This window comes from Pseudonaja textilis, chromosome 2, assembly GCF_049901715.1.
Source record: "Pseudonaja textilis isolate UNSWEBS1 chromosome 2, rPseTex1.2, whole genome shotgun sequence".
Classification (NCBI taxonomy): Eukaryota; Metazoa; Chordata; class Lepidosauria; order Squamata; family Elapidae; genus Pseudonaja; species Pseudonaja textilis.
Window position 1 is genome coordinate 205697936 of NC_141991.1, and position 72089 is coordinate 205770024.

Consider the following 72089-nt stretch of genomic DNA (forward strand, 5'->3'; position numbering starts at 1 on the left):
CAATCATGTTATCAAACATATTGAAGATATCTTCTGTGTGACTTGAGTAGCAACAGCCAGATGAAAAGCTAGTCTATATTGCCTTAAAAATAAAACAAAAACAAAAACCGGAGCTATTACATAAGTTTGCCTTTTTTTAATCATGAGAACTGTACCATGCTTTAGATTTGATTTCAAAAGCCTTCTTCAGAATTTACAGGCACATGAATTTAACATCTCTCTGTAACTGTTTAAAGTTGCCTTGTCTTAAAACAGCTCTATGGATCTCAGCACAAGAAGCATTGTATAGAAAAAAATCAACAGGCAAAGACAAATTACATACCAGTAAATATTGGAATATCAACCAGGGGCATATAAAGTTAAATCAAAAGAGCAATTAATGGCAAAAGGATATAGCTGTCAATGGTTTTCACATTTATAATTATCAGAAAGATTTCACATGGATAAAAAGACTTATGGTAAGGAGCATGGTATGACAGAATGTGAAGTGCAATTGTGTATGAATGATGTACATATATCAACTTTTGTTGAAATTTGAAATGGAAGAATAGGTTAAAGAATGTATGATAATATCAGCTAAGAATTTTTACAAATGGATATAATACACAAATACAATATACAAATGGATCAGTGGAAGAACAGGTAGCTGCAAGAATTGAAATTTACATTGTGCTATGATTTTATGGTAGATGGTAGATTTTATGGTCGATTTCATGGTAGATGAAGCCAAAGAAATTATATAGAATGTATAAAGGCATTTCAAACATGTTGGAAATGTGAGCAACATGAAGGGATATTTTTGTTTGGTGGACCAATAAAAAAGCTAAAAAAATGGACTCATATCTGTACATAGATATAGAGGATTTAAAATATTAAAATCCAAGTCAATATTCAGTTGAAGTCAGAACTATTCCTTTTAAGACTGATGGATAAACAGTCAGAAAACAAGCCTGGAAGATTTTTTTGATATATGATTACTGTGACGAGATTACTATATACATCAAGATGGAAAGATTCTGTCTGCATTACCCGCAATAGAGGAATGGTTGATAAAATTGACAGAATTTGCTAAGATGGATAAACTGACTTCCTGATTAGAGAGAGATCATTACTGATATTTATCAATAACTAGAAACCCCTTAGGGACTTTTGTGTAGAAAGAAAATGATTTTGTGACTTACGGTTTTGATGATTAGAAATTATAGGTTATGGAAAGAAGGAATTGATGAAATCTTGCAGAAATATGATTAGAATTGTATATATAAAATTAAGTAATTAAGTAATAGTAATTAAGAAATTTGCAGAGTTGATTTACTTACATATGTACCAAATTCCATTTATTAACTATTAGAGTTGCTTTTCATAATAAGGATACAGAGATGAGGTCAATATATATACATATATATTTGTGTGTGAGTGTGTATGTGTATGTCCATGTGTATGTGAATATGTGCGTACATGTGTATTTTCTGTTTTTTCTTTTCCTGTTTTCTCTGTTTTCTTTCTTTTTCACATTTACTTCTTTTTTTCTTTTTTGAAGATATTTCTTACTATTTGTATAAAATCTAAAATGTATATATTTAAAAAATAATAATTGCCAGGTCTTTTCCCAGAAACTCATGGCATGTGCAGAGACAGCCATGTGATGCTGGGGGAAGAGGCAGGTAGAGACAGGTGTTTTTCTCATGCCCATATGGGTTCCAAGACAACTTTTTGGAATTGAATCCGGAGCAATGCACAACCTATTATTTATTTCATATTTTGATGCGAGGATTATAATTTCTTCTCGGCATTAGTAATCTAGTGATAAGGAGAGAAGACCTGGAACTACACATTATAAGACAGAGGTTAGACAAGTCAATGGGGTAAAGTAAAAAGTGCAAATAAATTTCACCTATAACAGGCCTTCTCCAGCTTCCAACTTCTACATCTCCATTGTTTAAAGTAGTAATTAAGAAACTTGAGGGGTTGATTTAGTTAGATAAGAACGAAGCTCTATTAATTAATTATTGGACTCTTCTCATGAAAAACATACAGAGGTGAGGTCAATAACTATTCATGTGCAAAAGTAATTACATTAATGTTGTTACCATCAATTGATGAACATAAAAATCTGAACTTCATAAGCAGGTGAAGGTGAAGAAAATATGCAGAACAGCACTTATATAGCAACAGAGAACACAAAGGCATCTAGTAGTCTTTAAATCTATCAAAGACTATACCAACTTCCATGAAACTTATGCTATAGAAAATCTATTAGTGTTTAAAATGCCTTTGTTTCATTATTGTTGTGCTAATCTAGTGTAGCTATCCACCTAGAGAAGAAAGGTAGATGAGAAAAATGGCAAATATCTGTCTGTCTGTCTATCTATCTATCTATCTATCTATCTTTATGATTTTTTACAAATCACTCAAGGCAGCAAACATATCCATCACAGCCGCCTCCTCTTGTTTTTCTCACAACAACAACCCTATGAGGTGAGTTGGGCTGAGAGAGAGTGACTGGCCCATGTGATTTTGGCTGGCTTTCATGGCCAAGGCAGGACTTGAACTCAAGATCTCTTGCTTTCTAGCCCAGTGCCTTAACCACTAGTCCAAATTGGCTCTTGTTAGTTAAAATAATAACAAAACCAAAAACAATTTCTATTTTTTCTGAATCAGGTATTTTTTCCTCTAGGAAATCCCCATGGTATATTAATGGTATATTAATATTGGTTTTAATAGAAAAGATGGAAATTGTAGCACACATAATGCTTTTGCAGACCCATTCAAGCTCGTCCGTATGTACTAAAATGATTAGCAGGGGATAAAAAAACCCTGCATGTAAAGCAAACAAACCTAAGTCAGTGGGGACATTTCTTGAAAATAATTCACTTAAGTTGCTCAGTTTTTATTCATGTGAAACAATATACTATGGGAGGGGAAGGAAATGAGAAGATGCAGTTTGCATCCATAACCTTATCAAGCTGAAATAGTTTGAAAAGCAACTTGGCATCATCTCAGCATTTCTCTTAGCCAATGAAATGTTACAATAGGTTAAGCTTTTGTCGTTTGGAGAGAAATTTCCTTTTCCTCTAATAACATAAGTACAATTACATTATTCTATGGAGCACTATAACCTAGAAACCCAAGTGAGTCATACGTTCCTCCCCGTATCTATTGTTCTTCTGGTCATAACAATTTCTCTGTAATCAGAAACTTTAAAAAGTTATTTAGAAGGGGGAAGTCAAAACAAATAGATTTTCTATTGTTTTTTAAAAAAGTTTTTAGGATATTTCATTAATCTTAACAACTAAAATGGTGCCAAGGTGGAAATAACACACAAAACATAATCTCAAATATGTGTTATCATAGGGCCAGAGGTCTGGTACAGATCTTGATGACACAAAAATTTCAAAGATACTAACAATCTTTCTAATAATTGTCAGAAAAATAAGACTGGAAACACCCAGAACTTGATTCTTCCTGAGTTCAGTATAATGAATGTTCTTAGAAGTTTGAAGACAACTGAACAAAATGTTTGAATAGTTAAAATCAAAAAAGCATTTCAGTTGAATTTATGTTAGTTTAAATGAGGATTTGTTTATTCATTTATCTGCAGCTAAAGATTTGGGTTCTTTCCAGCTATGTAGAGGGAAATTTTCTTATCATATTAACTGTTAGGTGATGAGTACTTTCATCAGGCTATCTGAGATTCAGAACATTTCTGCTGTGAAAGCACTTTGCACATATGGTGGAAGTAAAGAAAAAAGTTCTCTCATCCTTTGTGCAACAGCCCTTCAAAATCATTATACTTGACATTCATGCTTACTCCTTATTCTTGAATTATTTATGTTTTTATTTATCCTTTCTAACTCCTGTAGTAGATCTGGGGAGTTTCAATCATTCAAAAGACATTTTAAGTACTATCAAACTAGTTGCAATGCTCAATAGCTCTGCTATAGTTCTATCATAGAAGCAATGGAATGCATGCCAGTGCCAAAGATCATATCTTGTAAAGCAGAGTGGGAAACGTATATGACCTGTTATTTCGAGCTAAACTACTTTTCTTAATGTTCTTCCACACGCCATTGCTGAAGCATGTAGACAGTTGCGCAGCAAACACTGGAACTTCAATATCTAGACAGTTCTGTCTATAACAATTTTAGCACCTGGATAGAGGTGTTAAAGAAGCAATTGTGTAGCATTAAAAAAACCTCACTTTGGAATTGAAAAATCCAATGGAACAGTAATGTTATTGTGTATTGTGTACAAGAAAAAACATGCTTAACAAAGGGAAGGAAGGAAAAGTAACATTGCCCAAATCTAATTGAAAGCATATTTCTGTCATATAGTTGTCTCCTCAGGTGTCCACAGGAAACACAAGAAATTTGGACTTCCTTTATGGCAAGCAATTCTGCACATTTGTGGGCTTCTCCCCTCCTTTTACAAAGGTATTTGTCTAAATGAACTGTGTCTGATGTTGTACTGGTTTGCATCAAGCTATGATATGTCACATCTGCTACGCACAGTAGTTTATGTACTGAAAAAAAAGATGAGGTGAAATAGAGGTCAGAAGGATACTGTAAATGTTATTCCTGCTGTGTATGGGGGTTTCTTGCTGATATGCATGCATTTAGGGGGGACTTTATTTTATGTTTGTGGATTCACATGATGGACTTGATCGTGAGAAGTGCTGAGCCATCCCAGCTGTCACAATCAGCTTCTAGGATGAAGGCCCCAAATATCAGAGGATGCAGAAGAGCCAAAAACTAACTATTCTTTGCTTGGACAATCTTCTCAACTCTTATTTTAATGAGCTACAAACTCTCAAAGCCCAAATGCTGACTTGGACAATGTGGAAGTATATGCTGTTTCCAAGTTTTGTAGCTTGGATCCATCTACTGGTGTAATTATTGATTGTGTCTCCTGTTCTGACTGGAAGATGTTACATTGAGGAGGGGAAATTCACACATGCAACATCAGAATAAAAATAAGATGTAATGCAGCAGCTTTGTGGGAGGGGGAAGGACACTTGGATATTTTTTTAATTGATCAATGTTTTCTCCCTAGCCATGTTCCACTTATAGATACCCTGGTACAAATCCTGAGAAACTGAACAGTATAAATGGCAGAAAAATTGCCTCCATAAACTCCTTATGTCAATCATTCTGTTTTATTCATTTTAGGCAAATAAACATCTCTCCCATCTGTCTAACAGTAAGTAGACTAATGGTATAAAAATCCACAAGATCAGGAACATTGAGTATAATAACCCAAAAGATATATAAAAATAAATAGCAATAAAAATAATTTGATAGCAGAAACTGAAAGTTCAGTGAGTTTTGCATGTTCAGCTACAGTACAAAATCACGATATTCTCAGTTACTTTTGCCCACTCTTTATTAGGACTACTCTAATACTTAAAGGAGTACTGTAGGAAAGAGGACATTGATTTATTCTCCATAGCACCTGAAGGTAAGACAAGAAGCAATGGGTGGAAGCCCATCAGAAGGAGATCCAACCTTAAAATAAGGAGAAATTTCCTGGCATTGAAAATGATTAATCAGTGGAACAGCTTTCCTCCTGCAGTTGTGGTATTGCTTGAAGTTTTGAAGAAAAGGTTGTCAATCCATTTGTCCAAAGTGATATGAGGACTTCTGTGTTGGTAGAGTAGAAAAACTTCAAGATCCCGTCTAAGGGAAGGAAGGAAGGAAGGAAGGAAGGAAGAAAGAAAGAAAGAAAGAAAGAAAGAAAGAAAGAAAGAAAGAAAGAAAGAAAGAAAGAAAGAAAGAAAGAAAGACAGACTTGTGGGATTTTCTTAGTAGTTTCCTGCTGTAATTGATTTTAGCTCAGCTCTTGAAGCCAGCATGAATTTTTCAAGAAACACTCCTGCCATTTGAATCTTATCTTTATCTACTTGAATTAATAGAATGTGGCTGATTGGGACTAAAAGTCTTAATAAATAATTGGTTGAAAAGATCTTCAGGCAATTAAAGGTGCTTTAGAAGTGCAAGTACTTTTATTACTTTCTGTCAGATTTTAAAATAGTATATTGAAAGTTCTATAGCTTCATACTTCTCCTGCTTCTTAGTTTCATGCAAAGGGACTCTCTGGTTACTTAATGTCCAGTAGCTTCAAAAAGACGTTTATATCTAACATGGTAATTTTTATTCTTTTATTTTTTGAGCTGTTAGCAATTCTATATCACATTAGGTAGCAACTAAAATTGCCTACCATGTACCTTTCTGTTGTATGTGATATATGGAATGCCTTAATATAGACAATATGTTTTATTCATTTATATTGGTATTTCCTTTCTTTAAAATCCTCAAAATTAGCTATAGATTAAGCAAGAGATATGGTTTGTGTCAGAAAAATATTGTTCTGCTTCATTGAACAATTTGAATAAACAATTGTTTCTAGACAAAGATGTTTATAATCTGTCTGCCTCATTTGTACATTTTTGTTGAGGTGGGATAATGGTAATATCCAAACATTTTTTGTATATAAACTTCCAATCATTTTCTCCAGTTATTGCTCTATACAATATGATCTTTAGTAGAATGGCATTTGGAGCAAAGGGCACTTTAGGAGGAAAGGGCTTTAAATACACAGAATTTCTTATAAAATAATACAGTTGGAAGTAACCTTTGGAGGTCTTCTAGTTCAAACCCCTGCTTAAACTATACCTATACCATTACATACAAAGACTGTCCAATCCCTTCTTAATAATCTCCAGTGATGGAAACATACAACTTTTGGTTAATTGTTCTCATTATCAGGAAATTTCTTCTTAGTTGGATCTCTCCTTGGTTAGTTTTCATCAATTGCTTCTTGTCCTGCCTTCAGGTGCTTTGTAGAATAAGTTAATCCCCTCTTCTCTGTGACAGACTCTCAAATATTAGAAGACTGCTATCATGCCACATCTAGTCCTTCTCTTAGAATAGACATACCCAGTTTTTCAAACAACCATCTAATCATCTTTGTTGCTCTTCTTTACACCTTTTTCTTAAAGTCTCAACATTTTTTGTATTGTGGTGACCAAACTGGATGCAGTATAAAGCAATAGTAATGTGGTCTTGACATTTTCCCTATGTTGATGCACTCTAGGACTGCATTGGCTTTATGGCAGCTGCAGACATTCTGGCTCATATTTAAATGGTTGTTCACTAGGACTCATTGATCCTTTTCACAGTTACTGCTGCTGAGCCAGGTACCACCTATTCCATACTGTGTATTAGATTTTTCTTGTCTAAGTGTCTAGTGGCCTAAGGGGCCAGTGTTCAAGTTTGTCAAGTTCCATCTGGATCTTGAGCCTAAATTGTTGACTATTCCCCCCAGCTTAGTGTCATTTGCAGATTTGATGAGTTCCCCTTCCATCCCCTCATTTAAATTGTTTATGAAGATGTTGAAGAGTATTGGTCCTAAGACAGAACCTTGGAATACCCCACTGCATGCTTCCCTATGTGTAGATCTAATTTCACTGAGAACTACACATTGAGCACAGTTAGTCAGCTTGTTTCTAGTCCATCTAGTGGTGATGCTGTCTATCCCACACTTTTATATTTTACCAAGAAATAAGTTGTGGTCTACTTTTTTAAATGCCGTACTGAAGTCCAAACATACTAGGTTAACAGCATTTTGTTGATCAGCTAATTTAAGACACTTTGTCAAAGAATGCAATAAGCTTTCTCTGGCACAATCTGTTTTGACAAAGCTATATGGGCTTCTAGCTTTGCTTGTTTCTAGGTACCACGTTTCTCCAACAATACGCACCCCCCCATAGGAAGACCCAGCATGTTTTCTAGGCATAAAATGAAATTAAGCCCCTCCCCCCAAATTTAGGCCTAGTTTAAAACATTGGGGGGGGGAAGGTGGGGAGAACTTGCCATTAGGAGTGCCCCGCGGGCAGCTATGCCTCACCATCAGCTACTCCTAACACCATGGTGGAGCACGGAGGGCTCCCTTACCCCTCCCTTACCCAGGTCAGCAGGAGGGTGGCATCGGCGTGGACGTCTGGCAGCGTTTCCGCCGCTTCTCAGGCCTCCATAGATTCCACGGTTCCCACCGGTGCTGGTGCCTCTCTCACCAGCGCCGTCTCCAACAACAGCATCAGAGTTGCTCCCACTTTCCCCCCGTCCCCATAACAACAGGGAAAAAAAAGATTTTGAGGTACCTGGGAGTGCCGCGTGCTGCGTTTTGGTTTAATCCCGAGTGGCTGGGTGGGTGTGAGAAGAGCTGAGTGAGCATTGCTGTTGCTGTTACCCTTGGTGCTCTAGCCTCGGGCTCTGCAAGTTTGCAAAAGGCCAGGTGCTCAGCCCGTTCCTGCATTCCAAGCACCCAGGCCAAGCTGCAGCTGTCCCTCTCTCGCCAGCGCCGTCTCCAATAACAGCGGCAGCAGAGGTGGGAACCATGGAAATTATGGAGGTGGCTCCCCCACCCGAGAAGCAGCTAAAATGCTTCCACAGTTCCCGCCAATGCTGCCGCTGTTATTGGAAATGGCGCTGGCGAGAGAGGGACAGCTGCAGCTCGGCCTGGGTGCTTGGAATGCAGAAATGGGCTGCGCACCTGGACTTTTGCAAACTTGCAGAGCCCGAGGCTGGAGCACCAAGGGTAACAGCAGCAGAGGCCCTCGCTCAGCTCTTCTCATACCCACCCAGCCACTCGGGATTAAACCAAAACGCAGCGCGCGGCGCTCCCAGGTACCTCAAAATCTTTTTTTTCCTGTTGTTACGGGGACGGGGGGAAAGCGGGAGCAACTCAGACACTATTGTTGGAGATAGCGCTGGTGCGTGGGGGAGGGGAATTAATTCATCCCCAAAAAGATGTCCTAGCCATTTTTTCGGGGCTCAAAAAAAAAATAAAAAATAAGGCCCGGCCTTATTTTGTGAGAGACATGGTATTTACAAATCTGTTACTTGATTATCTTTTCCAAGATTTCCCCAGGTATTAATGTCAGGTTGATTGGTCTGTAGATTCCTGGATCCATTTTTTTGAAGATGGGAACTGCATCAGCTAGTAGTTCCCCAGTGTCCAGGATCTTTGGCAGATATAGTTCAGTAGTTCTGCGGTCACATCTGCCAGCTCCTTCAGAACTCTGGGATGTTTCCATTTATCTCTGGAATTTAAACTTGTCTAGAGTCAGTAGGTGCTGCCTTAACATTTTCATGCATATTTTGACTTGTATTCATAATCTGTCTTTTAAGGCACTGATTGTGATAGGTTGGACTGTTTTTTTCCTTTTGTGTAAAAACAAGTACAGAAAGTGAATTAAGCCGTTCTGTGTTCTCCCTTCTGCCTGTCACTTCCTTGCCATCTTCTCCTATTAGCGGACTGATCATTTCCATTTCTTTTTTCTACATGTTGAAAGAAAGTTGACATCAGTTCATTCTGAGTGTTAGCTTTCCTAACTCCATCTTTGCACATTCAGACTATATGCTGGTATTCTGCCTTAGTTATTTGTCCCCCTTTTCATTTTTTATATTTGTCTTTGTTGTTGTTGTTGTTGTCTTTCAGTTTATCAGAGAGCTTTTTATGCAACCATGCTGGTTTATACATAACACATTTATAAGAGAGTTGCCCCTGGCTCATTCCATCATTTGAATAGGACTTACTTTCTAATAAAGAGAGATAGCCCTGAGAGAAAATCAGGTATTATAAACTAGCCACAAATTGTAACTAAATAAGAACAACATGTTTACAGGAAACTCTTCCACTCTTCAATCCTATCTCTATCATCTGTGACTTCTTTTATCCTCCAAATTTTCTTCTTACAACTCTATTACTATCCAAATGAACTCTACATCCTTGTTTTGACTGTCCATTCATCTGGTACCTGCTAACAATTACTTCTGGGCCAAGAAGGAACAGATTTAACAGGTAAGGATCACTAGGAATTTTTGCCCATTTCCTAATGATCCTAGAGAACTGCGTAATGGCTTGATGTGAGAATAATTCTCTTTTCTATCAAATGCATTAGATATAAAATAAGCAATAAGGCCAGAGAGTGGAATCCTACAGAAAAGGAAAACTAGAAGTACGTGGGATAAATGTCCAATTTTTTGGAAATATATATGGTTATTTTCATTCCAAGATGTTATGTTACTATACCTTCCTTCTAGGACAGGGGTAACAAACTCATGGCTTGTGAGCTGGATGTGTCACATGCTAGCCACTCTCACCCCCAATTTAGTGAAGGGAAAAAAAGCTGCGATACATCATGTGATGACAACATGATGCTGTGAGTTTGACACCTATGTTCTAGGACCACTGGTAGCAGAAAATTGAGGAGATATGATGGTCAAGGAAAAGAGAGGAAAAAAAGAACACAAAGGAAATAACTACTTATGTATAATTCCTGTTTTTTATTGTGGTGATCTTGGATAATAGTTCTAGTAGTATAATGAAAAAGACCTAAGACAAGATAACTGATATATATTAACCCCATTATTTTTAACATATGTTATTAAATTATTTGAATAAATGCAGAGGAAAAGAATAAATTCCAAAAGTGTTGGGCAGAAGAATTCTACTCCTGCAGACTGCTGACCAAAGTAATTTTTAAAAAATCATCTTTTTAGAGTATTAAGAGTTTTGAATTTCATTTTCTTGATATATGCTGCTAGTAGTTCACATTTTTTATAATATGCTGGATAAAAATAGTAACACAATTGTTCATTAATGAATACATCCTTGCTTTTTTCAGTTTCATCTTCATTATTTAATTTTTTCAATTTATTTGACAACATATAGCAAATAATAAAAAGAGTTCTAAGAAATCACACCCAGTCTTCTTATTTTATTGAACAAAAGCCTGGGCAAAATTTTTTATAGTAAGCTATAAAGCACTAGAAGGAATCACACACACCTAAGTCAATACAAAAGAGGTTCAAAATTTTGGAAAGCAGAAGTATATCTATTGCCACCTGCTGGGGTCTGTTGATTCATGAGCAAGACAATTTGATTTCTTTCCAAATACAAAGTTGGAAGTGCTGTTGCTGTCTGGAATGTCACTTGTATAAACAAGCAGGCAAATGATCTATTTCTCAGATTGGGCTGCGACTATATCAGAATTAGGAACATCAGCTTTGGTGTTAATTTACAGTGGTAATCTCTTGCAAATATTTAAAACATATGTTGGCTCACACAGCTGAGAATTTCTTGTCTCAACTAACTTTTCAAGTGGAATGTTAACTAATCAATCATTATTTCCCTTTAGGTTTAAGTGAATTTATTTGGGTCACACATATGTCCAGTATTATTAGCAGAGTGCCCCCTGAAAAGGTCATAAAGAATGTTGGATAGTCCTGAATGAAAAGGGTTCTATTTTCCAACCTTCTGTTTTGTAATGTTTTCTACTGTCTTAGTAGCATGCTTAGGATTGCCACCTCAGATATAACTCTAAATAGGATTGATGGAGGTATGAGAAGATATAGATTGAGGGCTTTAGGAAATTGTGTCAGATGATTTAACTCATTCACTTTAATTAGTAATAAGTGGAAACTTCAGGATGGGGAGAGGACAATTTTAGATCACTTACACATTGATTTGTTGATTTTCCTCTGTTGGAATCCTTCATGCCAAAGCATAAACATCTATAAATCCAAGATACAAAAAAAGATATTCAAATGGATAGCTACAGAGAGCAGTTGACTAAATGGGAGAGAGTTCACAATGCTTTTCAACATTAGCAATCATTAGCAGCACTATAAATATAAACATTTGCTTGTGATAATCAATATGAAGACAAATTAACCAATTGAAATATGATAAAGATACAAAACATGCAAGTAATAATTAGCATGAGCAAAATATAACTATAATATAATTAAAGTATCAGGGTCATTTGAATAGTAGAAAAAAGGGGGAGGAGTGAGGATCAAGACTCCAATCTCTTTGTTTGATCTTACTATGATATTAAATCAACATAGGACTTCAAACTTGAAAATAAGAGGGCAATCCATTTATTGGAAGATCTGAAAGGTTGTCTGTATATCTTCTATCAATTAATAGGAATAAATTATATTTCTTTTATTTTAGAATTTTTAGAATTTTCAGCTTGTATCATTTCCTCAAAGTGGCAATAACTTCAAGCTTGTTTGATATCACATTGGCCAGTAACACTAAGTTATCTTGACTGATAAAAAAGGAAGTCTGTGTGAATTCTTACCTTCTTTTACCATACATGTTAGCAATTTGGAACTATAGAAGAGGGTAGTGGGGATGGATATGGTTTGCTCTGATTGCAACGATAAAAAATATTTTATTTATACAATTTCTTCAAACTCTTGTTGCATCTATTTTTCCGATCCAAATTGACAAAAGCTGATTAACCAATAGTTGATCAGTGGTCTGAGTACAGCATAGCCATTGGAACATGGAATCTTGTTAAGATAATATCAGGTCTGTTTTATCTCTTCCTTAAAAGTGGCGCTTAAAACTCACCCTTTTTGCTTCTAAAAATGAAACGTGAATGTTGGCAATTGCATTTGCTTTACACCTCCCACCTCTCTTTCCTGCAACTGAACTGCACTTAGACTATAAACTTCTCAGGAAAAGAACATATGCCATTAGCTTAGGCTGCTGTGCAGAATGCTATATAAGTATCCAGTGTGCAATTTAACCTTGGAGATATTGAGTTCTTGGCATTGCCAGCAAAGCAATAACATAAGGTTAATTGGTGTTAACAAAAGGCTTTTCTTTCTACAATTGCTTCCCAGAAATATTTCCTCAAATATTGTCAACTCTAGATTCTGTATTGAATTTTGGATACTTCTGAAATATAATAATAATTTAAGCCCTATAGCAAGATGTTTGGAAAATGTATTAGTAAATGTCTGCAGATTTTGGGCTCAAGTATTCTGAATGCAAAGATAGACATTTCAGAAACTTTAAATGTAGCAATTAGCAAACGAGCATAAAATCTTCCAGATGACTAAATGCTTGCAAAAAATGAATGCAAAGGACACTCTATGACAGGCACTATTTATATATGTACATTAATGTCCATTTCTATTGCAATGTGTAAATGCAATGAATCTTCACTCTTTCTACTGGCTAAACTTTTGTCACATGCTGTCTACTTTGTGTGTGTGTATGTGTGCGCGTGCATGTATGTATGCAGAAATGAAAGAAATAATAGATAGAGATTATTTATATTTAATTAATTCTAAACTACTGCCCCCTTTAAAAAAAATTGTCCCAGGGTAAAATATCCAAGAAGTGTATAGTTTTAAAAGTTTTCTCTGTCCAGTCATGACCAACTCAAGGGGGTGATTTTCATTGCAAATTCTCAGCTGAGGGAGCCTGCAATGTCTGAAAGACATTTTCATCATCTTGTGACCAGCATGAAAATACAGGATGCAGTAACCTTCCTGTTGAAGCAGAATCTATGTGTCTACTTACATTTGTATGCATTCAAATTGCTGGAAGGGCAGGAACTGAGGCAAATAATGGGAGCTCAACCTGTGATGCGGCACTTGGGTCTCAAATGCAGCCTGCCAGCTTTCCAGCTGTTTACAAGCTCAGCATCTTAATTGTAGGCCATCATGTCACTCCATGTATACATTAAGTCTTTAGGGTTTTTTTCCTTTTAATGACCCTGTAAATTCCTTGCATCAAGGTGGAGTCCGAGTGACTGAATGGAGCTGAATATTTACTGGCTGGATGCCCTTCCCGGTGCCTATGTGGAATTCGCAGCAGGCAATTACTCACTGCACCCAGAGAGAGAGAAATATCTGCCACTACCTAGGATTGAATTCAGGGCCTCCTGATTTTTAGGCTAGAGGTCCACCTCTAGGCTGCACTGCCCTCATTAAGTCCTTAGTTATTGCATTTAAAATCTTTCTTAAAATTATATTTTGAAATTTTGTGCCAGAACATTAATTCTGTGTGCAATTTTTCTACATGAAGTTGATAGTGATAGTGGTTAGTACCTTATGTAGGGTAAGGATGGAGGCTTTTGATGTATTGCCTAGTTATCTTAATTACCAGGTGCAAACACCACTGACACTAATAGAATCCACAGCTGAGATAAGATCCACCTTGGATGATGGATTACCTTTAGATAGATATCCAAAGTGTAATCGCAAATTTGATGTCGTTACATAGGGATGTGTTAAGAAGACTGGAAGCTTTGTATAATCAATGTGTTGGATTATATAGTTCTTCTTCACCTTCCTATATGAGATTTAGAACTTTGGAGGAAGAACTATTTTTGTCAATATACTGAATTAAGAAGTACTCAGTTGAAGCTTATGTTTTTGTGTGGGGACCTTCCATTTATATGGAGAGGTAGATGTACAGTTGGATACCTTCAAGATCCTAAGGCTCCAATTACAGCCTTGCAATTTTACTAGTTTATGATTGTGTAAAATATAGGTGCTTGGGAAAGAAACAGGATAAGGATATAATATATATAATCCTTTACCTACTGAGGATGTGTTTCCTTGTACTGAAATAGAAGAGATAAATGCAATGGAACAAGTGTTATACCTAGATGGTAGTTATATATATTTTGGCTTATATGCTTATATGCAATAGGGGGAACCTATGCAATATGCTATATGACAACAGGTATGGCAGTAGCGAATTCCAAGAACATAAACAAATAAATGGAGTTATATTATGATATGATTAATATCATATAGTCTTTCTAATGGTGGTGGATTGTTTTAGGATACACAGGAGGGACACATGTATACAAAAATGTACACAAAAATAAGGTAGAATTTCAACCTGGATGGATTATGGATTAACTTCTTGATTATCAATTTTTACTGGTTCAGAGACTTATTCATTTGTATAATTGTTGTTATCATCGGCTTCATTTTTTGTATCTGTATTCAATGTATGCCTATATGTAATTATGTTGAATATTGTTGTAACATAACCAAACCAAACCAATGAATAAGGAGATGGTTGAGTCACCAGGTAGTGGTAATTCACAGGTCGAAACTGGTGAAATAGAACAGGAGGGATTGTGATATGTAAAATCTATACCTGTGAAAATATAAAGCAATGGTAACGCCATCTTTAACTTCTATGTTAACCTAAGATAATTTACTGGAATGTTATGTAAGAATTCTCTATTGTTTTGTATAAAGATTACATATTTGGCAGGTTACACTGACCAGTGTTGTGTTAATGATGGAGATTATTGGAAATGGAAATGGGTAAACAAGATAAGGAAACAGATGCTATGCTACAATAACAGGATTGGTGCATAGGGAGATACCTAGCTTGGATAGATTGTGAACCCAGGAAAGAGGCAGAGACTATATATAAACCCCAGCCTTCCTGGGAACCAAGGGCAAAATTCCCTTTTGCAAAAGTTTCAGAGTAAAGCTCTTATACATTGTTCATGCATCTCTAGATTTCAGTTGTCTGAAATGGTTGATTTTTATCACAATACTGAACCTTAACAGAAAAAACAAAGTCTTATTTTATTTCTTTATTACATTTCTTAAGCCTTAAACAACTTTGAGAGTTGGACATGACTGAATGCAATGAAATTCAGTCTTAAGAATATGTCTAACAGGCAACCATCTCATTTGTGTTCTAATAGTTATACCTTTTAATACCATTTCAGAGATTCTGTTTGAATGGCCAATAAGGTTTGCATGATTTTCTTCCCAAACTCAGTTATCTGAATTGTTCCTGAGAGTCTTCTGAATCCCAGGAACATTTTATTGATTAGAAGTTAATTACAATAATGAAAATGCCAGAATTTAATTACAGCAGAAGAAAAGATATAACTAAATTTAAACAAACATTGAGAAATTAACTTAACAAAATTTGCATTTAATTATTTTGTTATTCATAAATCTTAATAAGATTAATTAGTTTGAATCCCTGTTCAAATCTTATGGTGGCAGTCTGGTGGAGCAAGTTATACAAAGGGATGCTTCTCTTTATAACTGAACATTTTGTGGTATTTGTTTATCTTCATAGCTAGTGGTACAACAGTTTATATTGTTGAGCATCCTTGATGTGGCCCTTGTGGAAACCTTTATTCTACTGTGATTCTTTTGAAATCAACTTATCTTACAGATTGTTTTTGTCCTTGTTCATTTGTCTTTTGTTGAATACAGCTTTGGTTATTGCTGCCAACGTGTGCTATATGGTGTCCATGCCAGCAGACTGTATAGCAATAGCACTTAGACTTATATACCACTTTACAATGCTTTACAACCCTCAACAATTTGGGTCCTCATTTTATCCACCTCAGAAGAATGGAAGGCTGAGTCAACCTTGAGCCTGGTGAGATTTGAACTGCCAAATTGCAGGGAGCTGACAGTCAGCAGAAGTACTGCAGTACTGCACTCTAACCACTGTGCCACTGAGGAATAGAGTAGCACAGGGAGGGAGGGAGGAGGGAGGGAGGCAGGAAAGGAAGGGAGGGAGGGAGGGAGGGAGGGAGGGAGGAAGGAAGGAAGGAAGGAAGGATCCAATAAGGGAAGAGGCAGAGGACGTAAAAATGTGCTACATTTAGGATGCAAATAGCAAAAGGTCAGGGCTGATAACCCTAACCCTGACTTTCCTAATAGCATAGCCCACCCTACCTACATGCTGCTGAGAAGACAAATGGGAATTATTGTCTGCAAAGAAGATTTGTGGGTCCCTGAAAAGCATTATGTGAATGCTGGAGCTGTGATATCCAGGACTTCAGCCTATTAGTTCCAAGCTTTATCTGTATGATTCCACAAAAAGCATCAGATCTCTGTTTTCTCTTCTCAGTGATATTTATATGTGTTCATAGCCCTAAGAAAATTATTTCATGGTTTGAAATAATAAGTCATGAGATTTCATTTGGATTTACGCATGGCAGGATTTTAGAAGAGGAACTGGCCTACTGACTTAATACATTGAACCTGTTTCCCCCTTCATACAGATTTACTGAAATATCACTAATAGACCTAAAAAATATTTTTCTCACATAATATGGAAACTGTGGACATTAAATGTCATATTAAATAAACTTCTTTTCAGGTCCATGATCAAGACTGATTATTTTGATCTATCTATCTATCTATCTATCTATCTATCTATCTATCTATCTATCTATCTCCTATCTATCTATCTCATAACTAGCAATATTGTTCTTGTTTTCATTAGAAGGCAAAGCGTGAAACATGATAGCTTGGCAATAAGAAATAGTTGGCTCTCAGCTAGCTTCCTGTTGCATGGAGACCTCCAGCACACTTCATTTGGAAACAGATGCTGGTGACAATTCTCTCAAAATTGTCCAATTTGTTATAAATACCTACAATCAGCTTTAGGACATGAAGATGAAAACTCAAAAGATATCATTCCTTCTTATATTGCAGACATACATCTTTAGATTCAGATTCAACTTTATTGCCATTGCACATGGACACAGGCAATGAAATGCAGTTAGCATCTAACCAGAAGTGCAAAACAGCAATGAAGTGTGTGTGTGTGTGTGTGTGTGTGTGTGTGTGTGTATGGCATTCAGCTTTGTTCGGGTATTTTCCCATGTCATTGTAGTTGTGCTTTTAAAGTTGTAGCAACGTTTCGGCAGAATCTCATCTGCCATCATCAGGCTTCTGTATTGTGTTCGTTTGTGAGTCAGACTTTTACAGTTATTTCAGTTTTAATCATCTCTTCTATTCATGCTGTCAGACTGTCAGACTGCCACCAGACTGTCAATTATTTGGAAGCCTGCACTCACAAACAAAAACGTCTCCACACCACAAGCCAGGCCAACACCTGGGCACAAACAGATCCCCCTGATACCTCCAGCTCAAACACACCCCAACCAGGCACCCAGATGAAACCTAGCTTCCTAACAAATGATAGCCGTCCATTTACTCAGAGCCAAGCTGCACTAAAAGCCTCCAATACAGGAACACAATGTTGCCAGCCAACCAAGACTAAAAAAGCCACAAAACAGACAGAAGATATTAGAAACACCAATCAAGCAGAACACAGCAAACTCCAAGACCAATAAACACAGACCAAGACTCCCAACCAATCAGGATGAAGAAATGAAGAAAAAACCATTCTGGCACAGCAGTAGTCTAGCCCCAAATTTAAAACTGAAACAACTGTAAAAGTCTGACTCACAGATGAACACAATACAGAAGCCTGATGATGGCAGATGAGATTCTGCCGAAACATTGCTACAACTTTAAAAGCGCAACTATAATGACGTGGGAAAATACCTGAACAAAGCTGAATACCATACATGTAAGTACCCGCGAAAACTTAAGAAAACACACACACACACACACACACACACACACACACACACACATATATATATATACACACTCACACACAAAGTATATAACTACAGTATATATGGATATACAGAATATCTATGAATATACAGAATATGTCTATGGAAGGAATATATATGACTGTACAGAGTGTTTATGAACATATTGAATGTAAGTATAATACACAGAGAGTTTATACAAGATATATATTATCAGGAGAAGTATCAGTGTGTGTGGTGGGGGATAGATGAGTTGAGGAGTTCAGTAAAGAGACCGTTGTATGATAGAAATTGTTCCTTAGCCTGCTGGTCTTGGACTGCAGGCACCTGAACCTCTTCCCAGATGGAAGAAGGGTAAACAGTTTATGGGCTGGATGGGAGGAGTCCTTAACAATGCTGTGGGCTTTTCACAGACATCATTTCCTCTGAATGTCCATAATGGCAGGAAGTGGGATCTCTATAATGCGTTGGGTGGTTTTCACCACCCTCTGTAATGCCTTCTTTTCTTTAATGGTGCAATTTCCATACCAGACTGAGATACAGCTGGTTAGTATGCTCTTGACTGTACAGCGGTAGAATTTGATCAGAATACTTTGGGAAAGGTGATTCTTCCTCAGTAATCTCAGAAAGAAGAGGTGCTGGTGAGCTTTCTTGATCAGGCTGGTGGTGTTGATCTGCCAGGACATAGCATTATTCAGCACCCAGGGCTGGATTTCAGCATGCATTTTCCAGTAAACCTTTCCCCTAAGCCGATATATTCTGAGGTTTTTTTAATTGATTAAATGGTGCTTGACTGAATCACAGTTTTTAATTTGCACTAGCATTCCCTAGTTTTCCGCTGACCTGAAGAGTAATTGCTGTACATATAACAGTCCTCTGATGCTTCCTTGATAATGAAATCATTTATATTGGCTCTTTTGAAGTCATCCTAAGTGATACATCAAAGTCGTAGTGTGTTATCAGAATCAGAATTTCCCATTTAGAGCTCCAAATGAGCAGAGTTCCCAAATCCAGGTGGCTGATAAAGTACCCTTTTCTATTCTTCCAACTTCATATATTCTAGATATTTTTCAGTTTAATTTTAATTGAGCAAATTTGTATTAATAATTTCCTTTAAAAGTACACACTATTATTTCATCCACATTTCCTAAGTTCTCGGTTATCATAGATTCAGGATGAAAAAAAAAAAGGGAGTAGGTTTGAGATTGAAGCTGGATTTGCAAAGGAACAAGACTAACACCCTCAATTCTTAGATTAGTCAACATCATGTGGTACACCATATGTGTTAACACAGTTAGTCTTTTCTTCATAATTATGGTTAGAAATGCATTTTTGGATATGAAATCTAAGACATCTCAACCCACTCGAGGAAACATGATACTAGACATATGGAATGCACTGTTAGAAACAATAATTCCTTAGTATTGTGATGTGAATGGTGCACAGCACAGTGTGAATTTGTGGCCAAAACATTTTCCAGAATATGGAGAAGTGAGAGCATGCATTCTCATTTTGATCTGGCAAGTTGGAAAGGAAAGAATTAGATTTTCATAATCAGATGCAAGGCTGCTGATTTGCTGACTAAGTTTAGCACGCTCATCTGAGACATCTAATTGATTGGTCAAATGACTCCCACGTGAGACTTGTTTTTTGTATCTAAACTTCATTCTCATAGTCTTCATGAAATATGAAGTAGTAAAGTGGTTGAAAATAAAAGAATATGAAACACGTCTCAGTCTTCTCCAACCTGGTACTTTCCTGCTATATTAGAAACTAAAATCCATATTGTGTTGCAATTGTGAGAGTTGCACCCCCAATATATCCGGGGGGCTATCCTCATCCCTCAAAGGGCAGCATTATTTTCTCTTATTTTAATCAGTGGTTGGAAGATGTTAGGTTCATGTTTTTATATTCATATACACAGTAAACCTGGTATAGACAAATCCTTTTAGGCTGTGTTGAAAGAAATATCCTTCTGGGTTCAGTTCCAAGTGGGGGAAAAGACACTGGAAATATGGAGGCTGTTTCGAAGGTTTAATATCAGGACCACATGGCTTGGAGCTCCAGAGTGAAAAGGAAGAGATCTAGAAAAAAGGGACTGAGGTGCTGAAAGTGCCTGGGTTTTATACCCTCTGTTGGGATTTGAACTGGCGCTTGTATTCTAATTGGTTGTCAGACTCCCATGAGGGGCAACTCTGTAGGCTGTCCTGAGTTCCAGGCTTGGTTGAGCCTTGCTGGATGATTTATGTCCTTAAAAGGACTTTTGGCAATTGCTATAGCTTTACCTGAAGATTTTTGTTATGTAAAGTATTCTGGCCCAGGCCTTAATAGCCCACCCATTAACAAAGGTGGGGGTGAGTTTCTGCTTCTGAGTTTCTACTCTTTTTAGAGGAAATATTCTGCCTTTTTAATATTTCCTAGGCTATTTCAATTTTCTAGGAGACGGGTGGGTGCTAACTTCCTACAACTGGTAAAGGCATTTGAAATTTCAAATGTGGTTGCTATCATAATTAATTAGCCAAAAGGAGAGTCTTGTACAATTTTAAAACAAGACAATTTTGCCATTTTTTTTTCATCTGGCTTTCTTTTTAACTTTTTCAGAAAGGCTGCTTTCCCCAATTTTTTCTCAAACTATGAATAGCCTTGGGTCATACAAGTTCTACAAATGCTGGGCAAATCAGAGTGCATGATTAGTTTGGGTCTTTTTATTACTTTTCCCTTCACTATATTTCTTCCAGGTTTTTTGGAAAGAAAACTAAAATAACTCAAATTTGAATATAGGGATGGGTTATTTTAATTTTCATCTTGATGGTAGTTTATTCTTTTTCCTTTACAATAATTATCTGACCACATCATGTTTTGTGTCAGCAGACTGTTATATTGTATAGTGAGGTGATTATTTAAAGTTAGAAGAGAGAAGTTTATGATGAACCAACAGAAATATTCATAGTACAAATTATGGATGCAAGCTTTCAGATTAAAAGTCAGTATATGTGCTCACTAATAGTGTTAAAACTCTTGTTGCTTACTATCACTTACTCGTTCTATAGTGCTTATTGGACTACATAACACTATATGGTCACTTGGTCATTGTTTGGTAAAATAATCATTCCAAATAAAAAAAGAAAACAGATGTCTATGAGAGTGGTAGCAAAACTTGTACTTTGATGCACAAACAGTATACTGAGGATTAATGATATTCCCTTCCCACCTGAATTCTGAAGAAAATTGTATCATCATCCATTCTTTTCTTCTGGAACTTTGAAGCCTGCCTTCTGCATTTCATATTGGGAATCTCAAAGAGCAGCAAACTTTCTGCATAACGTTATAACCTGTGAGCATAAAACAAGGTTTCCATTCATTATGCTGGTATTCCACAGCCCTGAACTGTTAAAAAAAAAAAGCTAGGATGGGCTATGGGGAAGAAACATTCAAAACTGGTTTCGGGGTCGATGCTATTCTGCATTGTGTCATACAAATCTTTTCAATCATCCATCCATATTGACACATCCATACAGATATATAGATAGCCTTCAGAGCTTTTCTCTATTTTGTAAAAGGCAATGGCTAAAGGATCATGGCACAGGAAGGCCAGCAAATGTAGGCTAAGTCTCTTATCTACAGTTACAGTAGTTGTATGAAGGGAAAAAACAGAATAGATTTAGAATCAAACTGATTTAGAAATTTCATGTAGATGTTAAACAGGGGAGGGGGTGAGAGGAATGGAATTATGGGGAACAGTTGACCTTTGTCCCAAAACACTCAGAACCAGGCAAAGTTTTTAAAATTAATGATTCAATATTTGAAAAAGGTTTAAATAATTATACCCACTTTTGATGAAGGCTATCAAAAATTTTATGGTCCTTATGTTGCTGTCGATCAAGCCCTTAAAACCGAAAATTCATTACTAAAAATAAACATTCTTATACATGATTTACTAAATGAGGCGTCTATCAAACAAAACAATTTCTTAACAGACATTGCAATACTTGGAAGAACAGTAATCACTGAACAGCGGGAAGGCCACTGTCCTTTCTGTGAAGGCTCCATCTTGCAGATGTTTCCATAAAGGTTCTTTTTGTCTTTTGTCTTTATGAGCCACTTCATCAATAATTGCTGAAAAACACTGTCACAGGTGCTACATGTCCCATATGTCACTCTCATAATCAATACTATGTTAATTTTATGCAGGGCAGACTCAGAATGATTCTATATTGTTCAATGATTCTTCAATGTCGAAAACTTTCATTCTAGAGGTTAGAGAACAATTTTGTTCCTTAAATCCTTAACATGAGGAGAGTTTTATTTTGGTGTCTTTGGTTTACAGGACCGCTGGTGGACAATCAGTCTGTCTGGCAGGAAGGTACGGCCGCAAATATCACATGGAACTAGCTGGCTCTGGGCGCTTTGCCAAGCAGACTCATTTAAAGCATCAAGATCATAGTAACCTTTGGCTGGAAAAATTTAAAAGAGAGAAAATATCAGTTTTCATTCTAGAGAGTCATACTCAGTTTTTATGGAAAATAGTTTCAGGAAATACCTGTTGACTGAGCCTTTCAGTTTTAACTAAATCATAGCCCTTATGAGGGAAGAAAAACCCAGAAAAACTCTGCCTGTTGTCTCAGGAGTCACATAAAGCTAACTACAACTGAATAATCTTGTACTTCTGGAGAAACCATTTCAGCATGTGCTGTGTTACACATTCTTAACGTATTTGCCTACCCTTCAAATATCAGACTGTTGTGACCACATCTTTTTTTAAAAAAATCCTGCTTAATGAACCAACATTATCCAACCAAAGGAAAAAATGTGCAGTATTCTCTCACTTTTTCACCCTTGCTGTTTGGGATAAAGAATTCCGCTTAGTTCCAATTTCATTTTTTAAAATGTCTTCAGTGTGACTCAGAGTACTATTAACTCAATGACCCAAAGAACAAAATCAGCAGACATCAGGTTAAGTCCATTTTGTATCCTTTCCCACAAACAGCAATTTCATCTGCAATTTTATCTGCAATTATTTCAAGATTAAGGCAGCTGGCATGCATTTTAAATGCTATAATTTGCATCAACATCTTTGCTCCTGCCTTTTAGTTAAAAGGGGGGTTTCATGCAATTTCTTTTTCAAAGAGCCTTTAGCTGAAGTTTATGCCAGTAGCATCCGAACCTCACATTCTTTATGGCAGAAAAGGATGAAAGAAATCTCAAATAATTTGCTTTTCTCAAAAGAACTGGCATTTGAAAACACAGCTTTTAATGCATTAGCTAGATTTGAAGATACTAAGTGCAAAATTCCTGAAAACAAAAGTTATTTCTGTCAGAGACAAAATAATATCTTTTTTCAATAAGAAGCCACACACTTCAACTATAATTCATATAAGGGTAAGCTTTTCATCTTTTAATGTGCATGTTCCTAATATACCTCTTTGCTAGATGAGCCATCAACTGTATTCTTTTGGCTGCAGCAATTATATTCCTTTTCAGGAAATGAATGTGCATGCCATATATTTAACATAAAGCAATGTAAAGGAGCACTATGTTGGCCTCTTCTCCTTTCAAAAGTATCTCTCTGGAGGAAGGTATTTTGCAGTTAAAAAGTGAGTGGAGAAAGTGAATGCTTAATCTTTTCCCTGTTAGTTGTGTTTCCCGTTGAAGTTTTCTCCAAAGCTTTCTGTCTCATGTAAAGTTCACAGTTTCGGATTTATACTTATCTTGACAGTATGAATCCAGAAGCACTGGAATTGTGGAGAAAAGGCTGAATATTAAGGACAACATTAAGTACACTATTTCTCCCCCCGCCCCCCCCCGCCCCCTCCACACACACACTCTAACCCTCCAGCCCCAGCCCTGGCAAAAGAAAAAGAGCTTTGAATTGCATGCAACTCTTGCATCACATATAGTTTGAACTTTTTGGGAAATAAAAAGTAAAACTGGGGTAACATATTGCATGATTGTTCCTACCCATCTTAAAAGTTCTTAGATATTAGAGGTTCCAAGCATCCAGTTCAGAGATTCAATCCAAAAGCTATTTGATGAATCCATTTAAATTTGTAAATTCAATCTCCATGGTAATTTAAAGTATTGAATAGAGTCAGACACTTCTGAATCAGTTTTTTTGGGGGGTGGGGTGGGGAATGGTACCAACATGGAGATGTTTGATAAGTTTGATAACACATGAGCAAATATACTTTTTCTGAACTGATGCAAAAGGCCAAACTGATCTTTTCACACATTAAGCTTGTTCTGAATTTGCACATGCTTGCTAGAAATCTGTGATCGTCTTTCTTATAGCCATCTAAATTTTCATTCCTATGCTTAAGAACAACTAAAACAAGTCAAGTATCAATAGAGGGGCACAGAAAGAACCAGCTCCTCATGTGACTTTCAAATATTTTAAAGAAACAAACAGTCTATATAGGATGACTTAGATTTGCAGGAAGGTCTGTTAAGTAAAGATGAAATCCACAGTTGTTTTTTCAAAAACGGCTGTGGAATCTACAATAAATTCCACTATTCTACTTCTGGAAGTCTCCCAGTATCCAGACAACTTCATAGATCTGGGCAAATGTTCAAGGTGTAAAATTTAGCCAGGATTTCATTCTCTAGTTCCCCCAAATTTATAATCTTTCCATAGTTTTTATTTTGAAGGGGGGTTGCTATGCTCATATCAAACTGTCATAACATTTTTAAAGTAATCTGTTTTTTAGTTTTAAATATATGTTACAGTTATGGGGGTGGGGGGGAACCACTGAATAAAATATTCTGGATTTTTTTCTGGGATCTGTATCTCACAAGTTCGTCTTAATTATGTCATGATTGTTTCCTGATCCATATGAAGGTCCCTGTTCCATATGAAAAGTTTGACTTTTTATAATATTATCTTCAAATGTGGTTCCAAACATAGAGGATGGAAACATTTCATTTAAATGTCCAGGATATTGACTGTGCAATTTGAAGTGTACCTGTTAAAATTTGCTGATGCCTTTGAAACCTACTCTAGAAGCCATATTGTCACAATACTGGCACTGTGAGGCCATGGATCTCATGTATGGCAGAGAATTTGGTGCAGTCTTTCTCAAATTGGTTTCATCCTAAAGAGTTGTTCTTCATCCCTAACTAGCATCTACTTGGCTGGCTTGTTCGTAACTTACCTCCTATGGAACAGACAACTGGCTTTACAGGTTCAGCTCTTCGCAAATGTTTTGGCAGATGATTGTTCTCAATATGCCATTTTTTCAAACACTGTGGTTCATGGATGCCTATGGAATGGGTTCCATACTCACGGCCACAAATATAACAAATAACTGAAGGAGGTCGCCTTATCATGGGAGACTGCAAACAACAAATGCAGTTAAAAGACAATTGAACTCTTAAAACAAATTAAATTGCAGGAAGGGAGTAATGTTGCATCAAAGAGAACTCTACTGACAATGAAATAGAAAAGCAAGCTCCAAAGTGCATGATAAGGTATTTTAATATCTACAAAACATAGATTCAGAAGTTGGTAATTTCTAATTCGTAGATAAATATTTGTATCAGTTACATGAATCTCTTGGGGGCTGGCTGATTTTCCAAGCTTTTAAGTGGGTTATTATTTGTTTTTATGAAATCCACTGTGGACATTTCATCAAGGAGACGATAAGAAAACAGTTGAAAGAAAAGTTTACAATGACTGGAAATGGATTTATTCCAGAGGTGTCTGTAGGAGATGCAAGATAACAGCTGCAACCAAGTAACTGTAGCCCCAGGCCGTTTTGATGGATGCCAAGTATGTGACACATAAAAAGAGGACAGGTTTGGTCATGAGCTGAGCTGTTCTCTTGACTTTTTTGACCCTTCCCTCAAGATAGCACTTATATATCACTTCAGAGTGTTTTACAGATCTCTCAAAATTCTCCTAATCCACAGTTCCCCAACCTTTCCAGCTTTGTGGACTGGCAGGAGGGGAGAGAGGGGATGGTCCCATGTGAATGGACAGCATGCGTGTTTGTGCAAATGGAGTGCACATGCATGCTCTCATACACTGCTTGTGCAAGTGGGGATGTATGTGCATGCTTACCTGCCACTTCCATGGCCCGGTTCCAAATAGCTCATGGCCCAATATTATTATTACCTTTATTGTCAGAGTACATATATGTACAATGAGATTGACTGAGCACCCCCACACACACACAACTCACAATGAGGACAGAAGTCCCTAACCCAGTTCCTATGTGACCTTGTTGCACAATGTGCCAACCCCTCAAGCTCCTATGTGACTGAATAGTGAGCCACAGCACAGGGGTTGGGGACCCATGTCCTAGACCAGGGGTGTCCAACCTTTCACCTTCCCTGGGCCACATTAGAAGATGAAAATTTGGTTTGGGCCGCACATAAAATAAAATAACAGTAACGATACCTGGTCACCCAGAAAAACCATAGAAACCATAGTTAACATATTAAATTTATTTGGAAATGAAGTTAGTGAGATGTTTTTATTATTAATTATTTATTAAAAATTATTTATTTTTTATCACAGTTTTTTTATCACGGTTTTTTAATCATGGTTTATTTTCCGGCCAAATTTTGCAGGGGGGGGGGAGCTCGCCCGCCTCGCGCCTACCTCCCCTCCTGCAAATGGCCCGGCTGGATGAGGCAGGACTGGAAGGCAGAAGCAGCAGCAGCGGCGGGGGCAGTGGCAGCAGGGGCAGAAGCAGCGGCGGGGGCAGTGGCGGCGGGGGCAGAAGCAGCAGCGGTGGCAGGGGCAGAAGTGGCAGCAGGGGCAGAAGCGGCGGCGATGGCGGTGGTGGCAACAGCAGGAGGTGGCGCTCTGACGGCACCTGCTTTTTCTGTTGCTGCTTGGCCTGGCGCTCACCTCGCCCTGCCTCGCGCCTGCTTCTCCTCGTCCTCCTTGCTGGCTCTGGCACGAAGGTTGGGGTGGGCACTGGGCCGCATTACAAGGTGACCTGGGCCGCATGCGGCCCTTGGGCCGCAGGTTGGACAAGCCTGTCCTAGACTGCTTAATAACTTGTAAAAAAATGTTCTCTCATGTATAATAATTGATTTATAATGGATTGATTTATATTTGTCTAACATTCCTGCAACATTTCCAATATGGCAACTGCATCCTCCCCATTAACTTAAAATAATTTAAATAATAATTTTACCTTAATAAAAACATTCAGTTCAAATTTATTTTCATTAAAATTAAATAAAAATGACTGAAATCTCACTTAGTAATCCAGTCTTCTGGGATGTTGGCATTCTCAGATCGCCTAAGATTTGGGGTGAGATGAGATTTCAGAATATGGAATGGAATGCGTGAGGAGGTAGATCCCCAGAAGGGAAGGGTTAAATACCAGAGGAGTAAGAGGCAACTTAGCCCAGATATAATGTATGAGAGAAAGAAGGTGAAGACAGCTCCTCTATGTTAGTTCACAAAGTGTATTGTAGATGCAGATAGTATGGTCTTTGGTCTGCCAAGATTTTGTCTAAAGATGTGAAAATTAAGATTGGGTGAATTGTCATGTATCATTTTGGTTTTTAGGCTTGGGTACAATCACCTAAAATTATGAAAGTTGATACAGTCAGATTTTAGTTATTTAAAATGTGTTGGGGCAGATATGCCAATGCTATTGCATGATGTAAGACAATACATTTGATATTTGAATAAGTTGCTAGTCCCTTCCATTGCATTAACTCAGGGGTATCAAACTCGCATCATCACAGCATCATCATGTGACATATCAGGACTTTCCCCCCCTTCACTAAACCAGGCATGGCTGGGGCCAGCACATGACTCATCCAGCCCGTGGGCTGCGAGTTTGACACCCCTGCATTAACTGGTACAAATAAACTATAACAAACCTTAATAATTACTGGAGCAGATCTACCTATTCTAACTGGAGTCTTTAACTTGGAGAGATGAGAGAAGATTTTATAAATGCAAGAAGTTCTACTAGACTATATGGGCTTTTCCCCCCAAGATGTGAAGTAATTCCCAGATATTAAAAATAGAAAAGATTCAAAACTACCCTTGAGTGGCAAAAGCGAAGACACATTTTAACCAATGTATTGTACTTGCTAATAGGTTGATAATAGGGACTTTTCAAAGTAGAAATAATCATCCTGCTTTTCACATCATGAAGTTCAATATTTGAAAGAATTAAATGGCTCAATATTATTCATTCAAGGCAGCAAATCAATTGGTTAAAATATAATGCTAAGAGTTAATTTGTTTTGGGATTCCAGCTCCCCACTTTCCTGAGTATTGGACTATTGACTTCAGTAGGAAAAAAAAAGTGAGAAAATTGTGGGGATGATGCACAGATGAACTTTCTCCCTCCCGGCTGCTCAAAGCCTTGAGGTCCTGTTTCAGAGTCCAAATTATTCTTACTGTTAAACATATTTATTGATTTCCTGGAGTTTTAGCCCTTACATGACAAATGGGAGGGTGGAGGGAGGAGGGATTAAAAAAATCACATGCATTATAACATCATCACACAAATGACAGGAATTGTGTATTGAATGTCATTTGTGTCATGATGTCATAATGGGACTGCCACAAATTGCAGAACCTTGCAAGATATCTGGTCAATTGTTTAAAATACTGTGGGGAATTCCACTCAGACGTAATATACAATGATATACTTAAGGTAGTCAAATCCTTAGAAATCTGCTTTCTTTCAAAGCTCAGTGTTTTCTGGTCCGGTATTGTTTTTTATCTTAAGGGTTTAATAAAAAATAATGATTTGGATGGAAAACATTGTTGAAATTGGTAAGTAGCCAAGGATTATGATTCCACCTTTATTCAATTTTATTCAGTTTCAAAAACGGTTTGCCTAGCATCGTTAGAGAAAAGGGTTCTTCCCTTTGTTAGCACTCCTTGAATTGACCAGGCAATTGTGTTCCCCACCCTCTTAACTTTACCCCAACATTTGTTCAGAATAGTCCCTTTGCAAACAATAAAGTGAAAAGAATTTGATTTGAAGAATTGCATCCAGTGATGATAGCATCTAGCTATTAGCTAAGGATTAAACAGAAAAATATTTCACTCAGCCTTATAAAGAATGAATGTTTGTGTCATATACATGAACCAAAAATGATTTTATCAATTGTCAGTCTTTCTGTATTTTATTTCTCTCTACTTCTTTTATTATCCATTCCCTAGGTGTGTTTGAGTGTGTACACTCTTTTCTTAGAAGAGAATTCCATACATCTGATGATCATAATGTCCAGAATACCCTATGCCTTAATAAATCTTTTTAGATGTTGCCAAATTCTTTGGCAGTTTTAATGCAACAGAGTAACAGAACTATTCCCTGGAAACTGGAAAAAATGAAGCCTTTGTGGCTTCATTTTTTAAAATGATGCAGTTGTATTGGAATTCAAATATGGCTTTCAGGGTGTAATGGTATGTGAGATTGACCTTGGGAGACAGGAGGGAGAGCTGCACACTACCCAACCAGCATGTAAAAGATATGTCAGCCCACAGAAGGAGGGAGGGCATGAGGAATGTATCAGAAGGGATACTTCCTAGATTTCCAGAGATTAAAAGGAAAGAATGGGAGAAATGCTTTTAGTCTTTCAAGATTCTGTTAATGTAGCTCTTCATTTACAGTGGTACCTTGGTACTCATTGTTGATTAGTTCCAGGAGTGTGATAAGTACCAAAATGATGAATACCAAACAAATTTTCCCCATAAGGAATAATATAACGTCACAAGGTAGCTGATACCAACAAGTTCTAACTCTTGTGTTGACTACCAAACAAACAATGAGTATTGGAACAAAATTTTTGTGTCAAATGTATAGGATAAAAAATTTGATAAGTGATTGAATACTAAGGTACTTGTGTACTTTATGTTCTGTTATTATTTTGTTACAATAAAGGCAGAGCTAGTATTCCTGACTGTGTTTCTTGAATGCACTACCTCATAGGGCGAATGCAGGGCAAGAAGTATCTCTATATGAGCCCCTCAGTTGCAGTGAGAACATAGAAATACTTCAATTTTTGATGAACAGTGACAGGAAATATCAGAAACAATGTGTATTTTTATTTTGTAAGAGGACATACAACAGAGAAAAGCAGCAGATGGCAGTATCTGATAGTGAAGAAGCAGAGCCAAGGGAATTAAGTGTTTGCCGCATATTGACAAGAAGAGCATCAAAACAAGACATTAGAAGCATTTAGTAGCAACCAAGACAGGAAATAGGAAAAAATTTCCATGGAAGATCACAGTTGTTTTTTCTCATTGGAAGAATATATCTCTGGAATGCTTATGCTTACCAAAAAGCTGTCCAAAGCAGGATTCAAGAAGCAGGATATCCAAACGGATCTGTAGAGCTTAGGCAAGCAAGCTTTTGATTTTTATTTTAAACTTCAGCAGTTTTAATTTTAAAGTTGCTTAGGTTGAGAAACACTGCTTTTCTTGAGGTGCAACAAATAAGCCCATATATTCTTAGCAATTGCATAACAAAACAATTATATTGAACCAACAAGCTCATAATAGAGAAACTGGCTTTTTCTACAGATCAGAAAAGATTTAGTTGGGAATAAATCAGGCCTTGGATAAAAATTCAGTAGAGCATTTTTTTATTGTTCTTGTATGGGAACCATCATTATCTTTAAGAATAGAGTTATGATTGATAACAGTTTAATGTAACCTATGGTTTAAAGGCTTGAGAAATTTAAAGAATGTCAGAACAAAAGCAATGAAGAAAAGTATGCCTTACAAGAAATTGCTGAAGCAGAAAGATTTTTATTTCCTTAATCCAAGAATATGAAATTATTTCCCCTACATTTTCTGTTAAAGTGCTTCTCATGAAACTCTCAAAATACCCTCCATATTGTCCCAAAGCTGCTTTTTTAGGAGGCAACTGGACTTTCTTGTTTTTCCTTTTTGAAGACATTTTGTTTCTCATTCAAGAAGTGAAATGTCTTCGAAAGAAAAACCAAGAAAGTCCAGTTGCCTCCATGACCTGGATGACTGAGAATCACTACAATAATTATTAGATAATTAAATAATCATTAAATATTAATTAGGGGGGTACATAAGCGCATCAACGTGCCTACTGTCCTATTGTTTCTTTTTTTTCTTATTCGTATTCATTTCATGTATTCATAACCATGTTTATACTAATATCTGTTATCTAACAATTGCTTGACAAAATAAAATAAGTAAAATAACAAATAACTCCATGTTTCCTTTTTCTGATTAAAGTGCTGGCTCATTCCCACAACTGGGACTGTATATTTTCAGTTGTATCCCGTAATTAATGTTTATCTTTTATTGTTCAGTAAGAGACATTATCAGGCCAGTCTTTAAAACAGTGTATTTCAAACTTAGCAATTTTAAGATGTGTGGACTTCAACTCCCATAATACTTCAGCTGGCTGGCTGGGGAATTCTGGTAGTTGAAGTTCACACATCTTAAAATTGCCAAGTTTGAAAAAAGACTGCTATAGAAGGACCCTGTGGATGGGCCTCCAACTCATTTATTCCTAAAATTTTTCCAAGCAAATCAGTGAAATAAGCCAAACCTTCTTTTTTAAAGTTAGTATAGATGCCATGGGTGCAGTTTCAAACAATTCAGTAAAGGAATGTACATTTAAGAACCTAACTCAGTATGGAGAGTAAGGATCCCCAAGGTAATAAAAGAAAACATTGCACTTCTGATTGAATTTTGTGCAGATTCATTAGTTCTGAGAGAAAAGCTCTCAATTAAGAACCAGTCATTGCTAGATCTACAAGTACATTCTACTTGCTTGGTTTTGGCTTAGTACTTCCCTAGGTCTGTTTGTGTAAATGCTTTACTTAGAAAAGAACTCCATATATCTGATGATCATAATGTTATTAGTAGTAATATTTTAAGCAGATGACATAATCATACTATAGCCCATTCTACCTTACTCCATTGTAAAGAAAAGTTATTATTTCTTTGGAAAAGCAAAAGAAGTATTTTTGAATTTATTTCTGGAAGGAAAAAAAAAGTCCTTTAATAGTAGCTGAAATTTTAAATTTAATTTTTTCCCTATGCACATTCACCCCAAGGGAAACGTAAAGATGGAAATCTTAACAAATTCAATACTTTGCTGATGCTCATAGCTGTTGCTGTATTCCTAAAGGATGTTTAACAAATATATTTTCTCATTTAATTTTTTGTAAATCACAGTTAAATGATAACCTCATGAAGGATTCCTTGCATACCCTGTAAGAAGCAATTTATAATCCTCCCTACTTCCCTGCTACGTATCTAGTAATCTAGCATGTAGGATATATGAAAAGACTTAAATGACTTCCTTCACAAGGAGAAGTTACATTGCAAGTTAATCTGCCTTTTGAAAAATATTCATCTTTATCCTAGCATGGCTATAGCAATTTCAAATTGCAAAATGTTGTATGTAGTTCATGTTAATTTTTATATTCAAATTCTTTAAATTGGTACCATTGCTACAAAAAACAAACTGTTATGCTGAGTATTCTATCAAAATGAAACAGTATGATTGCACCTTTCTTCTTATTTTGTCCTAGACCACACCTGATCATTCTGTAGCTTGCAGGCCACATCTGGCCCTTTGGATGTCCCTGTCTGGCCCATGGCAGCAGTGGGGCCCACAGTGTTGGTGGGGGCTGTGGTGGCAGGGGCTACAGTGGTGGCCCTATTGATTCAACCCTCCATCACAGTCCCAGTTTTGTATTTGGGCCCTTTGGAAAATAAATTGCTTACCCTTTGCCTAGACACAGATCTTGATCTGATCTTCTAAGGTTTTGTTGTTGCTGCCATTTGCTTATAATGTAAAATACTTATTTATATTTTCTGAAATATAACTCTAGCATGACCAAAATCAAGAGCGAAGTTTTTACCATTAACTTCAATTCCAGTAGAATATCATCTTGAAGTCTGCACATGAGAACAATGGGGGCCTCTTTCAGCTAAGTATGATGCCTTCTCATTTACCTTGTCTGATGATGATGCCCCATAACCTGTAGATGTAAGCAATTTGGAGTTTGAAGAACCTGGATTAGACTTCAGTTTACAACTCTTTTGATGTACAAGGAGGCGATCTGGGAGGAAAGTGCGACCACAGTTTTGACAGGGTTGAAGCTGAGCTTGAAAACTTTGAGCTGCTGCTTCATTTGCAGCTGCTATACTAGAAGACTTTCCAGGAAGAGCCTGAGGTTTAACAGGTGGTGATCTTCTGAGATGTTTTGGTAGTTTGTCATTTTCAATATGCCACTTCTCCAGGCATTTTGGTTCATGGATAGGAAGAGATTGTGAACCAAACTCTTTGCCACAGATATAGCACACCCTTAAGCCTGGTCTTCTTGGTGGAATAACTGGTCGATCCCATTGATCCTGAGACATGATTCCAACACTTGGCCTTTTTGATACTGTCACAGTCTTGGGCCTCTTCTTTCCAGTTTTAACAACAGAATTTAAACTCACTACATCTGGTGAAAGTGCAGGAAGCTCTGACCCAATGGATGTTGAGGCCTGTTTTGAAGACAATCTGCTAGGGACATTAGTAATGGTTTTTCCAGAAGTTGGCAGAGTTTTATGATGTTTGCTCAAAGTCTTTTTCATTAAAGCTGTTTCCATGAAAGTTGTAATATTCCATTACAGTCTCTCTGGACATAAGTAGTTGTGCTTGTTTGGACTTAATCTTCTCTGTGGTTGTCTTTCAGTTGATTTTTAAACACTATGGAGTTATTTGGGGTAAAAATATCAGAAATTCCAATCTTAAAGGGTAACTGAGCGAAATCTGACTACATTTGTAGCGCTCTGATGTTTCAATAAGGTTGGTTTACATGTGTTCCTTTTTTTGGATTTTCTGTTTTTTGGGGGGAAGTGACTTTTTAACTCTAAAAAGAAATATATGAACATGTTTTAATTTTTTTAATTAGACTTTTTTAAAAGATAAAATATCCAAATTAAATAAAAGTGATTTTGAAATATCTCATTATTACACTTCTGTCAATTGAGCAGGCCTGGAAACAGCTAGCTGACCACAGTGGAATTTATTCTGAGTACATATACAGTATATTCATGAATGTAGTTAAATCTGTCTTTCAAAGAGCCACTAATGAATAATTTTTTAAAGTCATGCCAGTGTCTTCATACTAGGCAGTATTATTTTGTATTCATAACAAAAATAATCAACATTACAGCATTTGGGTTGAGTCGATTTTAGCATATCCATAATGAACTTGAAGATCTCCAACACTTTGAGCTGCAGATTTCATCTGCCACACAACATATAAAATGAAAGAATCTGTCAGCCATTGTAGATGAGTTTTAATAAAGTGGGTAAAGCCATTCTAGTAGGCTGTTCCTTGAATATTCATTTGAAGAAATAACACAATTGAAATACTTATATATCATGGTAACTTTTTTTCTCATCATGAAACTATAATAGTGATAGTAATAATGAAATAGATGTGGTGAAACATGCCGTGAACCTAAGGGCTTCACAGGATTACAAATGCTATGTTGATTAGGTCATGGAGAAGTAAAACGTGAGATTTATTACAGGATCATTGGGAAGAAACAATGGAAAATATACCTTGTTTTCAGCCTGCTAAGATTTGGTCCATGACTCCAATTTGCATTAATTGATGCATATCAGGATTGAACAAGCTATTTACCATTTAAGGTATTTTTAAGCAATACTGTAGGTTCTGGAAAAAAGAATGCTGAATTAATTATACCATTTTGCTGAAGATCAGTTTAGAAAAGAAAAAGTAAACAACTTGATGGCAATGTCTATTATTGGACTTCAAAGTTCTCAATGGGATACAGAATAGATTTATGTTTTATTGTGAGATTACACCATGTGATCTTTTTTTTCCTTTCTGCCAAGTTGGAAGTGACCTGTAAGTTCATATTCATAAATTTGAAAACTGACTCTTATGTTCTCAATCAGTTGCATAACACATAAGTTTTTAAAGATAATCTAAACATTTCTTTGTAAAAGACAAGGTGAAGTATTGTTTCTTTTAATGTTAGGATAAAACTAAATAGCCATATATGGTCATCATTTTTCCTTCATACAATACTTGATACATTCAGAAATCCTCAGTGATGGCTTTGATTCACAAAATATACACTTGCAATGGAAATAAATTTAAAATAATAGACATTCTGGCTACAAATAAGAGTTGATAGGAACAGAGGAGGTAATCCAAATGCTGTCAGAAGGGGATGCTTTATATTTATAACATTTCATAATGAATGGGTGCCCTAGGCTTAAAACTATTTTTTTAAAATAAAAAAGAGACCCAACTTTTTCCACTTGAATTTAGAAAAATAAGCCATGGTCTTTTAAACATTATCATTACTGTTTACTTCCTGTGTGTGTTTTGGAAGCAACTTCATGCATATTCATATAAGAATATTTGTTTTGTCCATCAGGGCATACCTGCATTGAAATTTAAATTGCTTCTCTCCTCTGCTTCTGTTGGCTTGATTCACTTGAAGGAAATACTGTCTGTATTGCTATTATCCTTCTCATCTTTCCTATTACTTTCTCCTATCGATATCTTATAATTTATCATTTGATTTGTAACTTATGATTTATGATTGTATCTTAGGAGTTATGACTTTGCTGTTTGTATGTACACTGAAAACTTGTGCACCAGAGACATTCCTTATGTATCCAATCACACTTGGCCAATAACAAATATTCTATTCTATTCTATTCTATTCTATTCTATTCTATTCTATTCTATTCTATTCTATTCTATTCTATTCTATTCTATCCTATCCTATCCTATCCTATTCCATTCCATTCCATTCTAATTTCCTATTCACAATGGCCAGGAGGTGCTTTATAGGCCATAAAGTACCCATTCCCTGGCCACCATACCTATGGTCATTAAGCAACTGGTTCTAAATTAAGGACAACCTATATAATGTAGCACTCATGGGAAGAATAGTTCTAAAAGGTATTACAGATTATCATAAGCAGTGACTCAATTAAAGGGGACTCCTGCTTCTGTGAAGTAGCCATTGAACTGTTGAGTTTAGCCAGCAATAAATCTAAGAAAAACATGCCCTGAGGTCCCTTGACAGATGAGGATTTAATAAAAGTTGACAATGGGGGAGCCAGGCAGTGTGAATAAGTCCTCAAGTTGTTTTATCTTCTCAGAGATAAACATTTATAAACATTTCACAAAATTCAAACCAGGATTATTTCCCCTTTTTTTTGAAAAGTTGTGTGTGTGTTTTTAAAAAAAAATAATTTAAAAAAAGGCCACAGGATTTTTTTTAGGAAGTGCTGTTTAAAAAAATAGGCTTCAACAGCCAAAATTGTCGTGCATTTTACCTACGTGCACACTACCAAGATAGAAAATAACTACAATTTTTATTATATCAAGTATCTTGTAACATTGTAGCCAGAACAAATCATGCAGAATTTCTAACATTTCACTGTAACAATTTCTTTCTTTTGTTGTCAGAAATAATACTGGGTTTGTTTGTTTTTTCAGGAAGTTTCAGGGTTCCAAGATTTTTAACCATAGTGAATCAAATAAACAGTGACTATATGTCTTCCTCCTCTGGAAAATATTCTTGGGCTTAATAATCATAATTAAAACTTAGCTTTTTCAGACTAAATAATGAGTCCCTTAGGCATCAACTGAAAGAGCTCTACTTGTTTTATTCATTCCCTAAGGATTATTGCAGGATGACAGAAGTGTCCTGTGTATTCCTGTTTTTTACCTTTGCTAATTTAAGCAGCATGTTAAGTAAATAAATGGTTTAAGCAATAATTGGACAGATTTATGGTGAGCAGTTTAGACTGCAGGAGCCATAAGAAGAAATAAATATCTCTTTCTCCATAGCAACTGCCCTAATAGAATTTTGAGTACCCTCTGTCTGCCTTTCTAAATAAAAACAACTACTAAACCATTGAAAAATCCAGTGACTCATTCTTGTGTGTGTGTGTGTGTGTGCTTGTGTGTCCCTTAACCTTAGGTAAGATCTGGATGTCCCCATTTGGCAGAGTCTACTTCAGGGTTAAACCCTGGGAAAAGCTATTTTCCTTCCTAAGCAGGGCTTTGCTTATTTCCCAAGATAGTCTATTGACAGTAAGTGATAGCTACAAATCATGACTCTATGATGCCCACAATGATCTGGAAATTCTGATGCAAGATTTTTTTTCAATGCTTTGCGAAAAATGTCAAATGATCTCTACCGTTGCTGAGGATAAAGGTAATATTTAGTTAAGGACTCCATCTTGGGGATTAATTAGCTATTTGAACTCAGAGATTAATTAGCTATTTGAACTCTTCTTTTCTGTAGTCTATGGGATCTCTTGGTTAGGCTGAAAATATAATGAGAACTCAGCCAATTAATGAAATTGGAACATCTTTCCAGTATTTACTTATTTATTTTGTGTTGCATAAGCAAACTGGGTGCCCTGGATATTATGGTTATTGGGTGATTTAGAAGTAAATAACTATGTCAACATTAAAGTATTGGCGAATAGCTTGAGAACTTCCTTACTCCTTTAAAACTTGTTTGAAGATAATCTACCCATCTTCAAACACCACCTCCATCCACATCCATATTTTATATTATTTTATTTTTAAAAAAGACCTACTGGTTCCTAAGAGGGATAATTGAAAATATAACACACTGAAAAGGGTGGAGTGCAAGATAGGAAACTGGGAAGAACTTCAAACCAGGAATTCCTGCAAATGGGGAACTGGTTTCTCAGAAGTTCCACAAGGCTGCAGCATTAAAGAAGTAAGTTTTATTATGACTTTAAGCACACTGCAACAGAGCGGGAATTAAACTGATATAGTTCTCAAACACAAAAAATGTTGTTGCATCACAGAGATACAAAATTATTTTTGAATGGACAATATGTGTGGGAATTGACTGCTTTTTCTTCTTCACTCATATCTACTTGCTGTTTCCTACAGCTAGGACACTCTGCACAGCCAACTGCCAGCATTAGCTTCTTGCTTCTTATGGGATTTCTGTATTAATTTGGAAATAGTTCAGAACTTGTGTGGCCCCACAGTGTTAGCTGTGTGCAAAGGCTCAGCTGATTTATTTCTCATTTAGCTGCAACATATTTGAAACTAGTGTAAACTGGACATAGCAAGGCCGCAGAAATCAGGAAAGAAAATTTCCTGAGCCAATTAAAAAGATACTTATTGTTGTCAGTTCACAGGTTTGGAAGAAACCTAATTAATATGAAAATAAAACCTCCAGAATTTTGTAATATAGTGAACTTGCTTCATAGCCTACATATATCTTCAGCCCCTCCCTACCCCAAACTAGATGAGAACTATTCTAGGGATCATCTGTCCTTGTGTCAGGTCAAATTATACTTCTACTGTTCCTTGAGAGATTCAATGTTAGGATGGCATATGTCCCATTCATTTATACTTTAATATTCATTCCAGCAATTTTTACTTATTCAGATTCCTCATTATTAGCTATCTCATATCTTCTGTTCCCTCCCAATATTTCCAGCCATTTATTTTGATAGTCATAATATTTGCCTTCAGGATCACCTGAGGCCAACCATCCCAATTACTATTTTAAAAGCTGCACTGCAAGACTTTTCTGTCAAAGCATATATAGTTGCAGCAATTTCATATTTTCCCGTCCCTTTCTGTTTGTGTCTAGATTAAATTGTCGAGACCTTCTCCCTGCTGTAAACAGTTGTTTTCTGTTTGGATAAAATGCCATGTATCTAGTTGAAATTGCAAGAGCTCTTTTCTTTAATTCTTAGATGACAGCAGATGATTGTGCCAGAGAACATAGCTACTGAAACATGCTTATATTCACCCTGATTGAGTGGTAATGATTTCATAGTAGGATGCCTTCACCATTCTATTTCTTAATCCTCATTTTTGTAGCTGTGAAATTTCTGTTTCATGAGTTTTTCACTAGCCTTTGCTAAAGTCTTAAGGGTCAAATAAATAAAACAATAATAGGAACCATTCCATCCAGTATGATTATGTATAGTAACCAAGAATCAGTACAGCAAAACAGATTTTATATGAACATTTATAATTATTATCAGTAGCCAGAGTCATTGCAGCTCACTCTCTGATAGGTGTTATACAAAACTTTTGGCCAATTAGGAATACTGAGAGCATAAGAAAGTATTTGCTTCTAAGTTTATACGTTCATAAAATTAGACACTTTCATGATAATTTTCCTGTTAATTAGCAAAGCATCTGTGTTTTTGACAGCTTGTTATTTTTCAAAAATATGTCCTGTAATTTGCAACAGCTTAGCCAAATAGAATTATATTTAATTATGTCCCAAACTGAATATATAAAAATGAACTTTATATATAAAAAACAAGAAGGATCCTGAATTTCATGACTTTGAAATCTGGCATTAAACCAACACACCATAATTAACTATATATCTGAATTATTTTTATACTTCACACAAATGTTTTTAATAACTAAAAATGATTTGAATAGTTCAGTCTTACAAAAAAATTGAAATTCAGTAACTGAACTCACTTTCTACTAACAGTTGCATTTCTCCACTCCATGTTTGATGTTGCTTGGTCTTACCTTGAAATTTCCCAGTCTTTAAACTTCTACTTAATGATTCCTCTGAGTATGCTGAAGAATTAACAGAAGCAAAGTACTAGGCCTTTCTTAGTTATTTAGTATGTTAGCATCTGATGTTGCTACGGTAATGGACATCCCTTTCTTTGTCTCTAACATGTTGCCTAGCTGCACTTATCAACAAAAGTGAATGCACAACAGTGAGTTTCTGTGAAGTTAATTGCTCTACAGCATTGTTTTGAAAAGGAAAAAAATGTGTAAGCAGGATCAATTTTCAATGACAACAATCAACTAATGGAACAGTTTGCCTTCAGAAGCTGTGGGAGCTTCATCACGGGAAGCTTTCAAGAAGAAACTGGACAGCCATCTGCCAGAAATGGTGTAGGGTCTCCTGCTTGGGCAGGGGTTGGATTAGATGACCTACAAGGTCCCTTCCAACTCTGTTATATTATTCTATTCAGCAATAAATACAGAAATTCTCCAAAGGGAAGGGAAGTTCAGGCTGCCTTGCTTTTCCTCTTAGCTTCCAAGTACTTATTGAAATAGATCACATGTTAAAAAGACAAATAGTGAAAGAATTGCTAGCAGATCCTGAAGAGTTTAAAATCACTTGGAGATTTGGAATGAATGTTGGCTTAAGGTTGGGATCTAAGGCCTGTGAAAGAACTTTATATCAAGAAAAAATGAAGCTACCAAACAAAATAATCAAATAAGAGGCAGTAGTAATGTGAGAATTTAGCACATTATTCTGATCAATGAAAGAAAGGCCAGGGATACATGGAGGAGTGCATTCAATTCAATGGGAGAAAGTTGAAGCAGAAGTTCAAAAAGTGAAAGCTGTAAAAAATGAGGTTTGAAGAAGGAATTCACTTTAAGCTCTAGAAGGAGAAGTCAGAAAAGGAGACTATAGACTAATGCTATTATACAGAAAGATAAGCTTTAGAGGCTTTCTCACGTAGCAAAAAGTGAGAAAAAAATTGCAATATGTAGCATTCACATCCCACATTGGTAAAAAGTTAGCAAATTTTGCACATGACTAACTTCATTTGGGCTGATAAGGAAATATAGTCAGTATGTCTGGATTGAGGACAGGTGGAAGAGTACATCACTTTTGCAGCCTCTGTATAGATTTCTGATCTTTGAAAATCAGTGTTGATAGATTCTCCAATATTTGAAGGGGATGGACGATGAACACCAGTTATGGAAGTAGAGGAAAAAAGGAGTAGAAAGCTGGATAAAGTTACCTTTCTGTAGTCCTAGCACATTTCTGCACTGTGGGAAAAATATCTAGCTACAAAAAGTCTAAAATGTTGATCAAGCCTAAAAAAAGGGAGTCAGGAAGACATTTTTAAAAGTGAGAGAAGATAGATCAGGCACGGTTGGATTTGTGGCTTCCCTATTACTTTGAATAAAACAAAGGAAGAAGTGTCTGTCAACATTATCTTATTCCAGGGGGTCTTCAAACTTGACAGCTTTAAGACTTGTGGACTTCAACTCCAAGAATTTCACCACCAGTCATGTTAGCTCAGGAATTCCTGGGAGTTGAAGTCCACAAGTCTTAAACTTGCCAAATTTGAATACCCTTGCCTTATACAGACATCCTTTTACTACATCTGGCATTGAACTATTGAGATGTTGCAATTAGCAATTCAGTAGAAAGACTTGGGTGTGGATGATCTGCATGGTGCTAGTTTGGAAAGGTCATCTCTGTTATTCCTACCATGGTTGAACAGAAGAGTTCACAAAATACCTTCCACTTTTCTTTAAACTGGAACTATTTTCCAAGCCGTATCCTTCTAGGATCATTTCTAGAGAATGTTTAGGAAAGTAGTGTTAGCAATGTTTTGGATCTATTCCTTTGACCACAGTATTAAGATCATGCAAACTTTGAACCAAATTTGGGATACAATTTAGAGGGCAGCATATCAGCTAAGACACCAGAGCTTTTTGCTTTCTTTCTGCAGTTAAATAAATGCATAAAATGTTTCCATCTGGTTATAGAACTTAAGCAGTGGCAATGTATTATCTGACTTTATTATTTTTTCTGAACAAAAATACTGTTTAGATTTTACTCTACCTTCCTTTCTTCCCGTTCAACTGTCTCTAGTTCATGCTAAATGCATTGGTATAAACTGTTTTGTTTTGTGCTACTCAGCAACAAGAGCCTTTTGTAAACATCAACGTATAGAAGAAAGTAAAGAAACCAACCTTTTAACAATGACTGCCTCTCCTTTAATGCAAGCACTGAAATAATAGAGCAATATTCTAGTGCAGTAGAAGAAATGTTTTAGAAAAATACTTACTATGATTATACTACTTCTTAATACAGTGAATTTACTAGTTTGGGGTCAAATATTTCTATAATATTACTTCTTTCTGCTGAAGAGCAATCTAGGAGGAAAAAGACATTCCATTTATTTGCTTATTTATTTAGGATAATGGCACACTCCTTTTCTACCAAAGGATACTTTAGTCTCTAATTACTTGATTTTTTTCTAATTACTTGATCTTTTTTATTATTAGTTTTCTTTCCCATCACTTTTGCCAGCAATTACATAGATGTATCCCTTGTTTTGATGCTTTTGGCTGGTCACTGAAATTTTTGCTATCTCTTCAAAGAACTGACTGTTCTTAAAAGGTTCCAAATTATCAAATTTAAGACTGAAAATGCAGGAAGGGAGAAAAATTCAGAAATATCAGTTTTGTTGACAATAACAATACCAGTTCTGCCCCTTTTGACAATTTTGTAGGGTAAGAGGAAGAAGTGGAACCACATGTTAATATGGTTTCCTGTTCTTGAATTGAACGCTTAGCCAAACTGCAGCTTCTGTCACATCCATTTAGTACTACAAAGAATATCCAAGAAGACGGGAATAGCCATCACATTGTTTTTAAGATGATCTAGAAAAGTGGTAGCTAACCTTTTTGGGCTCCTGTGCCAAAAATTGTGTGTGCGCTTGCACGTGTGCCAGCACTGAGAAGGCAATGCACACTGTTAGTGTTTGGGGACAAACCCCCAAGCAGAGTGCACAGCAGCAGTCAGGCCAGGCAGCCAAAATGAGAGAGAGGCTGGGCCCAAGAGTATACACACACTGGAGACAAAAACACTGTTTGTAGTTTTAAATAGTTATTTAATTCATTCAGAGTTTAAGCAGTGTCATTCAGTCCATATTTCATTATCCAATATACCATCCAGTAACATAGTTCATTAACTAGTCAGTACAATGTCTTTATCTGCTTGTAAATCTTCTCCTTCCGATACCTTTCTCTCGAAGACAACGCTGAGTATGCACAGGATATTCAGCTCACCAAGTAAACAGTCCTTTTGTTGAGTAGAAACGGTATCCAGCACAGTAGCCAACAAGCAGACGTCTCATACAGGAGTAAACAGCAGGCAGCAGAGAGACCAGCGACCAGGAACCAGACCAGTAACCAGGGACCAGGAAGTGTTACGTTTCTCTCACTGCCTCTTATTGCTGCTTGCAACCGCACCCTTAATTATCTAATTACATTGCAGTTTGGTGCTTAAAGCTACAAACACTTAAACCTAGGTTTATATATTTATTCACCCAAACCTAGTTGGTGTATCCATATACCCAACATTCTCCCCTTTTGGGTGATATAAATATATAATACCCTTACAATCTACACCCATACTTTTCACAACTCTCTAGGTGCTTAATGGCACCTTGGGCTTTAGTAAAATTATCAGCTATATTGTCCTCCGACATGCAGTACTCCAGCTGTATCATTTTACTCTGTACAGATTGTCTAACGTTTAGATACCTTAAATCTGTATGCTTGCTCCTAGTTTTTACTGCAATATTTGTGGCCATTTGAATTGCTGCCTGATTATCTTCATGTACAATTATAGGATAATTTACAGTTATACCCATATCATTCAACATTTGTTTATACATGATTAATTCAGTACATAATAGTGATAAACAGGAGAATTCTGCCTCCATAGTAGACAAACTTATATGCTGTTGTCTTATTGACTTCCAACCTATTAATGTCTTACCCAGCATTATGGCTGTTCCTGAAGTCGACTTTCTTGTGTCTCTTTCTGATGCAAAGCTAGCATCTGCATAAGCACTCAATATGAGATCACCTTTTGGTTCTAGATACAGTGCATGGTGTAATGTTCCTTTAAGATATCTTAAGATTCTCTTCAATGCATTCCAATGACATTGAAGCGGATCATTATTATGTCGTGCCAGTTGATTAATACTATAAGCTATATCTGGCCTTGACCAATTGCTAATGTATGATAAGCTACCAATCAAAGATTGATATATGACCTTATCAAACTTGGGACTTTGAGCATCCATTTTGCAAATATCCTGACTCATTGGAGTCTTTGCAGGCTTACAAAGTTCCATCTTATAATCTATTAGCAATTTAGATATCTTATCTTCCTGAGATATCTTAAAACCTTTCTGTGTTTTCACTATATTTAAACCTAGATATTTCTTTATCTCCCCTAATTGCTTGATTTTTATTTTCTTACCTAATGATGCTATTATTTTATTTGCTTCATCATTAGTCTCAGTAATCAAGGCAATATCATCAGTGAACAATAATAATAATGATATTTTCCCATTTGTCTCCCTTTTAAACAGACATGGGTCGGCTAAACCAGCTTTAAACCCTATATTGTTCAGTTCCTTTACAATATACTGGTTCCATTCATAGCCCGATTGTTTAAGACCATAGAGGCTCTTCTTTAACAACCAACAATCATTATTATTTTCACCTTTGAATCCAATAGGCCTTTTCATATATACAGTATGTCTTAGTGGAGCGTGCAAGTAAGCAGTTTCCACATCTAAATGGTTAACTATATATTCCTTGCTTGCTGCCCACACTAAAGCTGCCCTTAATGTTGCTGCTTTAAGACTAGGTGCAAATACTTCATCATAGTCATTGACACTTTGTCTAAAACCTTGGGCTACTAATCTTGCCTTATGGATTATATTTCCATCCTTATCAGTTTTTATCTTAAAAATCCATTTGCAGCCAATGGGTTTTATATCAACAGGTAATCTCGCATTTTCATACACTTTCATATCCTTCAAGGATTTCAATTCCTTATTCATTGCTGCATACCAACTTTCCTTCTCTTTAGTAGGATACCTTTTACTTCATCCACAGTATTTGGAACTCTATTTACCTGGCACACTGTATTAGCCTGGTATCTATCAGGCGGTCTAGAAATTCGTGTAGTTCTTCTGGGAATTACAGGGCTTGGTATGAGGACTTTTGAATTACTACCCGTTCATGTTCCTCATCTTGCTCAGCTATTGGTTCTATTTCTTCTTCTATGGGCACAATTTCTTCCTGTATTTTCTTTTACTTTATTCTTAAAGTTACAGGGATAATTAATGGGATTTCTATAGGATTCAATAATCACTTCTTTATTGTTAACCTGTTCTAACTTATCCCATCCCACGTGTCTCTAGAAATTGGGCATTGGCACTACATAACACCTTAGATGTGCCTTTCTCCCAAAATCTATATGCCCTATGGTTAGCTTGGTAACCAACGAAGAAGAATTGTTTAGCTCTGTGTTGCCCTTTACGCCTGAGTTGTGTAGGGATATGCACCCATGCTGGTGCACCAAATGTGTGCAGGTAACTCAGATCAGGCTTCCTGCCATGCCACATGGTGAATGGTATTTCACCAGTAGTTGAGTTAACAACGTTGTTTAATATGTTATTGGCACACATTGCAGCCTCCCCCCACACATAATCAGGTAATCCAGAATCAGTTAACATTGTTCTAACCATTGCCTGTAGTGTTTGGCCTCTTCTCTCTATAAATGCGTTGTGTTGTGGTCTGTATGGTGCAGATTTCTTGTGCTCTATTCCAGCTACCTTTAATCTATTCTGGAATTTGCTGTTAACAAATTCCATACCATTATCTGTCACCAGGGTTATAAGTTGCCGTTTAGTCTTTCTTTCTGCAAACTTTAACCAGTTGAAGAAATGTTGATATGTTTCAGTTTTGCTTTTCATTAAGTAGCAAAACCCATATCTAGAGTAATGGTCCATAATGCTCAGTATATATCGAGCACCCCCCATACTGGGTTTCTTTGGACCTATAATGTCTGCAAATACTACTTCTAAAGGTTCTTTAGTTTTGAAACCATTTAGCCTATTTGCAGGCAATATTTTACTCTTATCTTCACAGCAGACATTACAACGCAAATATTTATCACAGGGTTTTAACCTTATGCCTTCAGATAACTCTACTGTACGTTTTAGCATTTTAAAATTCACATGCCCCAAACGCCTATGCAACAAATGGATACATTCATTATGAGGCTTTATATTGTTAAAAACAGTCTGTGCCTCCCCTTTCTTACTATCATGTAATACATATAATGCTCCATTTAAAGCTGCAGTTACCCTTTTGTTATCTTTTTCCAGTATGCACTTATTATCCTTAAATGTAACTACATAACCTAGTTTATCTAATACTCTTACAGAAAGTAAGTTCATCTTTAACTGTGGTACATACAACATTTTTATATTCTGGTTTAAACATGGACAATGTGCAATACCTTCACCCTTGGCCTTGAGGTGCCAGCCATTCATGAAAGTGATATATGTTGAGAGCTTGTAGACATTTTTATAAACTTTGTCTTATCTCTCGTGATGCAGTGGGATGCACCACTGTCCACCACCCATAAATCATTCTTCACATCACAGTTGCTAAACGTGGCTAGTTCAAAGGATTTCTTTGGCTTTTTTACATTCTGGCTTTTTCCTTTTCTGCAGAATCTTGCCAAATGTCCTCTGCCTCCACAATTAAAACACTTTTTAATTGTGTATGCCGTCGAAGATAAATTCTCTTCTTCCGGGTGCTTTACTTTACTAAGTTGGTTTCTTTCAAGCCTTGAAGATAATTTCTCTTCTTTATTAGGCTTATCTTCCCTCAGCTGGTCACGTTCAAACCTTCTTCTGGCTTCTTCTAATAGCCTGCCGGTAATCTCAGTTACTGATAAACTGTCTTTTGGCAATACTTCTAAAGCAGTCACAAAATCATCATAGCTTCGATCCAATGAAGACAGTATGATGTATACTTGTTGCAACTCATTAAAGATAAGCTCTTTTTCTTGTAATTCCTGAAAAATGCTTTTCATACAGTTTAAATGAGTTAACATGTCTCCATTCTTCTCAAGATGTGTTCTAAACAGCTTCCGTGTAAGATATATATGAGCTCCTACACTGTCTCGAACATAAATCTTCCTGAGACTCTCCCAGCAGTTAGCAGCATTTTCCTCTCCACGGATATGAATGAGTTGCTGGTCAGAGAGAGTCAATCCTATGATGCATAAAGCCTGCTCATTCTTTCGTTCATAGTCTTGTATCTTTTTGGCATCCTCTTCAACATTAGGATCTAAGTTAGATACATCTGGTGGGTTTGTAATTATGTCCCACAAACCTTCTCTTCGTAGAAGTAAACTACATTTCATTGACCATGAAACATAGTTTGTTCCATCTAATCTGGATATCATGGACAGATTTGGCAAATTTACTTGTGCCATTGCTCTTCAGATAAATAACTATTCAACAAACAGTTTGTTTTTACAGTAATGTGCAACTCAGACCAAAAACTCTCACTGCTATATCCTGGTTAGTTAGACTGTGCTCACTGGGCCCATAACCAATGTTAGTGTTTGGGGACAAACCCCCAAGCAGAGTGCACAGCAGCAGTCAGGCCAGGCAGCCAAAATGAGAGAGAGGCTGGGCCCAAGAGTATACACACACTGGAGACAAAAACACTGTTTGTAGTTTTAAATAGTTATTTAATTCATTCAGAGTTTAAGCAGTGTCATTCAGTCCATATTTCATTATCCAATATACCATCCAGTAACATAGTTCATTAACTAGTCAGTACAATGTCTTTATCTGCTTGTAAATTTTCTCCTTCCGATACCTTTCTCTCGAAGACAATGCTGAGTATGCACAGGATATTCAGCTCACCAAGTAAACAGTCCTTTTGTTGAGTAGAAACGGTATCCAGCACAGTAGCCAACAAGCAGACGTCTCATACAGGAGTAAACAGCAGGCAGCAGAGAGACCAGCGACCAGGAACCAGACCAGTAACCAGGGACCAGGAAGTGTTACGTTTCTCTCACTGCCTCTTATTGCTGCTTGCAACCGCACCCTTAATTATCTAATTACATTGCAGTTTGGTGCTTAAAGCTACAAACACTTAAACCTAGGTTTATATATTTATTCACCCAAACCTAGTTGGTGTATCCATATACCCAACACACACACACCCATACCCCCTACGCATGCGTGCACAACCCCGCCACCCCCTTACTGCACTATGCCCCACAGCTGATTTTCAGCTGGTTTGAGGCCTTTTTCGGCCTCCCAGAGGCTTCACGAAGGCTTCTGCAGGCTTTTCAAGTTGAAAACTAGGCCAGTTTCATCACTTCCAGTATTTCCAAAAAACAGGAAGTGACAAAACAGGCCCAGTTTTCGGCCTGAAAAACCTGCAGAAGCCTTCGTGAAGCCTCTGAGAGGCCAAAAAAGTCCTAGAACCAGCCAAAAGTCAGCTGTGAGGCATGTGCATGTGCAGTGAGGTAAGTTTGCCTGCAGCTCATATGCCTGCACAAATGGCTCTGCATGCCACCTGTGGCACGCATGCCATAGGTTCACCATCATGGATCTAGAAGTTTTTAGCATGTCAGAAACATGTGGTTCATGCAACTTTCTTTTTCAAAATTACTTATTTTTTTTAAAAAAAAAAAACTTCTGATGAATAGTTATAGTTGCCCACTTTCATCTTTAATACAAAATGTGAACATCTGCTTGATTAGTAAGACATGTACAACAGCTTTTCTCACTTGGTGTCTTCCAGGCATGTTAGATAAAATCCCAAAATTTTCAGACTTTGAGAGTTCCCGCCTTGGAGATATTGTACAAAGATGTTTTTCTCCTTAGTTGTTCTTCTGTTTGGGGACTATTTCCTTTTATTTGTATTATCTGCCACTACAGTTTCTGTTGCTCTTATAGTTCTAAGGTACCTACATTTCATGTTGCTTACTGCAAATCTGTAGATGTTGCCATCAAACACAAAATATCATTTCTAGACACCAGGGATTCTGTCCTGAAGATACGAATGTTCTCAGTTGACGCAAACATTCACATTGCTACCAAAACACATTCAAATGCTCGTAAACTACATTTGCCTTTGAAGTTTGAAGTTATTCTGTGAATCTGACCATTGTTCCAGCTGAAGCAACAAGAACTTTTGCACATGCCAAACTCTGTACTGAATGCCAAAATCAATCAAAGTAGCTATCAAATCGCAGATTACAATTTGTTTCTGCTCGCAAGTATGTCTGTGGCAATTTGTACTGATTTTATCATTATTTACAGAAAATATTTTGTTTCCAATGCTCTGATTAGACTAAAAAAGAGTAGGGCAAGATCTGTATTCAATACCAGACAAGAAAATATATCCAAGAAAGGCCATGTTTCTAATGAGGAGGGGAGGAAATGGTACTTTAAAAATAGGAACAAAACAACAGAAAGCCAGAAACTTAAAAAAAAAAATCATTATAATGATAGACAATATCCAGGAGCTGCTGTGGAGTGGTTCGGAGGAAACACACTTGTCAACCATGCAATATTCTATCAAGAAAGGATGAGATATCTATAGTGCACCCATCTAAAGTGCCCCACCAAGCTCTCTTGACAAGCTGATGGATGACAGAGGAAGTACCAATGCAACAGCATTGGTCCCAGTGCTGGCAGTCCCTGCTAACTAAAGTTGCTAGGGGACCATTGGTGACATGCAAAGAATGGTATTTGGGGGAAATTACATTTAGATGGAAAGTATTGAGAATTTTCAACTTATGTCTTTGTCTTAAATGTTTTTTTTAAATAAGTGAGGCTCTTAATTCATTATTTCCCCACTTCTTAAATTCTTCCACACCGTGTGGGCAGCCAATCCTTGCCTTCACCTTCACTCTTGAAGCCTGCTTGTCAGTCCCATATATGTATCTTCTTTTTCTCAAAGAGAAGCATGTGGGTTTTGGCACATAGGCAACAGGTGGATTCTCTTGCATCCCACCCTTTCCTTTCTGCTAAATAGGGAGGCAATTCGTCTTTTTTAAAACTCAAGCAGAAATTGGTGTAGAAGAAACTGGAAGCTCCTGGGATTTACCAGCTCTCCTCAGCCTTAGATTTAAGCTTGAATTTTCAGAAAGAAGGATTTTCCAAGATACCAATTTAACATCAAGATCATTTCTTTTCAGAAATAAAAGAAAATAAATAAGAACTGCACCAAATTCATTTTTTCCATGAAACTTATATTTAATATAGTGATTATGGTCTTCATGCAGGTTCAGACCTTGCACTGGCCTAGAGGTGGAGCTCTCGCTTCACAATCAGGAGGCTGTGAATTTGATCCTAGATAGAGACTAATATTTGGAATAAACTCTCCTGCTCGAGCAGGGGGTTGGACTAGATGACCTCCAAGGTCCCTTCCAACTCTGTTGTTCTAATCCAGTCCAGATATCCATGGGTGCAATGATGCCAGGATGCGAATTAGGTAACATAAATCATATAAAATTCAATGAAAATTAGGTATATTCCATGAGAGGTTCTGTTGTACTGAAGTTTGCTCAATCAAAATTTCAAGGCATATAAGTTGAGGATAAACCATGGTATCCATAGCAACCAGAGTTTTAAACCAAATAAAAAAGATGCATTGTGATATCACAGTGAAAGCTTCATCCCTTATTAACTTGCCTACACTATCAGCAGTATAAACAGGACAGAATTTACATCACAATGCACATTTTGGTCAAGGAGATTCAGCACTACTGTCACTCAACACATATCTCTCTATATTCCATTAAGTTGTCACTTTCCATCATCTTCTGTCTGATTTCTTTTGCCTGATGATGTTAGGCTGGCCCTGGATTTCAGATGCTAAATAATTCTAATACTTTTGATTCCCTCCCCCTTCTTAAGTTTCTATCTTTATTTCAACTAAGAGGGGTACCTGACTATCAATGTTATTGAGCTTCACTTCTGAACAGAACTATTATTTCAGTACACAGAAATTTGGCAGGCCAAGATTCTAGTGATGTGGAAATAGATATCGTCATCCATTAAAATGTTGTTGTTAAAGGCAGAAATGAAATAGCTGATGAAAAGTAACGATGACAAAACTTGTAAAAAATATGGCAGGAAACAGCAATAGGAAGAATTGTAATTAGCAAGCACCAATACCTTAACTGATCTCTGGTCTGGTTGATTGATGTCCTATCTAGCTATATGATACCAATCATTTCAACCATGATAATGTCAAAAATAAGGAGAGTATTGATTGGGTGGCTCAGGGTATATATCTGTTGTGCATCTCTCTCTTTTACTGGTAGAGGGAAGGTATTAGTAATTACCACTGGTGAAAAGTTAAGGTGAAATGAATATGTAATGTTCTGTTTGCAGATTATCTGTGTTTGAATAAAAGCAGATAAGAATATTTTATTCAAACTTATTTCAGCAGGTTTTCAAATAATATTTTCCCCAGAACTGCAGTACTCTTGAATCAATGCATCGCTCAGAGAAAAACAATCAATAAATGGACAATAGGCAGTACTTCATAATTTAATCAAAGCCATGCTTTCTCCAAAAAGGTTAGCTTCCTTAAAAACTTGAAGGAAGGGACAGAAAATCTCACTGTTTTGAAATTCATACATAAAAATTTGGATACTTGGACCGAGATTTCTAAAATAAAATTACTTTCCATTAAAGAGAAGATTAGAGAATAGCATAAATACTAGAATTCAGAAAGCTGTAATAATTTTAATTGTCTATACTCAGTGCTTTGAAGAGTAAATTTTATGAATGCCTTTATGAGTGCCTTTCTAATTTAAATGGAATAAAAATCAATATATATTGCATTTAGATTTGCATCTAGACTGCTACTTTAATGAAAGTAGGATCAATAATCAAATGATTCTTTAAAAAAAACCCTGAGCTCTGGACAAAGATTGCATACTCTGCAGTGAATTATTATATCTTTGAAAATTCAAATTGCAAGATGTTTCTCATCACATATCACTTAACTCCATATGTTAGGCATTTAATTTCTCTAATGCAGAGGTGTCAAACTCAAGGCCCATGGGCCGGATCTGGCCTACAAGGCAGAGATGGTATTCAGCAGGTTTTGACCGGTTCTGGAGAACCAGTAGCAGAAATTTTGAGTAGTTTGGAGAATCGGCAAATACCACCCCTGACTGGAGATTTTACAGTATCCTTCCCCTGCCATGCCTACCAAGCCACACCCACAGAACCTGTAGTAAAAAAAAATCGAATTCCACCACTGCTACAGGGTGCTTAAATCTGGCCCATGGAGCTGGCCTGGAAATATCAAAGGGCTTGCTCATATTTGTCCTCCCCAGCTTCCAATAGCATTCTGCTAACCAAAAATGGGCCATGCAGAGGACCCATGAGGTCCCCACATGGCCTGTTTTCAGCCTCCCCAACCTCCAGCAGCATTCTGCTAGCCAAAAATGGGCTGCGCATAGGCCTCACAGGGCCTCTGTGCAAACTATTTTTGCCTGACAGAGTGCTGCAGGTGGCCATGGAGCTGAAAATGAGATGCAGGGAGGGCCACGCACAATCCCCGTGCCCCATTTTGGCAGGCAAAAGAAGGCAGTTCAGGCCAAAAAAGGGACAGAGGGGGCCATATGTGGTTCCCCTGCATCCTGTTTTGGCCAGCAGGGTGCTGCAGGAGGCGTTGTCCCATGTAACCCCCCCCTGCTGGCCCATGGAAAAGAACTACAATGCTGATCTGGTCCTCAAAGAAATCTAGTTTGACATCCCTGCTCTAATGCACTGTGATAATATTTCTATTGAATATTTTATATCTAAATTTTATATACTTGTCTTTGTATCCACTTGTGTATGTTTTTTCCTACTGTTCTCTAATATTCTCCCTGTAGACTTTACTTTCATTCAAGCTAATTTTTCTGGACAAAATTCTATTCTAATTTGTCAGGTCTATCTTATCATCACCTGTCTTTGTTCCATTCTATGACTTTGCCAACCTGTTTCTCCTGTTTCTTTTGCTGTAGGATCTACTATCTATTATCAGCTGGCTTGATCTTCATTGTGCTGGGACTGCTGTTGTATGAAAAGGGGGCTCAGTGGAATTACTTACACTGAATTAATTACTTCAGGTATAAGGTCGGTGGGAAAATTGATTTAACAGGCTTTCAAAAGTGTTATTCTCAGTAATGATCTTTCTGGATAGCCAAATGATTCTTGTTTTCTGAGATTGTTGAAGTCATCTTTGGGGTTTGAATTTGGCTGTTTGTAGTTCCCCAGGCTCTTAAATCTGTGAATACTCTGGTCTCCCAAAATATCAGTGTCCTGGGACCTCTCCTAATGATACCATTGATGGGAATTCCTGACCTTCTCTGTTAGGTTGGGCCACTCACCAGTGTCCTGGGCCACTGTTCTTTCTTGAACTTCCTGACTGTTCTGGTTCACCAGCACTCAATGCTCCTTCAGATAGCTTGGCCAATGCTTTTCTCATTTATTTCGCAGTACACCACTACTTGCAGGATTTCTTGATACTCCTCCCACTTTCTCTTTCTTTAATTCTTCAACTATTTTGCTGCTCTTCTTTGATTCTTTTTTCCTAGTCTTTAGCATTTTCCTTTTACTTCAAGCTTTCCCCTTTTGTTTTTTTCTTCTGATTTTGTCTTTGGTTCTTAAATTCTTTTTCTTTAGCTCTTCCTTCTGGTACCACCATCCTGGAAGAATTTGAATCTTGGGCTGAAGGAGCCACACCCCTTTTTAAAGGGAATAGTTCCTGCATTTACCCACTAGGAGTCAAGTTCAAAGTATGTCTGAGAGCAACCATCAATAGTCAGCAATGATCCATCTGGAGTATACAGTGATAACCATTTCTAAACAATGAAGCCTCCCGTGTTATGAAAATCTACTCAGAGAAAAGAGTTCACAAAGTTCAGTGAAGTATATTTCCCCGGTCAGCATGGACAAATATGGAGCTTAAATAAATGAAACCCTTGTTTTATGTCTACTTAATTCTTCCCCTGCACTTTATAAACCCTCATCAGTAATATGTTAGTACTAGTTCCTCATACTTTCAATCTAAAACGTGTGAGCCATGTATAAAGAAAGAAAAAGAAATGGGGGAGGCAAACACTTAGGATAATCAGAAAAGGGAATAAAATGGCAACAGCCCAGTGACAGATGGGGGAAAGCCCAGGTCAGGAGAGCTCCCAGCAGGAGTCAGCATGACTTTTTCTTATCTCTTGCTTGGCTCTACAGGGTGTTGGAATCGCTGCCATTCGAGGTTAGCTGAGGGAGGCCAAAAATGGCTGCTGTCCACGAGCAGTGATGATGGAATAGCTCTGCTTCTCTTTTGTCCATCTGCTTGGCAGCTAAAAGGAATGGTTGCTGCAGAGGGAGGTCCAGGGAAGCTGCTTTCTCAGTAGAGGCTGAAGGGGAAAGAGCTGGGCTTCTCCTTCCCTGCCTTGGTGGCTCTGCAGCCTGGGGCATTGGCTGTTGCCCAGCAACAGTGGCCATATGCATTCAGCAATACACCCAGAAATGGTTTGCTTGGCTTCAAGTATCTTCTTGCCTTATTTTTCTCTGATTACCCATATCATTAAGAATAAGAAAGGTGGAAAATACATTCCTATCTACTCAGCACGTTCAGTTGCATGCGTGCAAGTGTATGTGTATATGCTATCTCTGGATGTACCCACTGCAGTCATTGCTCTCTGTCCAAGACACTCTGTTTATTTTTTTGTTTGCTTGTTTGTTTTATTGTCTTTGACCTTTTGCCATGTGCTGGCTATGCATGTTATAAATCATTCACTTATTTTTCAACCTTCTTTTTTTCCCATTTTTTTCTGTCTTTGGAGAATAATAATACAGGACAAAGTTCAAACCGTTAAAACTTGAGCTAAAGGGAAACACTAGACTGGACTACAAGCAGAAACAATGCTTGATTTTATTTAGAATTATAATTGAAGAAATCTATTGATTTTATAATCTATGTTAACATCATTGCCCAGAAGTTCATTGGTTGCCCTCTCCCCTCTTTGGAAGAGCTTTATAGCTCCTGCTGCCTTAAGAAAGTTCAAAACATTCTCAAAGATCCATCTCATCCTGGGCATTCTTTTTTTGAACTATTATCATCTGGCACATGGTACAGAATAATAATAATAAAAAAGGACAAATAGGGTGAAAAACAGCTTCTATCCCAGGGCAGAAGCTCTGTTGAATTCTACTGTATAGTGCAGTGTCAGTGCGGTGTCGGGGAGTTTTCAATTCAATGTGGAGTGTGAAGGATGTGTGTTTGTGTTTATTTTCATGGTCATGATGTGCACTGGAAATGGTGTTTGATTTTGTTGTACAAGGTGCAATGACAATAAACTAAACTAAACTAAACTATTGAAAAGGGATCAATAAGCTAAACTACTGAAAAGGGACGGCCAAGTGCTGGGCCAAAGAGAAGTTGTGTGGAAAGCAGGGCAGATTTTCTTCAGCAGGTTATAAAATGGTGTTGCTGTACCTTTTAGACACAGAATCTTTTGTTTTCAAGATGTTACATAAGCATTTTGCCAGTGGACCAACTATTGCACGGTTCCCAAATTTGGGAGATTGGTGTGGAAAATGGAAATTTGGAGAGAATATAATGCTATGGCTATTCTGAGAAAATGGCTGGCAGACGTAGCAGCTGCAAGACATCCATTGACTATACAGGAAGATTTCCAGCCAAAGCACTTAGATGCAGCCCCTATTATTTTTATTTCCTAAGAATGAGTTCATGTTTTTTCTTTATACATTTGATAAACAAACAAACAAACATATGGATATAAGGGGCGGGGCATAAAGCATTCTTAGCAATAAAGGTTACATTTGAGAATGGTGCTCTGTTTTGCATAATACCATCTCTGCTTTTTTTTTTTTTTTGAAAAAAATTAAAGGTCATAAAAATGATATTGAGCTATGGAGGTTGCAAGGGACATGCCCATGGGTGTATTGGGGAACCAGGGTGCAACTATATTTGAATTATCTGAGAAAAAACAGAAAAGAAACAACATGAAATAAACTTAGTATTCTTGAAAACCCTGTCAACAACACCTATGAATCGAAACCTGTATTTGCTTCCACGCATGAAAAAGACCAATAAACTTCCAATGACAGGATAGACTTGTGATGTGTACCTCTACATTTCCACAAAATTATGTTGCCATGGTTCCCTCTTTCCAATCAACGTTAATTGGCAGTGATGAATAGAGGCAGATGTCTAGAATCTCTTACATTCACTAAATCCATTTTCTCCAAATTGGTGCCTTCCAAAGATTTTGAAGGAAGAGTACACTAAGAGTAACAAGGACAGTCACAGACAATAATGATTCCAAGTTGCTCCATCCATTTAGAAATCATAATTGCCCCAGTTTGACAATGATGATGTTAAAGTGGTAGACAGCTTCTGCTTTTTAACATCAAGCATCAACAGTAAAGGAACAAGAAGTCAAGAAATATGCTGCAGACTAGCACTTGACAGGGTAATCATGAAGGCCCTGGAAATGATTTTCAGATACTCTAGTGGATCTCTATCTACAAAGATCCAAATAGTGCAGACAATGTTATTCTATGTCACACTGTATGGAAGTTAAAGTTTCGATTTTGAAGGAACAGCATAGAAAGATTATTGACTCTTGATGTTGCAGAATATACTTAGAATACCATAGAGCAGGGGTCTGCAACCTTAAACATTCAAAGGGCCATTTGGACCCATTTCCCACAAGAAAAAAAAAAACACCAGGAGCCACAAAACTTGGGTGGGCGTGGCCAACTTGATGTCACTCACTCCCACCCAGTCACATGACCCCTAGCCATGCCTACCCAGCCATAAAACACACACCCACATCTCCCGCTCCCCCTCTCTCTGTATCTCTCTGCCCCGCTCTTCCCCCCTCTCTCCCCTTTTTCACTCTCTTTCTCCCCCCATCTCTGTAGCTCTCTATGTCTCTTTCTCCCCTCTCCCTATCTCCCACCCTCTCTCCCCTCCTTCTCTCTTCATCTCTCTCTCTCTCTGTAGCTTTCTCTCTCCTCCTCTCCCTATCTTCCCCCTCTCTCCCCCCTCTCTGTATCTCTCTGTGTGTCTCTCTCTCTCCCTCTGTATATATGTCTATATCTCTCTCTTTGTATCTCTCTCTCTCCCCCTCTCCCTATCTTCCCCTCTCCCCCCTCTCTGTATCTCTCTCTCTCTCTGTCTTTCTCTCTCTCTCTCTCTCTCTCCCCCTCTTCCCCTCTCTCTCTGTGTATTTCTCTCAGAAAGCAGAGGCTGGGCCCAGCCAGCAAGCTCTCCTTGGGGCTCCTCGCTATTCCTTTTATTTCTTCATTTTGGAAATCTGGGCTGGTTGACGAATGAGCGCCAGCCATAGTGGAGGCTTCCTTCCTTCTCCTCCTCCTCCTCACCCTCTCACAACCTCCTGGCCAGCTATGGCAGGGTTGGGAGGGTGTGCATGCGGGTGGAAGATTCTCTTCAACTTAGCAGCCGGGCTTGGCCAAAGCGCAGCCAAGGCTGAACAGAATGAACTAGCAATTTAGGACTGCATTGTATCTAACATTTGTACATTTTGCTGACATTGTATGCCATATACAAAATAAATAAATAAATCTGGTTAATAGGCAAGATAAGGAAGTAAAAAGAAATAAAGAAACCAGAATGAGGTGGTAGCAAACCACTTCCATACTGTTACCAAGCTAACTTGATGGACATATGAAATCACTAAGCCTAATCACAGGATATTTCATTTCATTTCATTATTTCATTTCATTGCCTCTAGTTAAACAACTGTTTTCTATTATTTAATAATTGCCATTTCATAGATAGTTGCTTTTATTATGATATCTTTGGCACATTGTTCATAATATCAACCAAATTTCTTCTTTGTGAAGATTACTTTCAGATAAATTACACAAATACGTAATTGTTGAAAATCATTATTTCTTTTTTCCTATTATTGACTTAAAATAGAAGTAATTTAATTCATTCTCTAAACTTGTATCAATCTTAGTATTTACTTCAAATCAATAACTTGAAGAGCTTAATGCAGCTGAGTAAACAAGACCTTTTATGGGTGAATATATTTTGTTAGATTTGATTTTCTTATTACAAATTATATTATCATATTATCTTTCACTAAAATGCTTTATTATGAATATATAGTATTGATTCATGATGGTGCCATACAAATGGATTGCTTGATTTAGTTTATCTGAAGTAGAGAAAAACATTTCACAAAAATAGACATATAGTACAGAGAATTTAGTGGCATTATCTTACCATATTTTTCCATACAATTATGCAGAACTTAGCCTATGATTTCTGGTCTTCACATAATGATCTTCTATATTATGTTATGTCATGTCACGTCACATCTTGTCATTTTGTGTTAGCCCTGGTTTATCAGCAGTGACTGATTGGAGTCTTCTAGTCCAATTCCATGATCTTAAACCACTCCAGACAAGTGGTTGTCCAAACCTCCAGTGATGGAGCACCCACAAATTCTGAAGGCAAGTCATGATAATCCTAGTTGAGGATGGAGCTTGGAAGTGGCTGAACCAGCACTCTGTTTTCTCATGGTAGCCATTTTAATGTCCCTGAGGTGCTCAGCAGACAGGAAACAAGATGGAAACATATTCCCATCCTACCATTATTCTCCGACATTGCTGATTTAGGGGCATCTTCTAGGAAACATTGACTGCTCATGTCTAATGGTCCTTGTCAGGGATATCTTCCATCCCTTGTCAGGGATATCTTCCATCCCTGCTTTAAAGGCCATCTTGCCATGTTTTCTCCACCTCAGCAGTTTTAAGAGGTGTGGACTTCAACTCCCAGAATTCCCCAGCCGGCATGAATGATAATAATAATAATACTTGAACAATGGGAGAATATGTGAAAGAAAGGTTTGGATTGTACATTAAATTATAACTTTAAAAGAAAATTTCTCTAAGATGATGTATCGCTGGTATTTAACTCCAGACAAGTTGTCAAGAATGTATAAAGGTATTTCAACTGAATGTTGGAAGTGCAAATGTAAGAAGGGATGTTTTATCATTAAGGGTAGACGTGTGATAAAGCAAAGAAATATTGGAGTAGGATTCATATTTTAATACAAAAAATTCTTAAAGTGATTATAAAGAGAAAACAAGAGATTTTTCTTTGGGGTTTAATGGAAAAAGACTTGGGGGGAAAATTGGAACTTTATATATATGTAGATGGCAGTCAGACTTACTTTATGCAAGAAATGGAAGGACATTTCAATCCTCACAATGGCCGAATAGCTGCAAAAACTGAGGTGTCCAAATGGACTGCTTTGATCAAAGAAAAAAATACAAATACTTTTATTTCTACTTGGAAACCACTTCTGGACTTTGTGCCTCAGGTGGAAAAAAAATGAAATGTTGACTTTGGGTTTTACTGTTTCAGCTGCAGTTTCTAGATGCATTACCTCTGGCTAGAGAGGAATAGTATCATAATTAAAGCCTCACAAATCCCACAGGACGTGTTAGTGTGTTTGGGACAGGAGGGCTGGTCATCTGAGAAGAGAGACAAAAGGGCCTCCTTTGGGAGTAAGGGTTATGTTGTTATGTTGTGTCATGTCGTGTCGTGTCATGTCATGTCATGTCATGACCAAGGAGTTTCCTATAATTTTATCCTAACAAGAGCAACATATGTTAGATAACCTGAAAGTACAGGTAGCCCTCAACTTAAAGCAGTTCATTTAGTTGACTGTTCAAAGTTACAATAGCACTGAAAAAATGACTTATGACAGTTGTTCAAACTGATGACCATTGTTGCATCCTCATGGTCACATGATCAAAATTTGGATACTTGGCAACTGGTTCGTATTTATGATGGCTGCAGTGTCCCAGGCTCATGTCATCAGCTTTTGCGATCTTCTAACAAGCAAAGTCAACGGGGGATACAGATTCATTTAACAATCATATTACTAACTTGACAACTGCAATCATTCATTTAACAACTTGGCAAAAAAGGTCATAAAATGGGGCAAAACTCACTTAACAATTGTCTCACTTAACAACATAAATTTTGGGCTCAATTGTGGTCATAAGTCGAAGACTACCTGTAATTTCCCCAGATACACCCAGTGAGCTTCATCTTTGAATGGAGGCCTGTAGCAGGTCTCCCCAACCCCAATCCATCATATTATGAACTGCGATGGTGCAGTGGTTAGAGTGCAGTACTGCAGGCTATTTCTGCTGCCTGCCAGCTGCCTGCAATTTGGTAGTTTGAATCTCACGAGGCTCAAGGTTGACTCAGCCTTCCATCCTTCTGAGGTGGGTAAAATGAGGACCCAAATTGTTGGGGGCAATATGCTGACTCTGTGGACCACTTAGAGAGGACTGTAAAGCATTTTAAAACTGTATACTTATTTTATTATTTATTTGAATTGTCAATCGCTTACAATGTAATAGGTATAAGTATAAATATGAGTAAGAATACAGGAAATAGGTACAAAAAAATGGGAACAATAGGATAGGGACGGGAGGCACGATGGTGCACTTATACATGACCCTTACAGACCTCTTAGGAATGGGGTAAGGTCAATAGTGGATAGTTTGAGGTTAAAAGAGTTGGGGTTTGATGTAACAACAGAGTCAGGTAGTGCATTCCAGGCATGACCACTCTGTTGCTGAAGTAATACTTTCTGCAATCAAGTTTGGAGTGGTTAACATTGAGCTTGTATCTGTTGTGTGCTCTTGTATTGTTGCAGTTGAAGCTGAAATAGTCATTGACTGGTAGGACATTGTAGCAGATAATTTTGTGTACAATGCTTAAGTCCAACCATAGGTAGCGTAATTCAAGATTGTCCAAGCCCAAACTTTCATGCCTGGTGAGATAGGGTATTCTGTTGTGAGCAGAGGAGTGTAGTACTCTTCTTGTGAAATACTTCTGGACTCACTCAATTGTATTAATGTCCAATATACAGTGCGGATTCTAGACAGATGAGCTATATTCGAGTATTGGTCTAGCAAAGGTTTTGTATGCCCTAGTTAGCAATTCAATATTGCCAGTCTATCTGTCTGTCTGTCTGTCTATCTATCTATCTATCTATCTATCTATCTATCTATCTATCTATCTATCTATCGCATTCAGGTTTGTTCGGGTATTTTCCCACGTCATTGTAGTTGTGCTTTTAAAGTTGTAGCAACATTTCGGCAGAATCTCATCTGCCATCATCAGGCTTCTGTATAGTGTTCATCTGTGAGTCAGACTTTTATAGTGGTTTCAGATTTAAATTTGGGGCAGCCTATTGCTGTGCCAGGATGGTTTTTTTCTTCATCCTGATTGGTTGGGAGTCTTGGTCTGTGTTTATTGGTCTTGGAGTAAGCAGAACACAGCAAACTCCAAGACCAATAAACACACCAAGACTCCCAACCAATCAGGATGAAGAAAAAAACCATTCTGGCACAGCAATAGGCTGCCCCAAATTTAAATCTGAAACCACTATAAAAGTCTGACTCACAGATGAACACTATACAGAAGCCTGATGATGGCAGATGAGATTCTGCCGAAACATTGCTACAACTTTAAAAGCACAACTACAATGACGTGGGAAAATACCAGAACAAAGCTGAATGCTATATATATATATATATATAAAATAAAAATATATAAAAATATATAAAAATATATAAAAATATATAAAAATATATAAAAATATATAAAAATATATAAAAATATATCTTTGGTTATTCGGGTTTTCTCCCGCATAGAATTGGAAGTATCTAGGCGACGTTTCGATGAAGTCTAATTCATCATCTTCGGGCTTGTGTCTTCAGCTTTGTGCTTCTCAGAGTAATGTGAGCTTGCAGCTGTTTCTTCCTTTTAACTGCTAGTAGGGGTGTGACTTGATTGGGTGGGGGCTTGGCTGTGTTCTGATTGGCTGGGGGTGTGCTCTCATTGGTTGGGGGTTTGGCTGTGTTCTGATTGGTTGGGGGGTTGGCTGTGTTCTGATTGGCTGGGGTGTGTTCTGTTCAGGTGGGGGCTTGGTTGTGCTCAGGTTAGTCTTAGTTGCTGGGGGATTTGAGCTGGTGAGCTGTGATCCTGCTGTTTGGCTTTGCATTTATGGTCGTGCCACATCTTCATGGTGGGTGTCAGTTTGCTTCATGTATGGGTCGGAGGGGTTTAAAGCGGGTAGTGATGCAGCTGTGGTATGGCTTCTGGCCCGTGGTCATGTCTCATCTTCTGTGTGGGTGTGAGTCTGCTTTCTACGTGGAAGTGTTGTGGTAGCATCTTGTGTGGCCCTCGTGCATGTGGATCTGGTGTCATTCTTCATGTTAGGTACTCGTTTGTTCATGAGGGTGGGTTTCCAAATGGCTGGTAGGTGGGAGGTATCATCTCGTTTATTCATGCCGTGTGGGCGTTTTTCTATCTCTATGGCTTCTCTGATTATTCTGTTGTTGAAGTGTTTGGTTTTGGCGATAGTTCTGGTATTTTTAAAGTCAATCTCATGTCCTGTGGCTTTCAGGTGTTGGACCAGGGAAGAGGTCAGTTCTTCTTTTTTGATTGAGTTCTTGTGTTCTTCAATGCGTGCACTTATTCTTCTGTTAGTTTGTATGATGTATGTGGTGGGGCAGGCGGTGCAAGGGATTTTGTATACTCCTTGGTTTTCTAACTCGATTTTGTCTTTAGGGTTTCTTAGGATGGTGGATATTTTTCTGTTTGTGCAGAATGCTGTTTTAATGTTGTGTTTTTGCTGATTTTGTCTGTAGTGCCTTTTATATATGGGAGGAGGGCTTTCCTGTTCTCTTGTTCTCTGTCTTGGATTTTGGTTGGGGTTTCTAAGCTCTTGTGCAGGAATGAATGGAGCATCTGGATTGCTAAAATTTAGTCTTAAAGATGCTGTATCAACAACTAAAAATAGGATGAGCAAAGGCATTGGACAAGATTTATAAAAACAAACTGCCTGCACTATATGAGCAATTAATATGAGTTTGAAAAACTTATTTGGGGGGTTATGATAGCATTACTTCTATTTTAGAGATTAGGTTGATGAATTGATTGTTTCCTGAAGGTCGCCAATGGGATTCAGGTTGGTAATAAAACCAGGCTCCAGTCCAGATGTCTTTCACTGCACCATGTTAAAGTTTACATTTTACAGCACAAATGCTTGATGTGATACTGTGAAAAATGCTGCATGTAATAAGCAACTTTTAGCTGAAAACAAGCTTATGCAAGGGTGTTGGTCAAAAGGCAAATCTTTCAGACTGTGATTTCAAGTATATCACAGTAAAATCCCCATCTGGTTGAGATTACATTTAAAATAAATATTTACATGAAGGAATTCTGGAGAAAAATGTGTGCTTTAAGCAAAAACTGAACTCTTGGGAATTGTAACTCACTAATTGCCATTTGGTGTTGCCTTAAAAAAAAAACCCTCAGAAGATGAATAATAAATTAAACATCACTATGATGTTGAAGAGGAAGCAGCCGGTTCTGCTGTTAGGAAGCTGGAAGCATCTGAACATGTAAATGGAAATAGGAATCAAGTGAAAATCAAGTGAAAATCCATATTGAACTGCTTTATTGTGCTTAATAAAAATATATATGCTTAAAACAAGTACATGGACATGTTAAGTTGTATGAAAAGGTGCCATTTTAAAAGCAGAAAAAAAAGGGGGGACATTTATAAGAGTTAGTTGTAGTTGGGTGACAGAGAAGGAAGAAAGGAAGGAAGGAAGGAAGGAAAGAAAGAAAGAAAGAAGGAAGGAAAGAAAGAAAGAAAGAAAGAAAGAAAGAAAGAAAGAAAGAAAGAAAGAAAGAAAGAAAGAAAGAAAGAAAGAAAGTCTCCATATGAGAGGAACTAATCGCCGATATTTGTAGGTAACAGAAGAATATGGGTATTTTTTCCAGTAGATTCATCAGAGTCTCTGAGGACACTTTTTTAAACACACTGTTATCAAAACTTCTAATTATTCTGTATGCTTTGAAACAACTCTGGAGAAATGCAATTCCTTCAAGAGGTTCAGAACAGCTGGCCAAATTGAAAAGGACCATTAATACATAGCAGTACTATGAAGTCACAGGTCTTGAACAATCAGGGACAAAGCTGTTCAAAGATGAACTTCAATAGGAAAATTTATGGAACAACAGAGTTACCCCATATCTCCACCTCCTTGCCAAAACAGTCACTGTCCCAAATAATAAGATACCTAAACATCCTGTACACACATCAGAATTTGAATACTGTCAAGAATAGCCTTTCACTATTCTGTTGTAAGCCCTGTTCAGATAATTACCTGAATTAATGATGTGTCCTCTGAATGTGAGTCAGATGTTCTTCCAATCTGGTGCTATATTATTGTGATAAATATTTTTCTTATGGGCAATGCAAAAACTTTTGCTTTTTTGTGAAGTCAGGTCAGTTTTACAGCAGAATTGTTAAGAAAAGCTAACCCATATTTCACTGAGCATTTTGTTAAATAATTTTGAAGTTTAATCCATTCTCGTTTGGTATACAAATGTTGTCTTTAAAATATAAAAATACAATCTAAGACCAGGAGAGGGCGATGAAGCCTAACAAATAAAATGATTTTTGCAAAGCAGAAACTGCTGAATAAAGGAAGAATTATGTCTTTTTGTTTGTTTGTTTGTTTGAAGAGGTGGTGGGAGTTATTACCATGGCAATATATATTTGCCCTGGTCCCAGTAGATCATTCATACAGAGTTTTGCTTCTGGTTGTGAATTTAATAACACTTGTCATCATTGAAAAGGCATGTACGTGAAGATAGTCTTTGAGATGAAAGGAAAATCATGTTAAGCAATCCAGTGGCTGGTTTTGGGAGCTTCCTGTTGAGCAGATGGGAAATAAAGTGTTTAACTGGACAGTGTCCCAGACTAAATTCCATGGAAGAACTTGTACTTAGCAAAAATATTCGATGCATTTTTAGGAACCCTCTATTCCAAAATATAACCACTCCTTTCTTCTTCAACTCTTGCTCTTTGATATATGCATTTTGAAGACATTGTTTAAAATGACTGGTCATTTGGTGAAATTCAGAAAGAAAAAAAACACATGTATTAATCTTTCTCCAATACTGTAATAAAGAAGCTGAACACTCACTTCTAGAATCAGTCTATAAATTGGAATGCTGGTCAAGGCTTATAATTTTCTTTGTTTTTCTTCTGAAGGACACTCCCTTTATATAGACAATGTAACTTATAATTTCACAGGCCCAGCTGGTTTTTTTCTTTCTTTTTCTTTTATGGGAGAAAATGGCTTTGGTCAGAGTGAAAATAAATCTGTTCTAATCCCTTCTGAATGTTTGTCTTCATTTTGCACTTTTACAGTCAAACTTCAGAAGTTTCAAGAGATGGAAACAGGTGTGTTATATTTAAGCACAATAACCCTCTAGTTCAGTAGTGGGATTCAATTTTTTTTTACTACCGGTTCTGTGGGCGTGGTTTAGTGGGCGTGGCTGGGGAAAGATACTGTAAAATCTCCAGTCAGAGGTGGTATTTGCCGGTTCTCGAAACTACTCAAAATTTCCACTATCGGTTCTCCAGAACTGGTCAGAAACTGCTGAATACCACCTCTGCTCTAGTTATTGTGGAGAAGGAGGTAAATGTTATTTGGTATTGGAGAAATGTACCATGTATAGGCTCACCTCAAGATAGGAGAGGGGAAAACACAAAACTGAGTTGATAGAAAGATTTCACGAACGATACATATAGCCATAATATTCCCTGAATAATCATGACCCATGAACACACAGGGTGTTAATGACAATGCCTATATATGCAACCCACATGGAGATTCCTCCAGGACGGAAACCACATTGCCACATGTGCCCCCACAGATAAAATGATAGGTCAGACAGGAAAGCCCAGTCCACAGCTAATGAAAGTAGTTTTGTTTTGTGTATATAGAAAGACGATAAGGAAATGTAAAAGATGTCTTGACGTTGATATAATGATGTATAAAGTTTTATTTTATGTTTTCAAATTTTGAAAGCTAAATAAAATTTAATAAAAAAATAATAATAATAATTTAAAAAAGAAAGTAGTTTTATTTTGTTTTGTTTTCAAATCAGATTTGATACTGTAACTTGCCCATGTAAGGTAAACGTGCCTAATTCTGGAGAGGCTTTTGACTTCTAGGCCTACAGCTCTGTAACTTTATGGGGGATTCTCACCTGAATATAGATAACCCTTGCCTTACGACCACAATTGAGCCCAAAATTTCTGTTGCTAAGTGAGACTGTTGTTAAGTGAATTTTGGCCCATTTTATGACCTTTCTTGCCACAGTTGTTCAGTGAATCACTGCAGTTATTAAGTTAGTCACATGGTTGTTATGTGAATCTGGCTTCCCCATTGATTTTGCTTGTCAGAAGTTCGCAAAATGTGATGACATGATCCTAGGACACTGCAACTGTCATAAATATGAACCAGTTGCCAAGCATCTGAATTTGGATCACATGACCATGGGGATACTGCAGTGGGCGTAATAATGAAAAATGGCCGTAAATCACTTTTTTTCAGTGCCACTGTAACTTTCAGTGGTCACTAAATGAATTGTTGCAAGTCAAGGACCACCAGTACTAACCAGTTCTGACCTTAGTTAGTTTTTCAAGAAAGTTAAAATGTTTTAGGTGTTACTATATTACTAAATAGCTTATAGCCGTGATGGCAAACCTATAGCACGTGTGCCACAGGTGGCATCAAAGCCATTTGTGCCGGCACGTGAGCTGCAGGCAAACTTACCTCACTGCGCATGCGCATGCCTCACAGCTGATTTTCGGCCCCTCAGAGGCTTCAAGAAGGCTTCTGCAGGCTTCTGCAGGCTTTTCAAGCTGAAAACTAGGCCCATTTCATCACTTTCTGTTTTTTGGAAATACTGGAAGTGATGAAACAGGCCTAGTTTTCATCTTGAAAAGCCTGCAGAAGCCTTCCTGAAGCCTCTGGGAGGCCGAAAAAGGCCTCAAACTGGCTGAAAACCAGCTGTGAGGCATAGTTCAGGTAATGGGGTAACGGGTGTGTGTGTGCATGCATGTGTAGGGGGTGTGGGGGGCGCTCATTGCCTTCTGAGTGCTAGCATGCTGGCACAGAAGCCCAAAAAGGTTAGCCACCACTGGCTTATAGTAATCCATCACCTCAGTCTTGAATTCTGTTTTGTGGGATTAAATAACCCAAATGACCAAATGCAAAATGAGAACTGTTATGTCCCCGGAACTAACACAAGTTCTCCATCTGGTCCATCCATCCGGTGGGGGCGTTCGCAACCCCCATTGGCTGGCTCCCTTCGACAGCCGGCTATAAAAGCCGGCTGCTAGGTCGAGCCAGTTGCTGTTTGCTAGCTAGTCTGCTGTTAGCTGCAGACGCGACAGCCCCCTTTATTCCCCTTGAATAAAGCGTGTTACAGAATGCTCTGGTGTGGCCTCCCCTTTCTTCGGAACTTAACATTGGCGACGAGGATGGGATCTGGCCAACCAGCAGCAACTAACAAGAGCTGAATTCACACACCAAACGCTGAACCGTAGCCGCGTCGCTGAGAGCTCGGTCAGTTGTGAATGCGGAAGTGGAAGCAGAGCGTGTAGCCGCTCGTTAAAATAAGCTACGTGAAAGTAGGGCACTGACAACCTCAGCCACCCAGCATTGAGCACAGAATCCAACTGTCACAGTTCGGATTCTGCTGTTAGCGAAGTTCCGGCGCTGCACTCGCAATCGCCAAGATACAATTAGGCGCGCATTTTGAATAGCTGTCAGCACGGGGCTACAGCCATAGCCGCCTACGCCCTTGTAAGGGCGCGATTTTCAAACTGAAGTCAGTTACGGCTATACAGCCATAGCCACATAGAGCGTGTAACCCAGAGAGATCCTATAGAGCTGAAGCAGCACTGCGTACTGCAGCTGCCACACTTATAAGGGCCATTGCATTCCCAGAGAGAGTGGTCAGTCTACAACAGACTGAACTGCAACATGAATTCAAATCCAGCATTTCCAGCGTTCAAGCCAGATGAAGACAAGTGGGACTCGTACAGGAACCGCTTCAATCACTACATTGATGCCATCGGTCTGGCCGATGCTACAGAGAACAGAAAAAAGTCGTACTTCCTGAGTTACTGCGGGGCCGCAGTATTCGATACCGCCACAGTGCTATTCGTCCCCAGAGAGTTGAAGAACGTTCCTTGGTCCGAGCTGTTGGAGACACTCTCCAATCATTACTCCCCAAAACCATCACAGATAGCGAGACGCTTCGCCTTTCGTATGAGGAAGCAAGCAGATGGGGAATCTGTCAATCAATATATGGTCGCTTTGAGAACCGCAGCACTCCACTGCGAATTCAGAAATTACCTAGACGATATGCTCCTGGATCAACTCGTCTGTGGAGTCAGAGATATAAAATTACAGAGGCGTTTGCTGGCCAGGAAAGACCTCAACCTCACTCAAGCAATCGAAGAAGCTTTGGCAGCAGAACTAGCAACTCAATCGGCCGCTGAAATTCAAGGTAGCGCAACCAAAGCCAACCCGGTCACTGTCCACTCCGAGGAAGTGGTAAGCGAAGAAGACTCCATCGAGCACTCAGAGGTCCATCGCCTCAAACCTTTCAAACAACCTCAGGTAGGAGCTAGACAAAAAGCAGCAGCACACCTAAACACAACCTGTTATGCCTCTCCTGGGGGGTCCCATGCAAGAACAACTTGCAGGTTTAGGAACGCCACCTGCAACAATTGCAACAAGAAGGGCCACATCACCAGGGCCTGCCAGGCAACGCACACAGCGCCACAAAGGTCATCATCCTTTTACTCTCCTTCAGAGCCACCCAGGCAAGTAGAAAATTGTTATACGTGTTACCAGGCTAACCATACCTTTTTGACCCCTAATAAAATCACACTTTCTATCCATCTAGAAGGTAAACCCTGCCTTATGGAAGTCGACACCGGGTCAGCACTCTCGATCATCTCGTGGAGCACGCTCAAGAAAATATGACCTACTCTGTCCAGGAAGCAGCTCCAGAGAAGTCGCCTCACCTTGAGGGATTATCCAGGGAAGAATATTCCAGTACTCGGAACAGGCAAGTTCCTTGTTAGATTCAAATCCTTTAAAGGCCATCTGCCTTTAGTGGTGGTGGATGGTGCCCTCCCTAGCCTTTTGGGGTTGGATTGGTTCCCCTATCTCGGCCTTAGCTTAACGGGAGTACATGCTGTCTCACCTTCCGATATCGACACCCTATTTTCAGATTATGCTGATGTATTCAGCAATGAATTGGGCTGCTACACCGGTACGCCCATCTCTTTTTCAGTGGACCCGCAAGCTGTCCCCATCCGCTTGAAACCACGGAGAGTACCATTTGCTCTGCGTTCTAAGCTGGATGCTGAACTAGATAAATTGCTTAAGCAAGGGGTGATCGAGCCCACAGATTTTGCTAAATGGGAGACTCCAATTGTCACACCCCTAAAAAACGATGGCAGTATAAGAATGTGTTCTGACTACAAGACCACAATCAACCGCTATCTACAGACTAGCGCATATCCAGTCCCAGTAATCCAACACTTACTACACACATTTGAACCGGGAACCATATTCGCCAAATTGGATATGTCACAGGCGTACCAGCAATTTCCTGTGGATAACCAAACGGCCGAATTGCAAACAATTGTCACCCACAGAGGGGCATTTCGATGCAAGCGCCTCCAATTTGGCGTTAGCGTCGCCCCAGGTATTTTCCAGTCATTAATGGAACGGATACTGCAAGGCCTCCCTGGCGTAGTTCCGTACTTTGATGACATCTTGGTTTCAGCCAGGGACAGACCCCAACTTTTCCTCAGAGTCAGAGCGGTATTGGATAGGTTTAGGCAGCATGGCCTCAAACTAAAAAGGGAAAAATGTGCCATCGCCACTAAGCAGGTGGACTTTCTTGGGTATAAAATAGACGCCTCAGGCATCCATCCAGTGGAGTCCAAGGTCAAAGCCATTCATGAGGCACCCACTCCTTCTTCCAAGTCAGAATTACAAGCCTTCCTGGGTCTGCTAAATTTCTATGCGTCGTTCCTACCCCACAAGGCGTCAGTAGCCGAACCGTTACATAGACTTCTAGACAAAAACACTCCATGGCATTGGGGACCCAAGGAGGAACACGCCTTTAAGGCAGTCAAAACGCTAATCACTTCAAACGCTGTCCTAATTCAATTCGACCAGCGCCTCCCACTAGTCTTAGCTGCAGATGCCTCACCTTTTGGAATTGGGGCTGTTTTAAGCCACAGACTCCCCAACGGCACCGAAGCTCCAATCGCATTCTTTTCTCGAACCCTGTCAACAACCGAGCGTAACTATAGTCAAATCGACAAAGAGGCCCTAGCCGCCGTTGCCGCGGTCAAAAAATTCCATGAATTTCTTTTTGGACACAATTTTGAACTAGAACTACTGCAATTTTGAGTGTCTGCCTGCCTGTCTTTCTCTCTCTCTCCCTCTCTCCCTTTTTTGTGTCTGTGTGTGTGTGTGTGTGTGTGTGTGTATGATTGTGCATTATGATGTAGCTTTTAGTTTGATTTTGGTATCACTGCCATTCTCAGTTGTTAAATTATTTGACATCCTGCTTGAGTATGCAGGGCTTATATAGGAATAAATCTTTGGCTGCTGGATGACCTTTCTATGGCTTTCTCTATGTTACAAACAATGTATCAAATCTTTATTTTACAGCCATCTTTATTGCTTTCAGAATTATATCTGATTTTTATGAAGGGCATCATATGTTATTATTTATCAAGGCTCCAGTTTGGCTTGAAAGATATTCCAGCTATATTCCTGTTCTTAATAATGCTGCTACGATAGACAAAGTCAATCTAAATGGAACAAAAATTCTTTGACCTCAACTAATTCAGAAAATTTTTCCTTTAACAATTGCTAGTCAGAATGGTCTATTCTGTCAACATTTATAAAGCGTTTTTCCCATAAATACTATCAACTGGCTCTGCTCCTACATATTGTCAGTGAAGCCCATGTGATACAGTGCTGATGGTCTCTTTTGAGATTCTCTTGCTGTTTCATCAAGTATATTATTAAAATTCTAGGGCCAGTAACTACCTCCCAAGGAGACTTCCTGAAATGCTTTGCCATCTTCCTTGGTCCTCATAAAATATTCTTGGATGGAATTTTACATTCTTTAGGTGAATACAGGCCAATGAAGAGAATGGAAAAAATGTTAAAATTGGAGTTGGAAATAATTTTGAGACATTTGTGTAGCTTTATTTCAGTAACTGAAATTGAAATGCCATGATGCAGAGTTAAGTGAAAATCAGATGGAATATTATAATTGTCAAAAATTGTTGTGGAAAAGTGCTTTTTGTTTATTTAATTTATATTCCAACTTTATTTATTCTTTTCATAAATAACCCAAGGCAATGACCATATTTAACATTCCTTGCTCTTCCTGTTTTTCCCACAACCCTGTGAGGTAGGTTGGGCTGAGACAGAGAGAGTATGATAAGCGAAGAATTATAGCTATTTGAAAAGCTGTCAGAAACGAAGGCCCAGATTAATATCATCACTATCATGATCACGATCTCTTTCTCTTTCTTGCTTTCAGATTGCAAACTTATTCTTATTCTCTTATCACCTTAACAGTATTTGTGCATTACAATAGTGATGAATTCTGTAGCTTGGGTGTAGGATGAGGGTGAAGGTTCATTCTCCAAGCTTGTGAGTTGGTTTTTCGAAACATTTCATTGCCAGGCTAGGTAACATTTTCAGCAGAGTTGAGGTAGTGTCAGTGTTCTTCTGTTTATAAGGGCTTCAGGTGTGTGTATGTCAAGAGAAGGTCTTGTGAAGGGTCAGCTGTGAGTCAACAGTGATTCTTGTGAGGAGTCTTGTGATAAGGAGATTACACCAGGTAAGAGTCATTGGGAGATGAATTTCTGGTGTCGGAGGGAGTTGTGTGGATGGGTTGAAGGTTGTCGCTATCTCTGGTTGGCTGTACAGTTGATTTGGATTCTGAGGGGCTTGTAGATTGGTTGTAGGTCAATGTGTCTGTTGATGGAATTGCTTGTAGAGTGCCAGGCTTTGATGAATTCATGAGCGTGGTGAGTGGCAGTGTGGCCGATGATTTTTGTGTTACTCCAATCGAACTGGTGCTGTTTGGTGTCAGTGTGGGTAGAGATTAAGAATTTTGGATCGTGTGGTGTTTGACTGCCTGTTGGTTTTTGTGGATCCTGGGTTTTAATTGACGTGATGTTTCTTCCACGTAGAATTGGTTGCAATGGTTGATTTTGTAGATT

At 37.8% G+C, this 72089-nt stretch overlaps 1 protein-coding gene across 1 annotated transcript; it reads right to left on the minus strand.

Annotated features, from left to right (window-relative positions):
* Window positions 1–20308: 20308 nt before the first annotated feature.
* ZNF475 (zinc finger protein 475) lies at window positions 20309–39842 on the minus strand. The gene is made up of 5 exons (XM_026714631.2): window positions 39752–39842; window positions 34765–34879; window positions 33159–34063; window positions 25372–25552; window positions 20309–22677 (listed from the first exon to the last, which is right to left on the minus strand). The coding sequence occupies exons 3-5, from the start codon at window positions 33798–33800 to the stop codon at window positions 22526–22528; spliced, it is 975 nt and encodes a 324-aa protein (XP_026570416.1). The 5' UTR covers window positions 33801–34063; window positions 34765–34879; window positions 39752–39842; the 3' UTR covers window positions 20309–22525.
* Window positions 39843–72089: the final 32247 nt, after the last annotated feature.

Excerpts from the sequence above, each read along its gene's own strand:
- ZNF475 (XM_026714631.2), bottom strand. The coding sequence starts at position 33,800 with ATGGAAACAGCTTTAATGAAAAAGACTTTGAGCAAACATCATAAAACT. Across the intron at positions 25,553-33,158 it reads GGGCATCATCATCAGACAAG|TCTCCCATGATAAGGCGACC; the intron begins GTAAATGAGAAG and ends TGTTGTTTGCAG. Across the intron at positions 22,678-25,371 it reads AGTTGTCTGTTCCATAGGAG|CCAAAGGTTACTATGATCTT; the intron begins GTAAGTTACGAA and ends AAATTTTTCCAG.